This window comes from Megalops cyprinoides, chromosome 2 (genome assembly GCF_013368585.1).
Source record: "Megalops cyprinoides isolate fMegCyp1 chromosome 2, fMegCyp1.pri, whole genome shotgun sequence".
In the NCBI taxonomy this organism is placed as follows: Eukaryota; Metazoa; Chordata; class Actinopteri; order Elopiformes; family Megalopidae; genus Megalops; species Megalops cyprinoides.
The window spans coordinates 17129595-17201683 of record NC_050584.1 but is presented as its reverse complement, the minus strand read 5'-3'; the positions used below and the strand labels follow the sequence as shown (position 1 = coordinate 17201683).

The following is a 72089-nucleotide window of genomic DNA, read 5'->3' as shown; positions in this document are numbered from 1 at the left end:
CAAACAGCCATGGTGAAATGTGTTACTGCTACCTTTCGCACAACAACAGTGCATGTGGGTGAAGTTCTGGTCACATGGTAAGAATATAATCGATTAAGATTCTAGTCATATTGTGGGAATGCGTATGATTGATATTGTAGTCATATAGTATGAATGCGTATGATTGATATTGTAGTCACATGCTAAGAATGAATATGGTTGATATTCTAAACGGCACACTAAGAATGGATGCGATTGATATTGTAATCACATAGGAAGAATGTGTATGATTGATATTCCAGTCATTTCTTCCCGTGCTTGATCTTAGCCAGGGCTGTACACCTGCCTTGTAGTTTTGTCCCTGAGGTTATTTTCACATAGAATTGGGTCTCTGTCAACCTAATATCTGATTTCCTCCTTCTAGACAAAGACTGGCCGGAACAAGCTTGCAAATAATGATTGGTATGTGTTGATATCTTTGTAGACTTACCTCACTGCTGATGAGGTCTGAGAATTCTCTGGAGCTGCACATCATGTTTTTAAAAATTAGGATTCCTTGCCATATCATTAAAGAAGACCTATTTTTCGTAGTTTAAACAACAGCGCAAGGGATATTCTCATGGTTGGGACTTAAGGTAGGCGGGTGTACAAAATAAAGTGGCACTCTTTCGTTTGGATTGCAAAGGATTGTTATCAACATATGACCCCATTAAATCCTGATGCGAGAACCACAAATTATTTAGCCATGTAATGCATAGAAGAGGCAAAATTATAGTCTGAAAGTAGTTCCTCAGACCTTGCATATGCATTCAGTCATTCGTTAAAACTCAGCACGTTTGCAGATGTATTTAACCACTGCCTTGACCTTTAAGTGCTACTGGGGTCCAGCACTTTCAAATGCTGAGTGGAGAGAGAGAGAAAGAGGGAGAGGGAGAGAGAGAGAGAGAGAGAGAGAGAGAGAGCAATTCTTGGTTTTGTTGAAAAGCTTCTTTGTCCCTCATTTGTTCTGGCATTTGGCGTGGAGAGATTCTCCTGAGATATTTGCGACTGCCTTTGCTCAAACATCTATCTGAAAAGGGCTTTCGAGAACTGAGTCAAACACAATGTGAAAAAGGTGTTTTCTTTTTCTGCCCCCTGTCCACCATTCCTCCCATTCAGAGACGCTTAAGCTGTTGCCAGCAGTGACCCCGGCCAAAACGGGCCCGGAGTCATGTTTCTGTAAGCTACCCTGCTGCTAATACTTGTTAATGCCCACTTTTGGGTCAGCAGTGCAGTACTCTGCCTAAACACTGCCAAGTCCGTTATTTTGCTTTCCCAGTGATAAACAATGGCGTTCTCTTTGAGGGGGGTCCACCCTCCACCGCGTGTGTAATTACGCTCTGTAAAAATATAGCTGAGCTCCCTTTGAACAGAGAGGACGAGGGCTCATACATTTTAATATATTACACAACGTCAGGCAAGAGGAACCAAACACAAAGCGTGGGGGAAGCCATTTAGTCTGAAGAATCAACTCCAGAGATTACTGTGGAAGAGGAGGAACTGCTTCCCTGGACATTTGAATATGGAGCGATGGCGCTGTATCAAAATCCGTTTGGTTTTGAGGTTTCATAAGTCAACTTCCTCCTTTTACTGAGAGCTCCTTTGAATTGCACCTCCTGTGGAGACGGCATCGGGGGTTTCATCATTGCTCAGGAATTTTCGCCCATTTTTGCCATGGTTATTGTCTGTAATGTTTATGATGCAAGTTTGACTTTTATGTACAAATTCTCTATCTGTCTGTTCAATTGACTGTTGTTGACAAACTATTAGACTTATCCATGAAACATTAGTGTGGTTGACGTTGCAACAAGGACATTGATATTTAGAATTGGTACCATTTGTTCATGTTAACATATGTCATGTTAACATAAATGTGACTTCAACTACAAAAAGAAAAAGTCTGTTTAGTTTATTTATTGACTGAAGTATTTGTCCTGACTTCATTTGAACTGAAGAGGTGTTTTTTGTGAAGGACTGAAGTGAGTTTAAATGGTTGAAGGATAAGGCTTCCCTAGTGTCTCTGCCTTTCTGTCTGTTAAAAGCAGGTCAAAGGTCATTGGCACTTCCCACATTTGCGGTGGTGTGTGGTGTCAGGAAGGTCACTGAGTGGAAGAAAAACATAACTCTGTGTTGGATTTACATGTAGATACCCTGTCAGACCTAAACTGAAAATAATTGGAGTGCCATAGCACTAGGCACACAAACACTGGTTGCACTTGGTCCTCTATAATGGCCTCTACATTTTACAAAGCGCCTCACATTCTAACTCACATGCACGTTTCCCCTCATTGAAATGTAAGAAAATCTGTAAATTTGTCTAATTATAAAGTATATTGGCCTTGTCAGTAAAATGTAACGGGAGTCTGTTTCTTTTCAAGATTTCCATTCTTTTGACATGAGTTTGCGTAGATCACACAGTCCTTTGGACTCACAACGCCACTTCAGAATTGAAGAAAATGCTGCGTGTGTGTAGATGGACCACAATTAATTGGGAAAAAAGGCCTGGTAACCATGCTAATGCCACACAGCTGGTTCAATGGGTTGTCTGTGGTTAAGCGGTCGGTCATGATGGTTTTGAACTGAAGATCAAGTATATAGACGACCACAATGTGTCAGTGCTTTATTGTGATATTCTTTGCAGTTTCTCATATATTAATGTTGCCAAATAAATTTATTCAGTGGCAGGGGTATCATATGCCTGGGGGCCATCTTCTTCCAACAATAACAGACTCCCTACAAGGCCAGATTGTCTGTGTTGAAAAAGGAAAAGATAAAAATGTCTGATTTGATGTACAGATTGTGTTACTGATGATAGAAAGAAGAACAAGCATTCTGATTCATGTCTGGTCATGTCAGGATATCTTGGTCCTTTTTGGCCTGGAAGACCAGCTGGACCTGTTACCTACAGGGACTGCCATAGTGGGTGTTGCTTCTTTTTGGAGACAAGAGTTCAGAGGTATGGGTGGTCGCGGGTAAGTCTGGAGAAAGGCCGTTTCTTTTTTCTGTTGCCGTGTCATTCTTTCTAAAAGCAGTACCCAGAAAGTGCGCCATTGAAGCTTGATTATGCCAGCCTCTGCAAGGAATACCTAGTTAATGCAGTGCGCGGGATTCAGGGCCACTCAGCCGGAAAGGCTTTGCACCAGGCGTGTCCTGAGAGACCCACACAGCAGTGCGGATTACACGGACGCTTTGGAGAAAAAAAAAAAAACCCTGGCAAAACGTATCGCATTAGGGAACGATATACACAGCACAGACCTGCCAGTCCGACCTCCTTCCACCGCCTGTTGTAACAACGCGCAATCCCATTTATTCTAGCCTTTCTCGATGATTCAAGGTGCACTCGACACACTTGCTGATTCAAGAATAAAAGCAAGCGCAACTGAGATTTGGCCTCGTGCTGTGGCACTGAGAGAGGGAGAGTATGTCAAAAGTCCGCTTCCGTTTGCTCTCCGGCAAGTATATGCAGGGTCTGTCTGCCCTTTCTGAAAAAATAAACACATCACTTACAGTGTTTGTAAAACAAGACACTGAAAATATGATCAGCTTGGTCTCTGGGAGACTGAGACTGAATTAGGAACACAGCCCCATTTGCTGTTCTATGGTATAGTTGGCCTAGTCAGTATTCTGCTAGAGGTGTTGAGAAGATGGAGCCTCTGCAGTGAATCTTTCTTCAGTTGTCCTCATTTCATGTCTTGTAAATGTTTTGAATCTGCATTGGGATATTTCATTGGTTTGTATTGCCTTCAGTGAAATCTGCTACTAATCCAGCTGGTGAAAAATAAGTTGTAAAAAAGAATGGCAATAAAAAACAGTGACAAGAAGAAAAAATCTAGTAAAATGACTTCTGTTCTTTAAGTATGTGGGTTTTCAAAAGCCTCACAAATATCCTGCCGGAAACTATTCCATTGCAGTATAGCATACTTTATTTTGCAATGTTTGTGACTACAGTTGTAATGAAATCTTTATTGTCAAACCAGACCTTGGGAAACTCTTGCTAAAAGTGATTTCTGGAAAGAAGCCAATTTTAAGACAATTCAAGTAAAGAATACCAGAGACATATTAGTTTGATTGCTTCTCCCAAGTGTCCCCAGTGTAGAAATGTTGATGTATGTGTTGTGTTGAAGTATACATCAGACAGAAACCCTATCTTGTTCTGCTCTAATGCTAGTGTGATTGCTGTGTTACATTGAAGTATCAACCAGTCTTGGGTGAGGGGCTTGTCTGAACTGGGGAACTAGCTCCATGAATCATGAATCACCACCCTTTTATTTATTTATTTCACACAGTTACATGTTTCACCCCTTGTAATTGTAGATGCCAAGGATCCCTCTGCCATTTTCATCACCTTAAAATGTGGGATTAAAGCAGTTGTGACTCAGCTTTCATTGTACCAAGAATGAATGTGTGTGGCCGATCAGCGTGTTATACCTTGTGTTAGGGCTTTGGTCCCAGTAATACATCTGCAACATCAAGGACATTATTTAGCTTATTGTAGCATCCAGAACTGATAGATGACTGCATTTTAAAGAATTCACACAATCATTTTCAGAAAGATCAAATGCTTACAGTAGTAAGCCTGTATTGTCTGTTTTTGGAAATGCTTCTGTATGTATTAATTGATACGAAGGCAGTGAATACCCTAAGCATGCCTGCACATTACATCGGTAAGGGTTGGAAATATTATACTGTCAGTGTCGAGGGGTAAAATTATCTTGTCAGGTGCTGGAGAGGCAAAAATCAGCAATGATTATAACATAAACATGTGTTCCTGTATCCCTGTCACTACACACTGCATGACTGGGAGTTGGTTCATTTGAGCATTTGAGTTTTGGGAGTTCCTGTTGTTGAGTAATGCACTGAAACTTCATCATAAACTCAGGCAATAGCGTGTGTTTGGGCACACAAGATATACAACAGCAAGGTACATCGTAATTGAGTTTGTCTGTACTGTTCAACCACCCATTCTAACCAAAATGAAAGTTTAGACAAACTTGGCATGTTTTTATGTTTAAAACTAATTTCTTTCATGCGATATGTATTTTTGTGTGTAAAAGTTATTCAGTTAATCGAAAGTGAATGTTTTGGTCTGGTTTAATATAAGCTTTGAAACTGTGGCTCACTTCTGCCTGTTTAAAATGCTAAGAATGTGCCCTGCTGTCAGTGATTTATTAAAATATGATAATGGAAATGGGCGTATATGTGAAACGCATCAGAAGCTTATGGGTAGTGTGCTTCCTGAGGACTAGTTCCTTTATGAAAGTATTCATTCAATATGTCACGGATGTGGATGGGATAGCAGAGCCATCTGTTCCAGCATGGTAACAGGAAATTAAGTACAAGAAAATATTGTGTGCTTTATTTTAGGATATGAAAGGCCCCCAAAAAACTCACTGGATTATATTATTCCTGTTTAAACTATGATCCTGGTTACATAAGGCAGGAGAGCTCCATAAATGGTTAAGAGTCTGGGCCAGGCTTTCAGCCTGTAATTACCTGACCTCGTCTCATTGTCCTGGGGCTGTCCCACGTTGGGAGGGGGAAGAGGGGGCAGGAGAAACGAGGGATATAAAGTGGACGATCAATACTGGGAGTGTCCCGCTGCCAGTGGGTAGTGAGAGCGTGCCCGTGCTCCTCTTCAGTGGTACGGCATGCGCTGCAGAGCCTTATCAGATGGAGTTTCAGTCAATTGAGGGCAGTCAATGGGCACATCTACGCGGCTAACAGTGGGGCTTTTCACTGCCTTTCGGCCTCGCTGGAGCTCTGGGGAATTAGACAAGGGCTCCTGGGAACAAAGGCTTTACTCTTTACCAGGTGCTGAACTGATAAGAAAATGCTTTTATTTTCCTATTGGAAACAGACAGAGCTCAAAATCTGGCCCTCCCCTCTAAACTATATAATTGCCATTAAAGTGCATTTTCAGAGGATGATGGCATCCCCCCCCCATGCTTCGTGCAGCTACCTTTTCATGATTGGCTATCTCAAGAAATGAGATAAGGAGGTAACTGGGTGGATAGTCGGAATTCCTCTGTTTGTTATTCCTTTCCGCTGTAGCCTTTATGAATGCAGAGCCCACTGAGTAAAGGGATTTCTGTCGTTTCTGTGCAAACGGGCAGATTACATCTTTAACCCTCTGTGCCATCCTCTAGACAGACGCTAGTCTCAAAGCTGTTCTCCGGCAGCACTCCTGCCCAGGCACCATGTCCCGACTTGCTGGATGCTAATCTCTGCCCAGCATCGGTGATGAGTTATCACCTGGAACGAAAGTATTTCAGGAGACTGATAAATGTTATGGTGGATGCGCGATGGGACAGGGCCGGTGTGGGGAGGGAGGAAGTGAAAACAGATTATCTGTCTGTCATTTTGATTAAAAAAAAAAAAAAGACCGGGATCAAGATGTCTTTTAAACCGGGGCTGTAAAACAACAGTCCTCTATTCCCCCTGTTCCTGTGCCCCTCCCTCCGAATTCTGCCACAATTCCAGCGCGGGGAGATTGATTCGCTGGCAGTGTAGGATTGCCGACATGATCTAGTGTGCAAGCAGTCAGCGCTCTCCCTTTCAGTCTCATCCCAGGAACAATGACTGCTAATTATCTGACTTAAAAAGGAGCAAAGCTTAGCTGCAGAGTGTAACTCAGTGACGAGGTAAAACAGAGGGAGGAGAGGGATGGCCACCTCACTTCATGCATATGCAAGCACATTCTGAGACAGAAGGTTGGCTGTGTGTCAGGGGAGCACTACAAAAGATTGGTGCTTGACAAGGGAGAGAGTTTCCAGCCAGCCAGGATAGTTACAAAGTGGAGCGAAGGGGCCCAGCCATGTTTGCTAAGATCTGAAGCTTGTCTTTAAAGCCGTGTTTGCGTTTTATTCACTGCTGCAGCTGAAAGGTACACGCAGAGGTTTTTTTTTTTTCTCTTCCTCTTTTCCTTGCTCCCCTTTTCTTTTTCTGCGATTGCTAGCTTTTTTCCTGCCATTTGTTTAAAGAATGTGTGGCGGAGGAAATTATCTGCTTAATTGGATTATTAGTGGCTCTGTCAAGCTTGGCTCTCGCTAGAGTACAGAGGAGAGGTTGCCTCTGGGCGACACGCTTTGCCATTTCACAGTTTGGGTCATAGATTGTCATTGGATGCTTCATCTGTCTCTTGTAGCTGTGCAGTTGTGAAGGAAATTGCTTATTGTGCTGATTTCGAAGTGTAGTTTGTTTTTAAGCAGAGCATCATCTCAGTGTACTCACTGCAGTATCTTAAAATGGAAGTTGTTTTAAAGGCATCTAAATAAAATCCAAGGTTGTCATTGTACACAACATCAGATATTGTAATTGTGTGAACGGTAAAGACTGAATAGTATTGAATGAGTGAATGGTAAAGAACGGTAAAGATTAGGTGGAAAAAGTGACTCATTTTCTCTTCATTTCAACCTGTTTTTCAAATTAAAAATAAAAATTAAAAACCTGTTTTTCATGTGTTAATCTAGAAAATGGCTTTTTATATTTCACTATTTTATCATGTTCTATGCTATGAGCCCACTGGCTCCAGTTACAGTTATACATGGAGACTTACTCATTCTTACTCATACTCTCATTAAAGATGTCTCTTTTGTAAACCCTTTTGTAGTATTAATGTGTCATGGTGTTTGGTGAAGTGTGAACCAAGTTGTTTGGTCCTGAAAGGTAGAATTAATAAAGGAGTGTTGTATCAGGTGTGTGAGCTCTTGGTTGGCTTTAGGCCTGTAGCAACACAAGTGATGCTAACGCAGTCCGTTTCCTGAAAGAACAGAGGGTGCGCCTGTACAACCGTGTCATTTCAATGGGTGGGGCTCTGTGTTTTGCGAGCTGCCTGAGTTGAGGGAAGAGGTCCTGGTCAATGAAGCTCCCAGGTCCCCACACACTGGCCTCTTTATGGGTCTGGCAAGGAGATTATATCACTAACCATTTCATCTGTCATCACTGGTATTTCACCATTTAGTTTATGTGTGCATTGACATATGAGATGGCCTCTATGATGCTTTTCAATGTTGTAATTCCATGTATCATGTTGTATTCCTATTGAAATACACTTTGTCTTGAAGAAAAATGGTAAATTAGAGAGAACTGAGATTGACGTAGTTCCGGTTTTAAGCACAAAAATGCTTTTACAGCTGTAAGTAGGTAGGCCTTTGAAATATCTGTCATAACCATCATATGCAGAGCACTACTGGACCACATAGCTAAAAGTACAATCCTTCCCAACACAGAAATATTACTGGAATTTGCACCTGTTAAAAGCCCTACAGTGTGTGATCTGTCAGCTTCTTCAAAGATGTCCGCTGTACTCAGTATCAGAGCAATTTGCATTCCTTAATAAAATAGCTTTGAAGGAGCCAAAAGAGAGGTCCTCTAAATCTTTAGAAACAACATGGTTATAGGAAACGTGAGCACTTTGCGCAATAACAAACATTTTCCTTACCTTTAATCTCTTCATTACCATTTGATTTCTGACATAATAACAAACTAAGCTCTTTGTCAGAAAAGTTTATTGCTTTTATTTGATTGGGATTGGCGAGTAATTATTTTGAAATTTTTTAATACCGTTGAGTGTTGCCCAGGTTGCTATTGTATACAGAGCTGTTTAAACATCACAATACTCTAGAGTTACACTCCCAGAGTAAATTGATATAGCCCACTATATTGGGGACTAACCCAGTACACTGCCCACCTTTGTCTTTGCTAAGTTTCTGTTTTACCCCTGGGTAATAACTTTGTCCCTTCCCTTGTGCCACAGCACAAGTTTTCAGGGGGGATAAGGCAGAGGATATCTTGCTGTGTGTACTCCATTAGTTGAATGAAATCATATTGACACTGGATGTCATGTCATTTTGGCAGTTGGTCTTAAAGGCTGGGAGAGTTTCCTCAGAACTGACTTCTTAAATGGCTGCAGGTGGAGAAAGTCGCACCTTTAGGGAATGGAAAGGGGAGTCTAGACACGTTTAAACCTTACGTGGCACTCACTGCTGGATTAAATCTTTCCACTGTAGGGGTTTGGCAGCAGCAGTCAGTAACTTACTTCACTTTGGCCATGGTGTTCACAAATTTTTCATCTCGAGATAAATATAAAGGTTGGATAACGCTTCTCCCAATGCAAAGTTCCCCTGCAATAATTCATTTTTTCATGCAACTGTTTTGGATAGGTGTTTGATTTGGTCTGAAAGGCTGCTGAACAGAGTCCTAACCCAGCTGACAAGGAATTTCTGAGTGACAAAACAGAAATTGTGAAAGGCAGTTGTGTAGAGGGGAAACTGCTGTGTAACAGCAGAAGACGACGTGTTAAAGGCAGCGCTGACTACGGTGGAATTGAGTTCTTTTTTCCCCAGACACCGCAAAACGCGACACTTTTGCGAATTTGCTTTTTAGAGTAGAAGGAGTATTACTTTGAGGAAGACCTGAATCTGCTGGTTTGAACTAGAGCTGATTTTAATCTCTCTTGGCCATGCAGAGCCTTTAAGACAGAGTGGAGATATTTCTCTCCTCTCAGGTGCAGGTGACAGTGTAGCACTGTTCCAACGACACTGTTTACACACCCCTCTTGCAATGCCCAGTGTCATGTTTGACCGTAATAGTTCAACTGTTTCCACTCACTTTGCAATGTGCACACACTAAAATAATCGAAAGATTATATGTTGTGGTAAATCCAACATATCTCTGCGTTCCATTACATGCCTTATCATTTCATATGCAGAATGCCGCACTGATTGTAAAATCTAAACTTTGTATTTAAGGAGTATTTTAACACTGACCATCTTATGTCTGTTTGCTCAAGCTAAGAAAATATTTGACTGATGAGTGAGACTGGGAGGACTGAAGAGTCAAAGTTGGCATATTTGCTTGGTAGTAATTTGAGTTGACTTTGTAACTTGACCTGGGGTAACTTGAATGTTAACCCCGAGGGCGAAGGAAAGTGGTACCGGACATCAGAAAATGCATGCATTTGCTGCACTCAGTCCTTCTGCAGTCTTTTATCCAATAATGCATGTGCAAGTAAAAATCCTAAAGTGATTTTCTTTCTTTTTAGCACTGTGGTAGAGGTGTTTCATAGTTAAAGACATTTTCTATGATTTCAACAAAATATTGGCCACACAAACCTCATAAGATAATATATTCTCAGACGCCGTGTGCCACTACATAATTAAAATGTGTTTTTTTTTTATTTTCAATTTCAGTTTTTGCGGAAAATACATGTGCAAGGACATGGCCTTGTCCTACACAAAGGGGCCGCAACCTTGCCTTCAGAGGCCTTCAGAGGCAGGCGCTTAAAGGCGGCCATTCTCAGGACGGCAGCTGCTGCCTTTCAGCAGGCCTCTCGGTGGCTGGGGTGCAGACGCGGGCTATTGTGTCCCGGCCATAATGTCCTCTTTCAACTGCTCGCTTCATAAACCACCAGGTGTGACTGCACCCGAGAGGACCGGAGTGGGGTGGACGGCTCCCGCACCTATTTTCATACAAATGGCCTCTCACGCTCACCGGAGGGGCACCGTAATAAACGCTATAAATAACCTGGGTGATAAATCCAAACTGCTTGTGCAGTTGTTGTTTAGTGGTGTGCTGCATAGTAATTATTTCCTTTTGAGAAGCAGTGAAATCCAGAACCGGATTAAAGCATGCTGTTCCCTCTGTACAGGAACCAAAAAGCACCCAGTTAAAAGGCCACTGCCAGCACCGAGTTTCTAATCTCTAACTGTTAAGGAGCGGTTTTAATCTAATTAACCAGTGTGTGCATTATCCACGCACCCTCTGTCATAACTTTCCATGTTCCTTTGTATCTTCCTTTGTCTTGAACATCTTACACAGACCAGCATATCTCGCTGTGAAAAAGATACTGTCTGGTCTTAGAGGCATTTTGCTTTGTTGCTGTGTTTTGCTGTTACATGAGCCAGGCGATGGTTATCAGTTGTTGTGCGTCACCACTGTGTTCAGACAGCTGCATCTTAGACAGACATTTGTATAAACTTTTTTTTTTTCTCCCCCAAAATTTTAATCCAGCTAGCTGTATCCAGATTTTTCGTCATCTGTATATTATCTCTACCTTTCAATACCGCATTTACATTGAGCAGGCCGTGCACTTCCTGTCCTTATCGCTAAACCCCCCCCCCGGTGCAATTTAGGCCTCAGGGATTATCAAATGAACTACCTACCCCACACAAATCCTAATTCTCTCTCTCAACAGCCCAGCGGCGGCATGCTTTTAGGGATTATATTCAACCAGGCATTTGGGATGTTGTACTGGAGATAGGCCTCCTCGCGTACGGATTTTCCGTTCTCCCTCTTGTCCCTGCTTTTCACCTCTGCGACTGAGAGGATTAAAAGAAATTTCCGGACACGGAGCATTATTCCTGAAGGGTGAAGTACAAAGGCCTGCAGGGCCCGGAGAAGCCTCAGCTGTCGCCCAGGTCACAATGGTGCCTCTCTTTCAGCTTGTAGTAAGGCACTGTTTAAATGGCCACGGCGTGGAAATAAACACACATGCATACGCATAACTTGGCCTCAATCGACTGTTTTAGTAAAATGACTGCTATTTATAGATTTGTTCACTGTCTGTGTATCCTTGTCCACCTACCAGGAGGGCCGTTATGACATCCACCAGGTTATGGGTTGGTCTCTTACACCATATTTACACAGCAGTGAGAGTTCCTACAGAAATAACCACAAGGTCAGAGGTCTGACTCATTATAAAAAATTCTGTACCATCTATTCTCATTTAAACAGACAGAATTTTTATTTAATTTCATAAGATCACACAACAGACAGCCCAACCTGACCATTTCTGATTTTTACTTATATTCTTCATCCTCCTCTATACCTCAGTTTTCCTGATGCATTACATCATTAAAAATGCTCCAGTTCCCAGATTTATGCTTCTCACCATTAGGTTGCTCATTTATGGCCAGTAGTTATGTGAGTTCATTGTAGCCAATTGTAAGTTGTCTTCTACTCTTGGTAGGAATTAAGTGGCTGCCATCTTGGTTGTGCATGAAATAGTATTATTGAGTAATAATAATGATAATGTAGTAATGTGCCGTGTGTAGGCCATTAAAAGTAATTAACATAAAAAATGTAAAACGAATTTTTATCATTGTCTCATTTAATGACAATATCACCTTGTATGTAAACTGGTAGGTAGCAAGATTAAAAGGTAAGTAGCTAGCTGCATCCTGCCATCTCAGCGTTAAAAAAATTCACAAGCCAGCCAAGTAACTTTCAGCCAGTGGGCTTGGTAGCTCACTCGTTAGCTAGGTACCTTTCTAGCTAGCTACATCACTAGCTAGCTAGTTTATTTTATTTTTATTCAGATTGCTTGTTAGCTATCTTGCTAGCTAGCCAATACATGAGCCACAGGATATTAAATAACTAGCCACCATTATAGTATATTATTTCTCTTGCCAGTTGGTCTTGTTCTCTTTGATTGATACAGATTCATGCAAACATTTTTTGCAAACATTTAGGGGTTTCCCTGTCCGTTCAAGTACAAAGCCCCCAGACTTATGAAGACATGGATCTGGGTTCCACTGAGGAGTGAGAGAGGGAAAGGATTAATATTAAAATCAGCCACACCACCCACGGAGCTCCACGCCCTTGTCTCCTGGCCATATCAAAAGCACCGCGCGGTAGGGGTAGACGCAGACTCTGAAAGCGTTCCAAAATAAAATGCTTCCCCAGCTTTTGGATAGACTGGTATCAAGGCTGGGATTGGAAAAGGCCATTGTCTGGCCCTTCCTCCTCTGTCCGGGGGATTAAAGGGAGTTAAACTGCCATGGCTCTCCGGTGGCTCGAGGGAAATGTCCTTTGGGGAGGAGTGGGTGGGGTGACCAGGTGACCAGTGTTCCCTCAGCCTCAGGGCTGTGGCGGATCACAGTGAAAGGGACCAAACAAAAGGTAGAATAGACAGAAAAATACCTGCGGCATTTTACAGCCTTTAAGAGAAGCACGAGATAGATGACCAAGCTAAGACAGGCCACTGTCACTGTGGTAAAGGTTTAAAGCAATTACTGTATAAAAGCTAAAGCAAATGTTTCCAAATTTTCCTTTTGTAAAATTCATGATCACCCAGAGAATATTTGGTCATTTTGGAAAAGACTTTTTGAATTTTTCCCTGAAGACAAACGGCACCAAAAAAAAAAAAAAACTTCTTAACAAAAGCAACGTAGACGCAGCACTCCAATAAAACAGAGGGCAGTAAAGTAGTTTATCGCCCATTTGCAGTTGCAATATAATATAAGATGAGTATTGTCAAGGCTTTTTTCTCCACCACTCCCCACTTGTTTTTAAAAAATGTATGGCTTTGTCGTCCACAGCAGGTAATCATCCAGTATTAATATTTCTAATATGTGTGATTTTCAGTGGATGAACATATCCACCTAGAGATCTTTCCAGTTACTTGCATCATCCCTACATTTGAGACAAACACGGGTTAGGAAAGCGCAACCACTCAGTATCAGCTTTTTTGATAGATTTTTATTTGGGAGAGGAGGGGGTCACTCTAGACCCCCTCCCCCATGACAAGATGCCCCATATGATGGGGTGCACACATAGATAGAGAGAGAGAGAGAGAGATATAATGACCTGTGGGATTGCACTGTCTGAATATTGCCGTTTCCTCTGCTACATTACTTTTCTTTGGCTTGCGCGCATGCTGCGGTAGAATTGAAGGGCAGAGGTCACGCAGTCTGGTGCTATGCAAGATGGCAGGAAGGAAAGTTATTACAATAAGTGGGAAGTACGGGCCACCAGCTCTGAATACGTTAACGACATGCTAAATTGATAAGTATGTATGATTATGGACAAAGGCAGCTAGACAGACGGCGGAAGTGTTCCGTTTTTTTTCCCCCCAGTCTCAAGGTATGAGTCATCTTGGCTTTTAGTGCATTGGGCTTTCTCTCTCACTCTGATTTTAATTGAGGCTTTTGAAAAGAACCAGAGATTGTGGAAGGGAGGCTGGGCTGTATGAAGAACAGATCTAAACTTTGAACTTTTCCCTGTTGATGTCTCAAGTCTTTCTCTGTACATACAGTGTACAGTGCTATCTCACTAATATTATGCGGTATTGTACACATGTTCTTGGCATATACACCCTAAAATCTTTTTCAGGATGCCCTTCTTACTCCATTCTTACTGTTATTTTCCTTGGGAAATGCCACAAGTTTGCATTCAAGTGTAAAATGCCTATAATTGTGTTTAAAATGTTGGGACTGTGGTGCCAAATGGAACTATTTGCAGACTGAGGGTTTTGCTTTAATTTCAATGTTTGGGTGGATTCTAATTTACTAATTACTCTGTGCTGTGGTGTTGCATTCCTGAAAACCTCGGGTTCGACGCGTCCTCTCTGAGGACTCACTTCACTCAAAGCGCTGGCCCCCTTCACTTGGTTCGGGTGTCAACTGTTGCCTGAGGCTGCTCTCCATCTGCTGTTTGAACAGAATTAACATATCCTTATTCTTTATTCTTGGGCAGGGCTCCACTCGCTAATAATTTTTGCATGATGTCATGCCATGTCCGATGCTTACAGCCTTTTGCAAACAGAAAGTCTTTTTGAAGCAGCGCGAGTCAGGAGACGCGAATGTGCCAAAGCCTCTCAGCACACCTCTTTGGAATCCTCACCTTCCCGTAGGTGGGGAGTAGACCGCCGCCACCACTGCCGAGGGCTTCGGGCTGGCGGGTCACCTGACCGCTGAGGAATGCACTTCATCTGTGCTTCTGAACCAAAACAAGGGTATCTGCCCCAATCGACAACCGTCTCCACCGCACAACATCATTTCAGAGGTACTGCTGGGCTCTGTGTTTAGAACAATGCACCCTCAATGGCTTTTTATGAGGTTGCTCCTTATCGGGTTCTTGTCAAGAGCTAGATGCATGCCCGAGTTATTACAAATGACTAGACATTTGCTATTGACTTTGTTGTGATGTTGTAATGCGTTACATGCTAAGTGAACTGACATTTGATCTGATAATGACTGTAACACTATTAGCTGAGTTGTTATAACAATGTCAATAGTTTTCACAATATTCCCATAATCTGCACACTTGCAGAATGTAAAGGTTTAAAAATATGAACTCCAAAAAAGAAAAAAAAATTATGTCAGATTTGACTTTCTCTTCATCCCCTTGTGTTTAAAGTTTCTGTAACAGGTTATGTCAGTAGAAAGGTACCTGCTTCCATGGTACCCTGGCCTAATTGGCTCTGATGGCAATTCCATATGAAAGCGCAGATGACAGTTCCGATAAGCACGTAGATAGTGGAATAGTGGCAGATACAGTGGAGATATCTCCTGAACTCTGTTTCACACTCCACGGGCGTGGGGGCTGCCGAAACGAGCACAAAGTACAGAGGCCTCGTCAATAAGCCAATCGCGTATCGCTCATTGATCACTGCTGGCAGATGCTTTGCCTGCTTACTGTGGCGTGAACGGTTGTGGAGAACTGTTGTTGTTTGAAAAATCTGGATGTGTTTATCGACACGTTTATTCGTGAGAGTACTTGACAAATACGCGCTCGCAGCACTCCCGGCGGAGTGGAAACCTTGCAGTCTGTGCTCTACATGTGTGTCCCATTACGCTGTACGGGATTACTCATGAAATGAAACGGTAAAATGTTTTTTCAAGAAATAAAAATATTGCATTTACCAAAATTGGCAATTTACTTAACATTGAAGGTCAGAGTTTTCAGCCAAAAAGATCACTGCTTGTGATTTACACTCAGTAAAATATGCAGGTGTAAGTCATTGATCTAACATGATTTAACAGTTATAGAGCAAGTTACTCTTACACAAGTTTTTCATAGTGATTTTTAGAGAAGTGATAGAATCTGAATGAATGTGTCTCGTTGTTTTGGTCTGTATGATCATTTTGATGCATATACTAGTTTTAGATGCAGTTACTTAATTAGATTTGCATCTTCATGTAGCAACAGGTTGAAATTAGACAGGAACATTAATTCAGAGCAATTACACAAAAATTAGGTTTTCACCCAGATAGATGGATACATTACTGCCATTTAGCAGATGCTATTATCCAGAGCGACTTACATAGGTTACAATTTTTACATGCTGCCCATTTATACAGCCAGATATTTTACTGAAGCAATTCTCGGTTAAGTAATTTGCCCACTGTTGCCCAGCAGCAGTGTCCCACGCGGGAATCAAACCAGCAACCGTTCTGTTACAAGCCATGCTCTTTACCACTTATGTTACACTGCCAGTTAAGGTTAGATTCATTCAATCCTCTGACCCAACCTTTGTTAATATGTGTACAATTTTTGTAAAGAAGTGAAGAGGGCAAGGTTTTACAATAAAAACTGATGGAATTTATTAGTATTGTTAGTCCTGTTTCAGTCTTTTCTCCTCTGTCTCTCTCTCTCACATACGTATCTGGCGCTGGTAAGATCGGTTTAGCCTAAACTGGATAAACGTTTGCACTTGTGATGTGAGAATTAGAGGAGTGACATCGTGCTCCTAGGGGAGCTACCATAAATTCTTTGGACAAAGAAGCAAAATTGATGAGCTGTGGGGGGAAATTGTATCAAGATGTAACTGAGGAAACATTCCATGATTCCGACCACGCCAGATCGAACTGACTTCGGTTAAAACATCTGATGTAATTTGGAGTTTGTGTGGCGGAACCAAAACAAAAAATAGCTTTTGCTGCAAATCAGACCACATCAACTGTGATGTCCTATGGAGAGCAAAGGGTGGTTCAATGCCCCAACAGAGGGAATAAAATAGGATTCAAGTGACTATATTTTAAAATGCAAAAAGAAACTGCTGGCTTCAATTATTGTTCTTTCTCTGGAAATCATACTTATTATTTATTATTTTGGTGTGTGCTTTAAAACCAAGAGAATGCTGCTTGGAATTTGCTGTTCTTTTCTAATCATTCTGGATTTAGTCTAAACGCTCTCTGATTGGATGAAATTTGACCGCATCACAAATATCTCATCCAAAATTGCTCATTTTTGAACTGCCACTGGTGCTACAAGATTGTGGCCAATGAGTGTGCCACACAAGTCGGACAAAAGCCCATGGCTGGATTTGTCTGTGCTCTTGTTTAAGCATTAACATGGAAAGGAAAATTCACAGGGCATGAATTTCAATGGTGTAATCTTTTGATTTCAAGAAAGCATGCAGTTTGAATGATGTTTTTACGCAGCATAATTTAAATGTGAGATGTTGGACCATTGAAGATGCACGCTGCTACATGTACGTGCGGTCACAGCGAGCAGTGTGGCAACCTGGGCGGCACGGGCTGCTCTCTCCCCCCCATGTGCGCTGCGTGTTCAGCTGTCGGAGAGGGCGGGGGCATGACATGTGGGGGGGGGGGGGGGGGGGGGGGGGCTTCTCTGCCCCCACAGTGTCATGCAGTGTCACATACAGCACACGCACAGCGGCTCTGCTGTCGTGACCACCCCCAGCTCACCGGCTCTGTCAGCTGCGCCTGCCTGGCATGAACTTGAAAAGTCGCCGTCCCGACCCCCAGGGGCGTGGGTCCTGGGAAATGGCACCAGCGCCTGGAGAGGATAAATATAGATGTAGCTGTCTATGGAGATACCACTGTTTGTTTCATTTAGCGCCCCAGCTAACAGGATGCATCCCTGTCCTGAGCTCCAGAGATGAGCTGCCTCGTGCTCTGCTGCCTATCTTTCACACATCATACTCTGACACCAATAGCATTTTGATTACCTTTGAGACTATACCACTGTATGAATTACCAGTCATAGCTTGCTATATCAGTGTTTACAATTCTCGTCTATTGCTCCTGTAGCAGGAGGAGGGAAGTAATGGTTTGGGTATTTTGATAGTTAAGTGAACCCCCCCCCACCTCTTGAACAGTTGAACACACAGACACATACACACACATGCATAGACACACACACACAGTGCTGGCTGCACCTGCAGGATCCATTGGGTTAGTGAGTGAAAAGGCCTTTCCGCGGAGCAACAGGGGCTTCCTTCTAAGAAAGGGTATGAGGTGAACAGGTGAAGTTCTCTGCTCTCCATTTAGTTCCCCACAGCGGGGACAGCTGGACAGCCTGGTGTGTGTGACATTAGGTTGAGTTCATGTATAGCTCAAGTATTTTTACTCTACCGGATTGAATGAGAAAAAAATCATATGTCGCTACTGTGAAGAAACTGTTATGTTTCTGGTTGTATACTGAAATCTATTCTGTGTAGGTGGCTGTGATGTTTGTGCTTTTAAAAAGTTTTTAGGCTCTGATTCTACACATGGATAAATTATTGCATATTAAACCATCTCAGCTGTAGGGCATAAGAGCCTCCACTTTTAAATCAATGAAGTTTGTATAAAAGTATTTTTTTCAGAACCAATTTTGTATGAATTAGGAATTAAATTAGCATTTTTACTTTTTTAGTAAATGGAAAAAATATAGTGTGAAACCAACAGTATGAAACTATTTAATTTAAAAAAAATGCCTTTACCTGCAAGATTTTTAAGCTTTCAATGTATAAATGTATTGCTAGATGCAGTAAATGTGAAGCTGGTGTGCTCGTAGCAGGCGTCTTAATCCACTAAAGAGCAGGAAGCATTGTTAACCCTTGGCCTGGCTGAAAGGTCTTTAGAATTCTCGGCCATGGGAGAGGGGTTGGGGGGTTGGGAGGTGGGGGCCGGAGGTATGGGTGGATGTCTGACGAGGAGGGGGTGGGGTACATCTTTGTGAATCCAGTCAATTTAATTTGAGTTCTGTGTCCCCTGTAACCCTGTCCTTTTGCCCTTTTTTACACATCAACCTTGGAATAGGTTCACGTACCGTCAAAGAAAGCAGGCTTGTTTTACAGTTTCATATATCTTTAATAAGAGCAGGTTTGTTTTATTTAGTCGAATGTCCTTGGAGACTGAACAACAATGAAAATAATGCAGAGGGCTAATGAGAATTTGGAAGCATCTATTTTCAGTTGGTGGCTTTAAGTCGAATGCTCTTGTTGGAAAGCTGATCCCATCGACAAATTGACGGGAAAACTGTGACGAATGTGGTATTTTGGAGGTTTTGATGTGTGTGTGTTCTTTCTTTTAAGATATTTCAAAACTAAAGACTGTGTTTGATTATTTGGGGGAATTGGGGGGGGGGGGAAGCTAAAGTAATCTGTGTATGGGTTTGAACCTCCACCACTTCTTCTTTATTGTATAAGGTCTGGTAGGCCTGTGATAGTAAGCCAGGTCTCGTCTCTGTTGAAGTTTTATTTGTTGTTAAGGCGCATTTTGCCATCTGGTGGCTCAAATCAGAGTTCCTGATTTGACCCAGTTTCATCAATGAGAAAGTTAAGGTAAGCGGGAGACATGAAACGCAGCGATTGATCTATAAATTCAAATAAACTGCTTGCTTTGCAGGGTGTCGCGTTTCCTGTGAAGGCGTCTCCCACTGATGAAAGCACACTCTGTTTGTTTGTTTGGACTGAGCACATTCAGATGATTTGGCTTTGCGAGTGCGTGGGCGTGGCCTGCGTGTCCCGGGCGAAACAGATACTGAATACTCAGGTGTGAAATGTGGTAAGGGAATGCAAATAGGGCCCTTAGCTGTCTTTGTTTTCATTTCCACGCTGCTGATTAACTAACTGTGGTCTTGTTAGCTATCGCAGGTTGTTTGGAATGTGTATTAAGCCAAGGCTTGGCTTTGAAGCTCGATTGCCAGTCACCACTGCGTTTGAAAGTTGTTGAATTTCAATTCTCCAGGCAGTCAATGCAAACGCAGAAACGGTTAAAGACAGTGAGTAGTTTATGTGTTCTTTATTGTCATTTGGTAAGTGTATTGTAAGTGTCAGAAGTTGTGACTCACATGATCAATGAGTAATTTTCTATTAGAATGAAGTAAAGATAAAAAGGGACACGAGGTGTGGGTAACACGTAAACGATCCTCTTGGTGAAACCATTCCAGAGATTTCAAGCATTTTTTGAGAAATTTGGCACTGTTGAAGTCCGAACACACAAATGTAATGTCACACAAGTTCACGTCATGTGTATTTATGCTCACAAATGCTGCTAGTTAGATGTCCCTGCGGTCCCTCGCTCCAATTCATTGCCCCGTAGCCCAAACCAGTTTTTCCCTGCCGTCTTCCCCCTTTTTTAACTTAAGGCGATGGATTTGGAAGGGAGGAATGCCGCAGAGGGAGTGAGGAGATTTATCACAGGGAGGTGTGGGCTGTGTAGCTGGTGCTGACCCAGCTGCAGATGTGACAGTTTAGTGCAAACGGCAGCCCGCTGTAGAGCCAGCGCTTTGTTTTAGGAGATTCATTCAAATGGCTCTGCCACATACTTTGCTGAATTGTTACTCTTTCAGCAGTGCGAGAGGTGGGGATTGGGCAGCCCCCCCCCCCTCCCCGGCTCCCAGCACAAGGCATAAGGGGAAACACGAGGCTACCCTTCGGCTTGTGTGCTTCTCTCAGCGTGCGTCCTCGGGTGCTTTTGGGATCTTAGGGTGTTGTGAGGAGTAACATAGCTGGTCAGCAGGCATAATCCACTCCCTCTCCACTCTCCCCCGGCACCTCCTCCCTTTCTTCTTTTTTTTAGGAATTATTTCTCTCTCTCTCTCTCTCCCTCCCTTTTCCCCTCACTCCCTCCCTCCTCTCTCTGTCTCTCTCCCTCCCTCCCCGTATCTCTCCCCTCTCTTCCTCTCTCTCTCTCTCTCTCTTTCTCTGAATCTCAGGTTACCGTGCCCGGAGTTTTCAAACGTCTGCTAGTGTTTCCCTGTGTCCTTGTCCCTGCCTCCTGCCTCTGAAGAGCCACCCAGCAGTCTCTGTGATTGGATTGGGTAGTTAGTCTTGACACACCACTGTGCTGAGTGCTTGAGGACGTGTTTCAACAGATGGTTGGGGTTAGTGTGTGTCATCACATTGGAGAAAGGATTAGAGAAGGAAGGTTGTCTTCCAGGAGCTGTGTGGTCCTCAAGAACCAACCTTTATGAGAGGAAGAAGTGAGGAAACAAGGAGGAATCCTTTTCTTCTACCAGAGGAGTTCTCTCCCTGATTTCAGGTAGTGTAAAACTTTTTTTTCCTTTCCCAGTTTCTCAGTTTGTTTTTTTTTCCCCAAACCTTTGAGCAGTAGCATTGCATGCATCCACATTCAAAAGTTATCATGAAAAGCTGATTATTTAACTTAGTGGAGATAAATGCCTCAGTTCACACTGTTGTAAAACCAGTGCTCAGCAACCACTGGGACAGCTTTGTTGAAGATACAGGATTCCTGCGCAATACAGACCTGATGCCACTTCCACAAACACAAACTCATTTGTGTAGCTTCATAACGTTGCTCTCCTGAGTGACTGGATTTATTTTGGTTTTTAAATTCTTGGGACTTTGGGGATTAGAGTGTGCACATTCCACACATATGGTGCTCTCTTCCACACATGCAACTACTTGTTAAAATTTTTTTGTAATTTGTAGGAAAAATCAAACCAAACTAGTCCGGATTGCAGAAAACACCAACTGTGTCTAAACACAAGTGGATGAAAGATTGTTTTATGTCGTCAGAAGTGACTGTTTCAATGTTTGTAGAATAATTATGTCTTACATGTTTTTTTTTTCAATGTACTCTAAATATTTGCCATGTGTCTGTAGTAAGAAATTACCAACAGTGCTGGTGTTTAATGCAATCAGCACTCTCTCTTATTAGTAATTTGTAGCACAGGATAATAACATGTATGCTGGTTGGCAGCAAAATGTATGGAATTCAGTGAAGCATTTTGGTCATGTAAATGCATCAATCTTTTCTATTTCTAAGTTACCACTCTTGGCTTAATGTGTCTCCATACTAAATAAATGTGCTGTTGAAGAACATCTTCCGGATAAACTGTCAAAGCTGCAATGTACCCTTGGGGAAGTCAGAATTTATGTCTCAGTTCAACTATTTAACTCCACTGAAGTGAGCAGTGAGACTTGCCAATGGAGTGGGAATATGATGTATATTATTTATACACCTCTCAAAGCAATGTATACTCTGTGAGGTGTTTGCAAAGTAGATTGTACAGCTGTAGGGGTAAAGTAAATAAGATTGTGCCAAGGAAAAAAAAGGAGTTCTGTAAAGCCAGAATCGTGCAAACTGTGTTGAAATCTATTAACCTGCTTCGTCTGTCTATGCTGTGTTAATGTAACACAGCTCCAAAAGTATGTGGGGGGAATAACATATCCAAATACCCATTGTGCATAGGGATATATGATGTGTTTTAGATTTATTGGGGAAGAGAAAGGACAATGTGATTTGTAATCTCGGTGAAAGACCATGATATAGTTAATACTTTAACAGTACTGTAACAGATTTTTGGTGGAGGATAATCACTTACAAACTCGTGTCCTGAGGAAAGTGCTTGTTTTAGTTTTAGTTCATTGTTCATTGTGAAATCCAGCTTCATCAGCAGTTGGGAACTTATCTTGGGCTACCAGTGTATTCTCATGGTTGGGAAGGTGCCTTAGGTCTATCATTGATAGCAGTCACTTCTGATTAACAGTCACAGGGTTTTCTCGTTGCACATGTGCTACATCTGTGATACAAGCATGAAACTGATTATATATCACAGCTCCCTAACGTTTTATTTTAAAACTGATGTTTGATGTATACCTACGCAGTCTTGACCGTTTGACATCTAGCAGCATCAGACTGCAGCATGCATCAGCGCGGCTTTCGTCCAGCAGAGTTTTCCTCTCTGTATTTATAGGGAACACATGTGGTGGCGAACTGTTGGCATCTGAAGCGCACAGCTCTGTGAGCTCTGATGTCCCAAATGCTCATTTCTGCAAGCTTCTTGAGTTTCCCATTCATGTGAGACCACTCTCAAATTTTGTAACTTATAGAAGTTTTTCAGTTTGTTTTGTTTTAGATGCCCTTGGTTTCACATTGCAAGGAAATCATTTTTTGCCGACTTTCCTCAGTAGCTTAAAATGATTTGGACTAGCTTATGCGCAGGGTCCCTTCCATGCCCAGTTACTGAACCGGTACCTCGGCAAGAGCACCGTTCATGACCTACTTTTTTCTAAATGGCAAGCTTATGCCAAGGTGCCGCTTCCAGCCAGAAGTTGGCTGCAGTTTGGAATTGGTTGCACCAGGCACTGTTAGCGCGAAATGTGAAAGAAGGGCTTCGGATTTTCGCTCGCGTTCCCACACCGTGCGCAATCCTGCACAGAGTGCATCGAGGGCAAGTCCTGCAGCGGTCGCCAGGCGCATTCGCGGGAACGGGACCTTACACCCGTTTTGCATCGCTGTATGTAAACAATAGCAGCAGCTGCTACAAATAAGTTGAAATTCCAGGCAGGCCCTGCCAAAGCAAATATTATTCCAGTAGCTGTTTTGTCATCATTAGATTTTTTAACTTGAGACTAGCTGCGCTGCAAGAGTGCGAGCCAGCGCTGGAACTTGTAATAATAAAGAGGAAGTATTATTCATGCAGAAGGAACACAGCGCAGACCGGGGAGCCGGTGCGGAGATCCAGCCGCTGAGAACGGCAGCGCGTTTGCATCGCTAACCCTCTGGGAGAGCGCGCGGGGTTTTAGCTGTTAATACATGCATTAGACGGGTCTGAAGTGCAAGTCTGAGTTCACCTCGAACCTGTCTCCGGTTTGCGCGTCCTCACAAATACATTCATGTGCATGTGTGTGTTTGCTGTTGCCGCCTAAGCAGCATTTGTGTTCACAATGGATCTGTCTCCGGTTGCATGTCCTCAAGAATACATTTACGAGTGTGTGTGTGTGTGTGTGTGTGTGTGTGTGTGTGTGTGTGTGTGTGTGTGTGTTTGTGAGTGTGTTAAACTGTCAAGAGCATGGAACAAGGATGAATTAATAACCTGCATGCACATGAATACGCATGCTGTGAGTGTTTTCTGTTTGCTGGCAAACATTGTCCACATGGAAGTTTTAGAACGTGTGTTCTGCCCTTGCCATTTGCATTCATTTATGAACTTAAATGAAAAACAGGTTTCTTGCTACGGGGATTGGGAAGCAGTGTTTAACCGTATTCCTGGAGCTTTTCACTGAGAAAGGTTGGAGGTAACCATTCACGGATGTTTATAGAAACCCCCCCCCCCCCCCCCCCCCAATGCTTTCAGCCCGGCACAGTGTTACTGCCTCTGCAGTGTCAGACAAATCAGTTTCTTAAGTGTCAGGCGTTTGGCAGTGAATTGGGCAAAACATTGACGTGCATTGTTTGAAAGGCCAGGAGGGTTTATTGATTTCCCTCAGATTTGTTTTGGTAACCTACCAGCCTAGTTTGTATCACTCCCACACAGAGGTGCCACTGATGGTTTCTCTGTCCCGCATGGTGGCTGCTCTTATCTCTCTCCCCTTTGTGTAAGTTTAAGAATGATTCGTCTGTAGACGGTGCTCACATTGCTATGAATCTTCATCTTTGTAACAGTGTCCCTCTAAAGACCCAGTACCCAGGCTTTTGAAGTGCTGGAGAGAGTCACGTTTACAAGGGAATTCAGTGAAAGGCACTTTGTTTGACAGTGTGATAAATAGACATCCCAGAAATGTGATTTCATGTATATGTAATTAAAAAGGATCAGTGAAAGATCAGATGTTTTTAGTATTGTTGGTTCTAACGTTGCATTATAAAGCAGGTATAATGTGCAACAGAAATTGTGGGGGGGATTTGAGGGCGTGTTTTTTTGGGGGGTTGGAGGGATTCTTTTGCTGTAATACCTACACAGTTACTGCAGAAGGGGGTATTCACCCATTACCTTTTTATTATTTTTTTTGTTTTAATTTCTCAAGGTCACAATAGCACCCCCCAGTGTTTGTCCAGTCACACACCAGTGCATCTGAGGTCATCACCGACAAACATTAGATCAAGTCCTTGTGTGAAATTGCTGTTCAATCCTGTCAGCTGCTACTAAATTGGTTCTTCGTGAGAATGCGTGCAGCAAGCTCAGAAGTATCACACTTCATCATGGGTGAACATATAAACCTCAGTCATGCAGATCATTGCAAGGCTTGTACCCGCTTGAAACGCAACTCAAAATTTGCAGCTCCAGTTTTTCCCGTGCAAACCATCTCGTGTCATCAACCTTTTCATTCATAACGCAGCGGCCAGTGAAAAGAGGAATGGCACCTAATTATCTTTTTGGTACTTCTGGCTATCGAAACTTTTTTTTTTTTGAGTTGGGGGAACATCTGTCATGAGCTTTGCAGAGAGCCAAGAAGAGCCCTGAAGCAGAAGGGCATCTGTGGCTCCTCCCACTGTGACACACTGCAGTGGGCGGTGTCTGCGGGCAGAAGGAGCGAAGAGCGGGGTGAGCTGGGGAGAGGGGAGGCAGGTCTCCGGGCGGAGGCCGCCTTGTTGTGGTCGCTGAATGGGGGTCAGAGGGCTGCCTACCGTCATGCCGTGTCCTGTCCCCCCGTCCCCCCACCCCCCCTGCTCCCCCCTCAGAGCCTCACTGTCCCTGCCTTGTCAACTCTCTTGTGCAATAATCCGCTCCCCGGGGAGAAGCAATCTGTTTTAGATGTGAAAGAGAAAGGCCCGCCTGTATCACGTACAATTAAACTCCCGTCAGAATGCATCTGAGGCAGATTTGGTTTAAAGCGCAGAGCCGCTGGGGGGCCAGCCCTTTCATCCGCCGCCCCCCTATATAATGGAGATAATGGAGAAGCATCTCGAGGAACCGGCACGCACTCAGGTCACCCGGCGGCTTGCTTAATAAAAAGCAGCATGCGTCGGTTTCGGCAGCTCTCCTCTTTTTTACCCCAGGCCGCAGGAAAACGCAGCGAGCAGCTGACAGTGGTGTTTGGCCCGTGGGCGGGTGACCGAGTGTGGCCTCCGCTCTCTCTCTGTGTCTCTCTCCTCATAGGCTTTGTCTGCCATAGAGATTCACAGTCCCACTGCTGACCTCCGCTGCGGTTTACACTTTGGCCCAATGTGAAAACTTGCCTAGCAATTATGTGTTTTTTATTGTTGTTTTTTTTGTCAAGAGTGGAGATTCAGATCCCAGGAGAAATGCCCTTTCCAAATTCAGTGATTTGTTGCCTTTTACTGACGGACCCCTGACCATTATAAAAAAACATAAATCACGCAGACGGTCATGTGGTTCCATCACTTGTCACGGGCTGAATCTGAAGAATGAGTGCCATCTAGATTCATGGAGGGGTCTTTAAAGCATTTCATCAATGGCTTCGGCAGTGGATTTATGAATGGGTCATTTGTGAGTCGTGAACTGAACTGTGTTGGGTGAAAACAACAGCTAGCTCTCTGCTCTCTGTAGCTGTACACTTTCAGGTCATTGTTCTGCCCTGAGTCCTATGGAATCGTCTGATTCGATTTCAGTTGTGTGGGCAGATCAAGTGGAATAAAAGCCTAGGGTGGAGATTTGTTTCACTTCATATCTGTATGATGAGACTGATTTTGTCTTTGGGGCAGAAAGAGATGAATTATCGTCCATGTTTGTGCATGCATTGGGAATGTGTTTGCTGTGTGAGCACTGGGAATGTTGCACATTCTCCACTTAAAAAGACATATTTCTCGCAAGGAGGCGTAACCTTTAAATACAGTTCATTTAAGGAGGTGGTGAAACACAGTCACCATTAAAAGGTAGACTTAATTGAATTACAAATGACGTGATCCCACACCTCTGAAAGCCACACAGGTGCTGCCGGAGGCGGTGTGTGTGCGAGTGAGGTCGTCTCTGAATACAAATGACAGGTTTTGTTGTGATGCCGACGGAGACTGGAGCGGCACATACCAACTGGCAACACATTTTACGAGCGGTATCGTGTGTTAAACATCTTAGTAATGGAAAAGCTTGTTTATGACAGGCAGGGTCACCGATGGCTTTTTTTACGCTATCTGTGTGTGTGTCTACAGTTTCCCAGGAATATGTCTGCACACGTTTCGCATTCTGTGAGGGTATTGTTTCAGACCGTGCCAGAAATACCCTTGCAAACTGTCAGTGACAGAGCCATTAACTACTCAGCTCCTGTCTGGAATTTGGTTCCAAAATGTTTTGGGGGGGGACACATGATTTTGAAATGTGTACCTTCGCAGTCCCCATGGGATGTCTAAACATTACCCTCTGTCTATATACTCATGAGCTGTGAGCATAATTACCAGACTTGTGTTAATTAGGTAGGAGAAAACAGTTCAGGGGCCAATGTTGTTTCAGTACATAAATACTTGAATGTTACCTGCAATCAGGCTCTCTCTCTTTACCCCTTTAATTAACGTTAGTTTGAAACTATGCCTTTAAATAAGTAGGTTCTTCATTTCACTAAAACTTTTAAATGTTGTCAATTTGACTAATTTTAGCTCACGATTTTTGCCGCCAGCATTAGCGTTTCTGACGTGCCAAGAGAAAGGAATAAATACTGGCTTCATAATCCATGTGGTAAATTACGACCTTGAAGATCCCGTGTAGGCATGGTTTTAAATGATTGATTCTTGATTAAGAAAAAAACTGCAGAGAGATTGGGTTTCATTTTCCATCCAGCGACTTAATTTGTTATGTCTGTGTGAAAATGGCTTTGTGCTCTGGAAGTGCAGCAGAGAGAACCCGACAAGGGCGAAATAAAAAGCCTCAATCCCACTTCTGTCTGTCAGCCCAGATGTTCCAGCACCAGCTGTGGTTTTGTTCTACAGTAAATCCAGCTGTTATTTACATTTCAGGTCAGGGCTCAATCCAGTTAGGCCCTGTCCATTACTGAGGCGAGAGAGCAGCTGGCTGCAGAGGGGGCAGCTGAAGAGTGCTGTTTTTACTGTCTATATAAGGCCTGTCAACTTTGACTCTGTCAGCTCTGTCAGCTCTGCATCGGTCCCATTTTAGATTGTATGCATTGGTGCATGGTAATACCTTTATGTGTATGCTGTTAATTGATGTAATCACCAGACTTCAGCTCTTAATTGAATTGAACTGCTGAAGTGAAAGCAAGTGAGGTGCCCCAAACTGTTGGACGTTATTTGAATTGTGTCTGGCTTGGTCTTGCAAAGATTAGGTGGAAAAAAAATGTAAAAAAAAAAAAAAAAAAACACAATTTGGTGCAGTGTTACACTTTTTCAAGTAATCATTAGCTTAGTGCTTCCAAATTCGGGGACTGACACGCTTACGGACATTAATGTGGCACTGGGCTGAACACGTTGTCACATTCTTTTAGTTTTCTAATTGGGTTACTTTAGGACTAATTCGGTGTAGCCACTGTGCATTACATTCAACTGTGCGCACTTACAAATTGCTGTCGTGTCAAAACCTGTCCTCCCCTCCGAGCAAATCTAGTGGACAAGCGGCCCTCCGAGAGCAGGCATTAATCATTTCTGAATCCACATGGGTCATTAAATCTTTAAACTGTTTCAGCAGACCCTTCTCGCTTGCCTGTGTCAGCGAGCGGCCCGGGTTCAAAGAGGGGAAAAGCCCTCGTGTTCCTGTTGCAGGCACGGCTCTGACTCACCGTCGGTTCCACCTAAGCCCAGCAACATGTCTTTTCTCTTAAAGAAAGCTGATGTACATAAAAAAGGGATTTATGTCTTAAGACTCGCCTCTGTCTCGCACTTCTCAGCCCGCTGCCGAAAGAGAATGTGGAGATTACCGAGGGGGGCTAAAACGCAGAGCGTTAACAGAAACGCTCTTGGCTCCTGACTCTCTTCAATGTGGGACTGGGCTGCTGATTTCATGGAAAAGAGGGCAATTTTATTTATTCTGAACAATTACCTCAGTGGAAACTCATTGAAGCTATTTGAATATTTTCTCCTTTTTGTGTGGCGCTGTTGTAATGTATCATTGGAAATATTTCACTCGTGGTAGAATGAAGACAAAAAACACGCATGCATACTCTCCCTTGGAAATGTGACTGTTGGAGTTTGGATGTTGAACAAAGAGAATCACGGGAAAGATGTGATCAGAACTGTTTTATTGGACAATATAAGAGGGTGCTGAAAGTGGTGTGTGGTAGTCTGCCATTCTTTTCCAAATATTCACTTGTTGTTTATTTTGTTTTGTTTTGAAATATTTCAACAGGATGAACCTCTTGAGACAGAACATCTCATTTACCAGAGAGTGGTGTGAGATTCAGAAATAAAAACAGCAACACACAGTGATTGTGGTAATACATTACAACACTGTTGACAGAGACACATTCAAACTCGCTCAATAAAATTGCAATAAAATGGGATTTGTGTCATTTACAACTTTAGTATGTCAATGCAGGAACATTTGTTCACCAGAAATGTCACAAGTTTGTTTATAAAAGTTAGTTAAATTTGAAATGGATTTCAGATGACCAGATTCTGATTTTCAGGAATCTTGAAACTTTATTCTTCTCGGGATTTAGGGGAAGTCCTAACATTTTCAGCCATCCCGTGTGAGTATGTACAATCGTACCTAATTAACAAGTGGATGCCTTTGTAAAGTTAAGCCAGTGAAAATTTTGTTGATTTTAAAAGTTCAGCCAATCTCCATATATGCCACAATGTGGGATTCAGGACTGGCAACCAAGAACAAATCTGGGAATCCATCTGATGCAAGAACTTCCTTGCCTGTACATGGTTTCTGTGATATCCTACAGAAACAGGACTGGGGGTTATTTTTTGAACAAAAGGATTCCAAGTCGGACTCATTGATTTATGTTGCAATTTTAGTAGGTAGTCCAAGCTCTACCTTGGCATCAGACAGAGCAACATTTAGTCATTATCAGGGTTGGGAGGGTTACTTTTAATATGTATTCCACTACAGATTACAGAATACTTGCCCTAAAATGTAATTTGTAACGTATTCTGTTAGATTGCTCAAAGTAAGTAATGTAATCTAAATACTTTGGATTACTTTCTGAACACTGTGCTTTTAATTTTTAAAAGTATGTAAGTAAAGGTGTGAATGTGGCATATACTGGTTGGGTAATTCTCACGAACTATGTCCAAGTGATGTCAAAATCTAAATAGCTAAACTTGAGTGATTTTTTTACTGCAATACATAAAATAGTCTATATTTTTTTTAATTATGATAACATTTCACATGGAAAAAAAAAAAACATTTAAAGCATTTTACAAAAGTTTTATAAGGACGTGCACCAGTATAATTCATCCGACGGTTCTGAACGGTTATTTTTAGAATGTTCGCTTAACACTGTCGTGGCTAACATTTTGGCACCCCCATGTTAAGTCTATGGGCATTTCAGAATTGTAAATGGTAATTCAAAAACTGTACATTACATGAAAACATGAGTTAGAAAAGGCACAAGCCACCCTAAATAAATTATGAGTGAGAAAGGAGTAGCTTAACAGTTTAATGTATAATATGCGTAGTGTAAAATTTTTTGGAGTAATCGCAGTTTTGAACGTGTGAAATTTCACTTGTTTTGTCACTGTATCTACTCGTTAGCTAGCTAGCTTTAATACTATACCTACGAGCTTACTAGCCTAGCCAGCTGAATAGCTAATCCAGTGCACCCATACTATGTAAGATAGCTAGCTAGCGATCAATATTAGCTTAAATAATGAAAAAGAGATGCTTCTTCAGGTTAGAGGTCGACTCTTTTGAAACGGATAGCAGTTTCTTTGTTGGCAAACACAGCTTGCATTGTACAGTTATGTTGCCACCTTTGCCAAATTTGAAAGTAAAATGGTCGCGGTATTTCCATGACATAAAGGCGTTGCGCTGGTTGTTTTCTGTCTCACGCTCCAGTCTGTCTTGTGAGTCAGGCGGGCTGCGCGCTTTTTTCTTCTTTTTTTATTCCCGTGAGGGGCATATGGGAGATGCATCCCAGAGTTGCCTATCAATGGATTTAAATGGTAACTGTAACGGAATACAGTTACTCATATTTTGTATTTTAAATACCTAACGCCGTTAGATGTATTTCGTTACTCCCCAACCCTGGTCATTATACATTTAGCGTAAATAAGGCGCATAGATGACACATTTATTACAGTAATAAGGAAACAGTTGTTGGTGCTGTAATTAATTTTTCAAGATTTTCTTTTCCATAGACCCATAAATATTTTACTATTGCCGGTCCGCGGTCCTTTGTCATGTGTTGTGTTGATCAAAGGCCAGATATTTGAAAAGGCGTTCTGCCGTTGCATTCCTCTCACCCTCTCCCTTCTTTCTGATCTGTTTTTGTGCTTCCCTCATTAACCATGTGCCTATAAATAAGCCGCCTTCCAGAAATCCTTTAAAACTCCAGATACAGGAAGACTTCCCAGCTGACCCAGACCACGAGGTGCGGTTACTGCCTCTGTGGTGGTGGAATTGATCTTGGGAAAGGGGCAGGTAACCCGAGGGAACAACTGATAGCTTCAGTTGTGCCATATTTCATTGTATGACACTGATTAGAACTAATGGCCGAGAGAGTAAAGCTGTCCCTCTGTATTGTCACTGTGGTGATGCACTACACCGGGTGAAAGTGTAAGGAGAGTCGGGTGACAGCCAAGCATTAAAGTCTAACATTGTTACACCGCTGTAGGGCTCTTGTGGTTTTGGGCTTATGAGAAGCATCTCCTCTCTCCAAGGCCAAGGAGGAGAGAGAGGATTTATGAAAAGGCCTTGCGCTCTATGCGAAAATACTCCCCATGAATGGTGAGTGGAGGCATGGTGCTGGAGGTGGACTTGCAGATATATGACTTCCCGTGCTGTCCCACTGAAAGGGAACGGATCCCATCTCCTTCAAGCCCTGCACAATGCATGGCTGCTGTTTCTAATGCCGTAAAACTTCAGTCAAAACCTCACCGTCACTGCTTAAGTTGAACTTCAAAAGGTAGCTCTTGTAAGCTGCTCCTGTGATATGTGTAAGTGAATTCAGAGGAGGTTCTTCCAAATCATACTATCCAGAGCTTTTCTTGTATTTGACTCGCAAGAAAATGAATGTATTGACTACCCAGCGTATCAAAGTGTTTATTGGCGTGGGTTCCAGCCCGGTTTTAACACACAAGCGTCGCTCGGTGGTTTATTGGCCTGATTGTGCTATGCGGGCTCTCTGCAGACGCGCCGCGGAGTGCCGGGTGTTCTGGCCTTTTAAAACCGGGCACCACCTGCGACTCCTCTGCTTACTGCAGCTGGCACAGCGGGTCTGTCTGAGACCGAGGCCTCTAGGAGGGCCCCCGCTCCTCTGATTCACTCTCTGACCTTTACCCCTGTACAGCCTGCACTCTTTCTCTCTCTCTCTTTCTCCTCCTCTCTTTCTCTCTCTCCCTCTCCCTTCATCTCTGTGGCTCTGCTACTGTGCACACCCCTAGCGGGGTGACCTCACCCGCTTGCACCCGACGGAGGATCCCGTTCCGCCACGGCCTCCCCTCGTATGTTTTAATCATTTCCCTCTTAGCCTTCTCAAAAAATCTCCCCAGCTTTCCCATCGGACCACCTGGTGGCACCGAGAATCCAACTTTGAAGTCTCCGGAGCAGGATTAATTTAATTATATATTTTACATGCATTTATAATTAATGACCGCGTTCTGGCAGGTTAGGAGACTACAAAGGGGTCCCTTTCCATTTTCCAGGCTTTGGGATTAATTCGATGGAGGTTCAGATTGTTAGCACAAAGCCATTGCCATTCTTCTTAAATTACAGCATGGATGTATTAAAATAGTTTGCTGTAATCAAACGCTTGCCTCCCCCCGTCATCACCCCCCAGTTTCAGCATTTAAATACTTACAGCTTTGCAAAAAGGAAAAGACAAAGGTCTGCTTTTTCTGCAGCGGTTCTTTAGTTTTGAAATATGGTTATTGTCCTTTGGAGTGGCTGCCATCTTCCTAGGTGTTCTTGAACATGAATATCCTATTTCCTTAAATGAGCCGAGTAAAACCGAGATCCAAGCGCAGCTATTGAGTTATGTGTTATACTGCAGAAGGTTTCCTGAAGTAGTGAGTATGTTTAGATCATGGTGATTGTGATGTACACACATTTTCACTGTCATTTTTATCATTTTATCATTGTAATGTTGTCAAGTACTCCATCACTGTAAGTTGCTGAAATAGAGCAGATGGTAAGATTGCCCCATTTGACCTTTCTAGACCTTTATTATGACACCAAACCGGTTCATTTTAGCAGTAAGTCGAAACTTTATGAGAATGAATTTTAGTTCTGTATTAAACAGTGGCAGTGACAGTGGCAGAGGTGACATTTATCCTGTCTGTGATCCCATGTTCTGGTTTCTTTTCGTAGTCAGGAGTCAGACCCTCCTTATGCCACTTTAAGAAAGTTATCCTCTATTTTGAGCTCATTTGAAGGTTTCCTCAGCTGTTGCAGATGGAGCTTGTGGAGGCAAGCAGATGGACTTGTGGAGAAAGTTCTGCTGTTTAAATGTCACAAGTCAGCTCTCCAGTGCCACACAAGCAAGCCAAAAAGCAGAGATAAAACTGTTAAATGTTTTATGCTGTGTGTATTTTCCTCATATGTTTGCTCTGTTTGCTTCTTGAACCTTCACAGTTTTTATCTTCCATATATGGTCACGGAATCTAAAAAAACTGACGTCACACACTACCAGTTAATTAAACCGGACCAAAAAAAGAAGATGGGAATGATGGCAAATGGTGGTTATTTCTTGGTAGCTGGTGATGAAAGCCTGCAGAATGCCATTATTTTCACCAATATCTTTACTTTTATGTTAAAAAAAAAAACCTTAATGGAGGTCTTTGGTTTCAAGATCAAAGCAGGCACACTCACAAGCACAAAAGTTAACATACGTCCATTAACATTTCAGCGATATAAAGGCCCTGGTAGGAATAATAAGGACTATCTCAGTTGTTGACTTTATGACATGGCATGTGGGATGTGTCTGGTTATCATAACCTCCGATCTGTGTTACTCAATGAGAACAGGGAAATCTGTGATTTCCAATGAAAAGATACATTTGGCTGAGGAGCCAACTGGAATTATTTCCACAGAGATTAAGTTAAATAGCCTGGAGGAGTGACAACACAGTGAAACCACTTCAGTGAGGAACATTTTTTTCCCTTCACCACGTAATCAGCGCTCTGCCCTGTATCTGGTGGAATAACAGGAAAACCACGGCACTGTGAGAGATAAGATGCGAGCGGGATCGGTGGTCGCGCTATTTGTTTATCGTGTTCGGTGATATAAATTCAGATCAACACCGGCACAACGGCCATGGAATTAAATCAAATATGCCTCTGGTAGCTTTGTTTATTTTCAGTTTAAAAGTCGGCTGTGAAGAAAACGAAGGCTGAATTCAGGGTAGTCCAACTTTGCCGCTGAGTTAGTCCGTGTATGTGCGCTTGTGTGTGTACGAATGTGTGTGTGTGAGAGAGTGCATTGGGTGTGTCTTGCATGTGTTTGCATGTGTGTGCGCGTGTATGTGCAAACCTTTATTTTGTCATTACTTCATACTGCTGTTCACATATTGTATGTATCTGTGTTGAGGCTGAATCACTCAGCATGTTAATAAAGTTGTGAGTTTGGTATGGGAGAGCTGGGGACAGACAGAACTCACTGCCCCTGACACCCACCCCCCCAGCAGCGCTCATTATGGGAATGTGGAGTGGACGACTCTTGGCATATGGAGTTGGCCGCGGCGGGGTTTCACACAGTCATTCCTCAGCACGCTGTAGGCTGTGAAAGCCGTCTGAGACGAGTCCAAAGCTTCTTTGGCTCCACACGCCACCGGCACACCAGCATTCACTTTGCAGAGTGCTTTATATGTTGTGTTGTTCAGAGCTGCAGTTGGCAGAATTGGTTCTCTGAAATAAACCAATATCCTCTGATCCCACCTCTCACTATTTTTACTATGAATATTGGTCTCTTTCCTCTTTTTAGTTCCCTGTACTCCTAAAAAAATCCTTGTATTTTTTTCACAAGCCTTCCCAGTTTTTACTGTAAAGACCAAATACCCTCTTTTTAAAGGCCCTGCAGCTGCATGCTGTATTAGAGAAAGCTATGCAATGTTATATATGGCACTCAGAATTCTAACTATGCCATAAGGCTTTAATAACCCTCCTGTTCATTGTGCTCCTATGACTTGGCCAGCATGGAAATGAAATCAGCAGAGAGAGAAGGGATTTAGGCTGCTTTGAAATGGCCATTGTCTCTGCTGACCGGCCCTTTGTGAATGGCCGATTTACTTTTGGGCCGTGTCATCTGGTTTAATTATACCAGTCTCCTTTTGTATGACAAGTGCCCCTCTTGTGCGGTAAAATAGGATCTCGAGACAAACGGCATTGGATGGCCTGAGGGTTAATAATGAATTTTGGTGGTTTGCTCAAAAGGGAAATTTGAATTGTGCGGCATTCCTTCGTTAGCTCCTATTTCACATCCATGCCATTGTTCACACATTTTTCTGGCGACAGTTCCCTATTGTCATTGTGGTTCATGGCAACGTGTGAACATTGGGCCTGAGAAATGTAACAGCTCATGCACCCTCTGAAATGACATTTGCAGTGGTTTTCATTGGTATGTCATGAAGGCATTGCTGACCAAATGGAGAGGGAACATGATGCAGGCCGAACATACTGCGGTGCATTGTGGGAAGAAATGACACTTACAACAGCAAGGCATTCCTCCCCTCCCCCCCTCCCCCAGTTACTTCCCTGCCTTCTGAGACCGTCCCCCATCACCTGTCTTGTATCCCCCTCCATGAGACAGCGTGAGATCGGGTGGGGTCACACCCTCAGGGCCAAGTGGCTGCATAGCACGTCCCCGGTTCAGAGAGTGCATTCAGAGTACATGACTCGAGGCTTGTACCACAAGCAGTGGCAGGTGTCTGTAGGAGCACAACTTGCAGAGGTGGGTTGCCGTGTTACAGAGTCATATGCAGCAGTACTGTAGCGCTGAGGTGACACAGCTGAAAGCTCCGTTGTGAGATTTAGGACTGCCTTTGTCTGGATGGATGGCATTTTTGTACAGTTTGAGGGGGAAAAATGATAATCATCATGAAAGTAAATCTTAGGAACTCTTTGACCCGCTGTAAAGGTCCCCTTGTCCTGAGCTCCATTAATCTGAAAATTGCACATTTTGGCTTCTGTGTATTTAACCAAGGTCTCCATAATGGCCTTTTGTTTTCCTCCTTTGAACCTCCAGGACCTTTCTTCTCATTCCGTTCTCAATGCAATTTCTCCTGTTTATCCGCAGGACTATAATTAATACACTGAAGGCTACTTTACGGGGCTGTTCGCTCCACTCCCTGGATTGCTATGAGGATCAAGAAACAGTGAAGTTTGTAGTGTTCTGCATGGTACAGTAGAAGGGTTTCACATATTCCTTTACAAATATATGTATGTCCGTCATGTGTTGTTACCTTCTTAATAATATAATATTATTAAGGAATACAGTAACTATGGTCATTCTGCTAATTAGAAGTCAACGTAGTCAAGAACTGGGCCGCAATATCGGAGACCATTGAATCAGTATCAGTATGTGATATAATTAATTACCAGTAATTGTGTGCAGTGTAAGCAGCTGTGATTCTCCAACATGAGCTAGCCATTTCCGTATAAGGGACGCCATCTGGCCTGCAATGTTTTTCAGCCAATCAAAACTGCAAGTTCAAGTTAGTAATTATGTATCTGTGGCTCTTGTTTCTGTCATGGCAGTGGCCCCTGTTGTGGCACACCACACAGTGCTGTTAGCACCTTCCTCAGGAAGTGTCCAAAATATATGCTTTTAGGGACATTTTCGTTGCTATTTTTGGAGTTTTGGAGGAAGCAGCAAGGCAGCTGTTAACATCTGAGTGCTTAAGCTTTATTGGATACATGGCTGTTTATTTAGACCAACAAACTGATTTGTTGTCTGGTTTGTACATAATGTAGTTTAAGTGTATCTTCCCTGAAATTTCTCTTCCCTGTGTTTATGATGGAATAGCTAAAACATTGCAGTAAAACAGACGTGAGTCTCACGGGAGCGCTCCAGCAGTCCAAAAGTGTGCTGTGTGGCCCGTGAGTTGGAGGTCTTCTGTTTACCACCCTGTTTGCCTCCATCCTTCAGAACCCCACGGCCCATAGAATTCCTGACTGTCATATTCATTACAGGCTTTGGAGTGGGTCTCTCATTTATGGCTGATAGCCTGGGGCTGAGGCAAAGCTCCAGCTACTCTTAAGAGTCTGATCTGTTGGAAATATTCTTTCTTTCCATTTGTTTGTTTGGGGGGAGGAAGATATTGTTGGCTCCTCTTGCAGCAGCCATGCATTTGTAGAGGAGAAATTCACTTCAGGTGTCCGTCCAGCCTGATGTGTTTGCTCAAGCCTCCCTAGGCGGATTTTTTTTTGTCGTGTAACGGAACGATGCAATTACGCTGCATGGCCGTGTGCTATGAAAACATGACATTCTTTTCTCAAACAAAGCATTGCACTTCGCCTGTGTGGTAGCACTCTTTTCCTATTGGCTGTGAAAACTACTGTACACAAGGACAACTGGCCTTTAAAGGTTGTATCAGGGCTTGGAATCTTGTCATGTTGAATGGAGAAGTCCTGCATGAGGCAGTGTCATTCTTCAGTTTTACATTCTTTTTTTAGTCTGAATTGTTTTGTTTTCAGTGAGGATGGAAAAGTTAAATTGTGTTAAGTTAAAAAAAATGAGACAGACAGCATTTCTGGTAAATTCTATTAAAAAATGAATGGAAGAAAGGGTGGGGGAGTTGTGTTCTTTAAAGACGTTGACACGATAGCCTTCATAGTATTATTTAGGTTGAGCCAAAGGTCATAATAATTGTATTGTATTGGTGCCTGCTTTTCTTTGTTTTAGTTGCTCGTGAACCACTTCAGAGAATGTGGCTTTTCAGTTCAGGCTAACAGTATTAGAACTCTATGACTTCTTGAAAGAGATGGGGTAAAAATTTAATAAAAAAAAACAGTAGATCAGACAATAACACATTGTATTTCCATCTTAATTCCAGTCTTCAAAAAGTCACATGGAAGGATCGTTGCCAGGAGTTGTTAAGGCTCTGAAATGAACGCACCGCCAGTACACTAACATCAGAAAGACTCTTTTTTGTGGCTTGTTCTCCTAGCCTGTAATGTGAGGTCTTGTAGTTGCAGTAGCAGTTTGGAGCGAGTGTGTGTTCTTTAAGAGGCGCTGGCTGTCCGTGGCCGGCTGCATCTGGGGGTGTGAGCTGGGGCGAGGGTAGGGGTTTGTTCAAACAGCGCCAGTGTTTGTACTGCGCTGTCGGGATGACTGCACCGGCTGGCCAGGACCCCGCCTGTCCAAAGCATTCCCCGTCCAAAAAAGCACTCAAACCTCCATCTGAGAACCCACTTATCATCAGCACCATCTCGTCAGGGAGTGAGAGAGGGGGGGCTGGGGAAATGTTGAGCAAAAGACATAGAATTTTCCGGTTTTTGACAGCAGCGGAGTTTGCCCTTATAACTACTGTCATGATACCTTGATCAAAAAATCCTAATTATTTGTTTATGTTTCAAATCTTTGCAAGTTCAAGCTCATAGTTTCATTTAGTGCAAGAAATGCATCAGTTTAAGGCATCTGCAGTAAATAAGCAGGTCTTTTGTGTTTTTTTTTTTCTTTCCATTTCACCACTCATGCTCAGTTAGTGGTTATTGTGTCTGTGGTCACTCGTCTAAGAAGGATGCCAGTCTTAGTTGAATCTCGGGACCCCAGCTGTGATACGCATGGCCTGCCAATCTGCTCAGCTCTGACGAGCTGCCCTGCGGACCTGGGCATGTCAGTGTAGGGTCTGTGCTGAGAGATGGCTCTTTCAGTCTTCCCCTGTCCTGCCGTCGGTGGGGTTTTAAGCCGTCATTAACCTTTTGGTAGTGGTGGGCCGTGTGTGCGTGGCTGGGAGGGCCATGCTCGCCCGAGTGTAGCGTAGCGGGAGAGGAGCCCAGCGGAGAGGGGCGAGACCCAGGTGCGACGGGCCCGCAGCTCGGATGGAGCTCGTTAAATGACAACAGAAACGGACACAACGCTGTTCTCAGTGCAGCTCTCCCGTGAAGGCTTCTGGCTGCGCCAATGACAGAGAGGGTAGTCTTGGAGACAGTGTTTCTCATCAGGCTGTCAGCTGTTCATGTGTGCGTTTATTGCAAATGATACAGCGGATTCTTTTTTTTTTTTTTAATGGATGGATCTTTTCACTTTCGTGAGGTAGGGATTTAAACTGCACCCCTCACAGGTGGCTCAGATGAAAGGGCGAATTGGTGATTGGCGAGCGCAGCGCGGGGTTAATGTAGCGGAACCCCCCCCTCACCCCCCCCTTGCTAGTTCCATACATCCCGCCGTGCTTCCACCAGGGGTCATGAGCCGAGTGACAGGCTGACAGCCGGCTGTGATTGGCCAAGGGCAGAGCTCAGCTAAGAAGGGGACGGGGGGGTTGGGGGGAGCTTGAACTGCTCTCCTCACAGAGAGGGTTTTCAGCAAACGTACGGAGGACAGTCAGGCTGGGGCATGCTCTGACAGGAAGTGAGTGCACTGGACTGAGACCTGTGTGGCATTTAAAATGCCTTAGTGAACAGACAGGAGAGAGGGAGCCAGACCCAGGGCAGTGGAGTTAAGCTCTGGGGTAAGAATGACACTGGTAAGTTCCTGTTAAGGTGAGATGTCACAGCAGTTTGCATTAAAATGCGTTTTCTTTAACATTTTCATTTTCTTCATTTATTTCATTTTTCTTTTCATTGTATATTTTCTGATTACATTTCTGTATATTTCCTGAATTCAAGTATATTTTCTGATTCATGCAACTATCTTTATGTGCATTTCACATTTCATTTGTACATATGTATTATCTGCAAAAAGTATTAAGGTTTGTTTGTTAGAAGACATAAAGTGATGGCTGTACGTCTGGATCATCTGGTATGATTTCACTGAGTGAGAACAGGTTTAAATAGATTGTTTGCAAAGGTTTGGTCTTCTGGTTCCTCTGAAGAGGGCTATATTTAGGGATGACATTCAACTTCCTTTAAACAACAGATGCAGATGATGTCAAGGGTGAGTGTGTGGTGAAAAACCTTTCAACAGGAACCTGGAATTGTCGTTTATTTCAATTCACTCAGAACAAGAGCCCTGGGTCCACTTGGCTCTTCTCTGGTTTTTGTCATTTTTCACCTCATGTCCTTGAGAGGACCATTTGTTTCTGCAGTGTTCTTTCTAAGAAGTCTCTCTGTCACACACACACACAGACGCACACACTCACACACACACACACACACACACACACACACACACACACACACACAAAAGCAATAGTTTCTCTCACACACACAGACATGCCCCCTATCCCCCCAATTCACACACACACACATACACACACACACACACACAAAAGCAATACAGTTTCTCTCACACACACAGGCATGCCCCCTATCCCCCCAATTCACACACACACACACACACACACTCACACACACACGCACAGATTTTCAAATGTCTGCAATCCTGTCTCATGCTCTGTTTTTTCGTGTTCTTTTTTTTTGTTCCAACAGGCCTGTGAGTGAAAGCTCCGGTTCCTTGCGTGATCCTCCAGGTCCCCCCCCCTCCCGTCCCGTCTCATCCACGATGAAGCTGGTCCCCCTGGCCTGGTTTGCGGTTCTGACTCTGGTGCTGGCGGAGCCGCTGGGCTGCATGGGGTTCACCACAAGGGGGCAGAGTCTGAGGGGCCGCGTCCAGAGGGACAGGAGGAACATCCGTCCCAACATTATCCTCATCATGACGGACGACCAAGACGTGGAGCTAGGTGAGGGGACACACTCTTTCTGCCCTCTGACCCTCTCTCTCTCTTTGGCCTTTACCTTAGGGGGGACACTGAAGAATGTGTTGCCTGGTTTCCAGGCTATCACAAAGCTAGACGTTTGACAGGAATGTGCTGCGTTCAGAGGAGTAAGTCAGTGTAGGAGGGAGACACATCCTTAGTTTTAATACAGAGTGATGTTCATCCTTTTTAATCTGCTGAATTCCCTCCTCATCTCTTTATTGCCATTCGTTAAGCCGTGACCAACAGATAGTAGGTTAGTGCTGTTTGTGTATATCAGTGCATTCATCTAAGCTGCCTGAAGGCCGCTGTTTCTTCTGTGTCCCCGTTGACCCCCTCTGGCTGCTGTTTCCCTCCTGGGTTCATCACAGCGGGGCTCTGGCATGCTGTGCTGTGAAAAGTATGAGGAAAGCGCGTTGGGGGACACCACCGCCGTCACAAAAAGAAATTCCTCCCTTTGAACGCACAGTCGGTGACCCTCTGACACCCTCTGTCGCATTCAAGGCTCGCCAGCGATTTGCATCTCGATCCTCTTGAACCAGGGAACTGCGTCCCTCAAATATCTGGCAAGCTCGGGGCTTTAGTTACCCGACCGCAAGCTAGCTGCGGAGCATTGTCAGAGAGCACACTTGGTCTTTTTTTCCGCAGCTGTGGCATGTCGACATCACACTCATATGCATCATATTCAGTAATCGCTGCTATTAAAATGATGTGCGGTTTGAGATGATTAATTGCCGAGTCTCGAATGGCACGCAGAAGAAATCCCGGTCCCGACGACGATACGCGCACATGTTGTTCTGCCGCGGGCTGATTTTTTTCGTGCCACGTTACAAGGTTAAAAGGCCACAGTCAGAAAAAAAGGAGTGCCTGAATTGGATTAATTAGGGTAAATAAGGGCTCGGCAGATAGAGTGTGAATAGCCCTGTGCGATCAGGCTCTGGAGAAAGTACATCCCCGATGAAAGATTTGCAGTGATCATTAAAGTGCTTTTGGTGATTGAGAAAACAAGGCCCCCTTCCATGTCTGATGGCAAGGTTTCATTGTTAGGTGCCTAGGGGGGGCACAGTTAATGTATACAGATTTGATTAAGCATGGCACTTTCTTTTATCTTGTGGTGAATTACTGCTTTTCACCAAAGTCTCCAGATTTACCCAACAAGAGCAAACTGTACGTGTCTGTGGCTTTGATCACTTGAAATCTAAAACATACACAGCAGGATTATAAATATGATTTATTCCCATGCTCCAGAAACAGAATCGTCAATGGAAAACACTCACCCTTAACGTAAGTTTGCAGACAACAAGTTAAACACTATCCTTGCACAAGGCGGCTTTGTTTATTTACAGTGGAATTTATGGATCATGGGGATTACCGCATGGAATCTTAGGGAATGAATGAAAAAGCTAACATCAATCAAACGACAGAGTGTTGAAGAATGCTCAAATCCTGTTTAAGGGCGAATGCCAAGGAGCCCCTCCCTCCCGCGCTCGGCCGGAGCCACACGGTACCATCAAGGAAAATATCAAAAGCTGTCAGGACATTCTTCTCCAGAGTGGTTGCGCCTATTATTTATTGATGTTCATAGAGATAGGGCTCCATTCTCACGACTCACGAACACGGCTGATACTCCTGAGCATTCGTCACAGCCTTAAGGCCAGTATCGGGTGCCCACACAGAGACGGCACCCATAAAATACCAAGAGATTTTGGCAAGGTTAGCGACAATGTTGCGTGGCTGTGTGTGAAAAGGACGAGTCTGTAGGGTGGATTTTCAAACCTGTGCCAGGAGAGCTGAAGTTGCTCAAGGGCCCTGTGAAAGTACCGCAGTTTCACTTGTCGTTCCTCTGTTCCTCAGGCTCATTGCAGGTGATGAACAAGACCCGCAAGATAATGGAGGACGGGGGCACCACCTTCACCAATGCCTTCGTGACCACGCCCATGTGCTGCCCGTCACGGTCCTCCATGCTGACGGGGAAATACGTGCACAACCACAATACGTACACCAACAACGAGAACTGCTCCTCCCCGTCCTGGCAGGCCCAGCACGAGCCCCGATCCTTTGCCGTCTACCTCAACAACACTGGCTACCGGACCGGTAAGGCCCACGCGCCTCTGAGGACATGTCAACATTCAGATGACCTCTGAAAAACTCGTGTGAATTTCTGTTTTCATAACAAGAACCAACCGGTTTTGAAATGTACAGTAGTCATGAGGACTTGGGGGGACTGACTATTTGTTGTACACACTGATCATGATTACATGGTGTTTGTTCTACTCTGCTAAAGGTTTCCATATCAAATCTAAGATTTGTGGCCAAAGTGTCCCCAGAAATCAGTCAAAGGAGACAAGCCACAATGTCACAATGCAAAAAAACCCCAAATCTTCTATATTGCAGTAAAACCTATTTTTCATTTTAGGATTTAATAGAAATTATAACCTTCAGTATTCTTTATTTAAAAAGTTAATTACATCTGTAGATTTTTTCAAAAATACTAAATTAAAGGGGGCTTCTTTGTAACCAACAAGTCACTGAACAAAGGCCAAGTGCTAAAATGTAATAATATTTAACTAAATGCAAATTTAGGAAAGCTCCATTCAGCCTGACCGAAGAAGCCAAATATGGCAGGGCTCCCTCATGTTTCGGCCGGCTGATCAGCAATATCTGTGTGAGTGACGTGCGGGTTTTCTCTTCACTAGTGGCTTGTGGGCTCCAGGGCTGCTTGTGGTTTCTAGCTGATATGTTAGTCTACAATTAGCTCTCTGGGGTAGACTGGCAGTTTGCCCGGATCTGGGGAGATGTTTAGCGTGGTTTAGAGAAAAGAAACACACGCGAATGTAAACATACATTTACAGGTACTTTCAAAGGAGGCCACATCCAGAGGATCGTCTGTTAAGAGAAAAGAGGAGAAGTCTGCTGTTATTGATCAAAGAAACCCAGGGACCCTTTAGCAATCTGATCTCTGTGTGTCTTCAAAAATAACCAGAATTACAAGAATGGCTCAGCCTTGTTTTTTTTGTAACGATCCCAGAGTTTGGGGATACTGCGGATGAGGAACGGTTACTTTGGTCTGTCTCTGTGTCTTACGCCTTTTTGTTTTTGTGTGTGTGTTTGTTTTGCAGCTTTCTTTGGGAAGTACCTTAACGAGTACAACGGCAGCTACATACCGCCTGGGTGGCGAGAGTGGGTGGGGCTGATCAAAAATTCCCGCTTCTATAATTACACCGTCTGCAGGAACGGCTACAAGGAGAAGCACGGTGCAGAGTATGCCAAGGTATGTGCCCACTGGTTGGTCCTTAGAGTTCTGCGTGGGGCATAGGAGTTTTGTCACCTCTTCGATTTTAGTTTATGCACAGATATGACATCTCTCCCAAACTAACTCTCGCACGGTCCCATTGTGGAATGAAAGGAATGGCACTCCTTCAGTGTCTCCTCTCTGACCATGTTTTACTGTGTCACTCCCTAAAGGAAGGCAAAAGGAACTAACATGCAAACTTTCCATTGGAAATGGTTGCTTGCGTTCTTTTTTGAGACCGTGGAACTGATCCACATTACAAATAGTTGGCAAAGCAAACATTTTGCCATCCCTGTGTCAGACTCAGGATATGAGCAAGGTGATAAATGCGCGGTAAAGAAATATTGGTTTGCAAGCTCCTGTACCAACATTGTTTTGGAAGGGCCATCAAGCCAAAGCTGTTTTCCCAGAACCGTTCGACGCCAGTGTCTTGTTTGGCAGCCCAGGCCTCCGAGCCCATGCTGTTTAAGCAAAGGTGTATCGATGTGGACATATGTCCACTTTTTTAATCTAGGGCAGTGTGATGGTGTGATGGATGGGTAAATAAATATTTGGAATGGTGTTCATACGTGAAATGACTTGCTTGTTGAATGAGACGAAGGTGCAAAGTTACCCGCAAATTGAAAAGTAGCTGAGTTTGGCTGTTTATTTGCAGGGAGGTAAGGGGTATTTTTCAAATCTGAGATACAAATGTCAGCGATACAACCACAGAAGCTCCTTTTGTAGTCAGTGCAGGTTGATGACACAGGTATGAGTCGTCTTCACGTAGTCACAGTTCTGTAATTCTTGAGCACTGGGCATTAGACAATTAGATGTAATGTTTAAATTATAGTGCTGTCCCCTTGTCTGAGGCTCTTTTCTCCCTCCTGGGCAGTAGGTTTTAAAGTGGAGCAGTAGGTATTTCAGTGGAAGAAGAGTTTCTCAGCTGTCTGGGATGGCTGCTGATGACTCATCATTTCTCTGTTATTTGTTTTATTACTGGTTTTATTAGACATACGCACGAACAGACTCACACGCCCCCACTTCTTCCAAACAAGCACATCCCTTATTTATGACTCAGTCACTCCCATGAATGATTCAGATCAGATAGAGGTGAGGCTTTGATTCCATCCTTTTTCACAGCACTGTACTGACCATGACAAATTCAGGCCAGCTCACTTCTGAATGGTTTTAAGGAGCTGGACGGCCAGAAAGAAGTAGATGTAGATTCACAAGATTTATATATTTTTTTTCCAAACCAAATATTGTTTTTACTTTATCTTCTCAATTGCTAATTTACCATTGATGTCAGTAGTCCTTTACATATAAGCCACACTGACCCATATAAATGTAAGCCTCAAGTTCCCATGTACAAGCTCCCAGTCTGGTATCCGGAACGGAGCTGAAATCACCACTTGGGCAGCGAGACGTTTAAAGAGCAATGTAGTGCCGGAGGGCTCGGTCCGCTGCCAAACCCTGGAACAATAGCCCTAAATCAACCCAACCAGCACCTCATGGCCATGTTAATGTGCTGGAGCAGCTGGGGAAGGGAGGGTTGGGGTTGGTGGGTGAGCAGGGCCCCAGCTGGGTGTCCCTACACCTCGGACCACGCCGGGCCGGGCCCTCGCAGCTGCGATTGGCCTCGTCTGTTGCAACCCGACAGCCTGCACTCCCCCTCCCTCTGCCGGGGGGGGACACCTCTGCTGTTGCCATAACACTGTGCCAGCGGGAAAGCCGTGACCTTCCCCTCGCCTCACCATCGAATTCTGGCTCTAACCTCATAATCCCTTTTCTATTGAACACGTCAGACTCACAAAAATCGCATGCCACACAGGAAATGGCACTTCACACGCACACACGTGCTCTTTCCATGTTTGGTAAACCTTTGTCGCCCAGAATGCTAGGTTGTGGTTGGAGGAGGGTCCCTGATGGGTTAGCCCAGGGCACTTCAGGAAGCACCGTGTAGTTTTCTGCTTGTATTAAGGGGGTCGCTTTATTCTCATTTTTCAATCTAGGATTATTTCACAGATTTGATCACCAACGACAGCATCAGCTTCTTCCGGATGTCCAAGCGGTTGTACCCGCACCGGCCGGTGATGATGGTGATCAGCCACGCCGCGCCCCATGGGCCCGAGGACTCCGCCCCGCAGTACTCCGAGCTCTTCCCCAATGCCTCCCAGCACATGTGAGTATCTGCCTTCGCTCCAGGTCCAATCTTGACCGCCAGTAAGAGGGGAGAGCATTCTCTCCCTCTCCGCTGTGTCCTAAGCTCCACACTGTACCTCCCAGCTTGTGTTTGTACACTCCTTCTCTCTCAGTTTATTCTATACCTACCAGCTCATGTTACACTACATTACATTGTTGTCATTTAGCAGCTGTTATCCACAGCAGCTTGCGTAGTTTACATCTTTACATGTTGCTCATCTGTACAGCTGGATATAGGCTATTTTGGGTTAAGTATCTTGCCCAAGGGTACAGCAGCAGTGCCCGAGCAGGGAATCGAACCTTTGGTTGCAAGCCCTGACCCTTACCACTACCCCACACTTCTGCCCCTTAGGTGTAGGTACACCTTTTTTTCTCCCAGTTCATGTTAGTACACTCTTTCTCTCCCATTTCATTCTTTAGCTCCCAGGTCATGTTAGTACAGCCCCTCTCTCTCAGTCTCTCAGTTCTCACTGTACCTTTGTGAGGAGCAGAGAGGAAAATGTGTGCTGCAGGGAGATTGACTGTGAGAATGCAGTCTTGACCATGTGAGTGAATAGTACAATGTGAATCACGGACTCAGTCAAGTGAAAAAAGTGACAGTTGGGTAACTGATACTGTACAGTGACATTGGCTTGATTGACAGCTCTTTGCTGTGCTGCCAAGTGTTGTTTATGTGTGCAATTTAAGCTTCTGTGCAGTTTTTCTTTTGGGGGCATTTTGCATGCTGTGCAAGACAAAGTCAGTCTTTTAAAGGAGGTTTTAATGGTTGTTTTTTCCGAAGTATTTCTATATATTCATTTAGCATTAGCAGTATTACTATTTACTTTTTATACATGAATGTAGATTTATAGAGATAGGACTCTTGTGAGCTGAAACAACTAATCTTAGCCCATGAGTTTTGGTTAAGGGCTTTATGTGAAATATCTGGACACATGCTACGGAATATAGTGTTTGTCTGTTAAAAATTGCTGGAGTCACATATTTCTGCACATAGAGTAAACAGCGATCCCCCAAAGTGGCTTTCTCAGAGTTGTTAAGCATGTGTTATCGAACGTGGCGTTTGTGGACAGGGAGACAACAGCGCGCTGAAGCGTCACCCTGGCTGATCCCTTTACCACCGTGAATCTGAAACGATTTTACGCCCCGGGAATAGCCTGGGAACATACGATTGGGACGGTCGGGCTGGAGGGTTCATGGAGCTGCGTGGCGATGCCAAGCCCGTGGTGGCTTCATAGCGCTGTCATCACGGGACGCTGCCAGGAGCCCGAACCCCCCTCGGCCTAGACTGTAACATGCCTGCGTGGTGGCCCTGTGGTGGAGTTTTGCTAGCATGCTCCTTTTCTTCTGGCTTATTATGGCTGACATCTTGCAACTGATGACTAAAACCTGTAAGATAATGGAAGACAGAGGCGCCATCCTCATCCAGCCATATTGGGCGTGCAACCCCAAGGCTCTAAGTTCAATCCCTGGGTGGGGCACTGCTGCTGTACCTTTGAGCAGGGAGCTTAACCTGAATGACATCACTACATATCCAGCTCTATAAATGAATAATGTGAGCAATGTAAGTTGCCCTTGGTGAGGGCGTCGCTTACACAAATAAAAATAAGATGGGATGATTGATGCCTGATAGAGCTTGCACGCCCCATTGTCCACCAGCTCTCTGTCGTCCCAAACAGGGGAGGGGGTGCGTCGCTGAGAAGGCCTGGGGCGTGCACCCTTCCTCTCAGTCCGCTCCCTCTCTTCTCAGGAGGGCTTCCATGACCTCCTCCATGTCAATCGGAGCTCTCGCTCCGCAGACGCGGCGCTACACGGAATGCATTGTTTGCTTTAGAGGATGCCTTTGTGGCATTATTAGTTTATTTTTAGCAGCGAGCCCGCGGGCTCTGAATGGCGCTCGCCATGCGAGGCCCCCGCGGCGGAGCCTGACTGGCATGTTGTTTCGGTGTGTGAAATGTTGCTTGGTGAGTCGGGTCAGGAGGCAGCCAGTGCTGGGACAGGCACTGTGCTGCTGGTGGGGGGGGGGGGGGGGGGGGGGGCGCTGGATCGTCGTGCACGGCTGGCACTCCCTCTTCCCAAACATACAGCTTTGACTCCCCCATCCCCCTTTTCAGACAAGCAGGCGCTGTGCCACGCAACCATTACCACCCAGCCATCCATGCTCTGCTTGTCAGGGGTTCAGCTGGGGCCAGGTACCAAGGCAACCTTACAGATGCCCGTCGGCCAAAATTAAGGGAAGTGGTGCTCTGTGCAAGGCCCCCAAAAGCAGGCGGTGGGGGACCGTGCGTGCGGGCCACCGTCCCGCTGGCTGGCCGGCCGACGCAGTTAATCTGAAACGCATACACAGAGGGGGCTGCTGCTGCTGCCGCAGTAAAACGGGCCCGTAAATCAAAACGAGCGTCTGCGCTTTGAAAGGCGAGAGCAGGAGGGCTTGATGTTAATGCTATTAACATTCCACACCCAAGGTGTTTCCCACAGACACGCTCTGTCTGAGAATGCGTAAGAAGGCCTCCGACGGGAGGCGGCGCGGCGAACCCGGGCGAAACGGCAGAAAAAGGTTGCATTTATTAAAGTGTCGGGCTCGCTGCCATCCCCATCGTGGCGGTAAATGTCAGGCGCATCGGCTACGCCCCCCCCCCTCATTGTTCGGCAGCGCGAGGGACAGGCGGACGGGGTTTGGGAGGGAATCTCGGGGCCCGAGGCGCTGGCCTCGACCCGTGTGTGACGGTGTCAGGTGCAGCCCCTCCCTAATATTGATTGATTTATTTGTCTGACCTCGCATTCCTGGCAGCTTTGTGCCCTGGCCCATACCTCAGTGCCACGGAGCAGAGAGACAGGTTCCATTGTGGGGCGTATTAGACTGCCTGACTGGCTGGGTGAAAAGTTCAGCCAGCAGACAAAAGGAGCAGGAGGAGGAGAGGGCAGAAGCCACCCGCTTGATCAGAATAGATGGCCTCTGTGCTCGAAATTCATTAATGGCCTGGCTGGATAAGCTGCCAGAGGCAGCTCTGGTGGGGAAACAGAGAGGAGGCCTAAAGCTCGCCGAAGGCCTCGGCCGACAGGAGACAGGTGAATTGCCCGTAGTCCTCGTTCCAGAAAAACAAGATCAATCCATTTAATGTACCCGAGCCTTAATTTCCCCACTCCAAATGCACTGCACGTATTACACTTGCGTCCAGGAGTAGTGTTTATTTTGGGGTGGCTGGTCAGGGAGCTATTATTTTCTTAACCATGTGCCAACCCTCAAATGGTTTCTCCTCGCCAAGTGCCCAAGAACCTCAGCTTCTTGTGAAGAGAGGTGGACAGAGAGCTCTGGGTAAACACCTACCGGGGAGAATTAATGCATTTCCCTGTACAAACAAAGGTCGCCTGGCCTCCTCGGGATGCTTGTCAAACCCGTCAGGAGAGCAGATAAATGCACAGCAGCCCTTGGGTGTGAAATGTGTAAAACTGGGGCTGCCAAAATCCTCACAGTCCTCACACTGTTTTTCGCTGGCTGTCGCAGCCCGGTCAGAACAGAAGCATTGTGTTGTCTGCCGCCCGAGACGGCCGGTAACGGAAAGAGCGCTGTGCTTTCTGTTCCCCAGAACACCCAGCTACAACTACGCGCCCAACATGGACAAGCACTGGATCATGCAGTACACGGGCCCGATGAAGCCCATACACATGGAGTTCACCAACTTCCTGCACCGCAAGAGGCTGCAGACCCTCATGTCCGTGGACGACTCTGTGCAGAGGGTAAGTGGCTCTCGCAAGAGATGGCCTCCACCACCCTGGGTTCCCTGTCCGCTTTTTCATGTGCAAGCGGCATGGTCTGCGGCGCACCTGTGTGCCACCCACACTGGTATCGCTGTCGGCGTCCTCATGCGGACGTGTGTTGCTTCCTGTGCGCGCAGATATACGAGACCCTGCTGGAGACCGGGGAGCTGGACAACACCTACATCATTTACACGGCGGACCACGGCTACCACATTGGCCAGTTTGGCCTGGTGAAGGGGAAGTCCATGCCGTACGACTTTGACATCAGGGTGCCCTTCTTCGTCCGGGGACCCAACGTGGAACCAGGAACAGTGTAAGACCCCCTCCGCCGTTTGATCTCCTCAACTTGTTGCTTGTAGATCTACATGGGAAAGAAGGCCATCCTATGTGGAAGAAAGTGTTATTTAAAATTATTAAATGCATAATGCCACAGCAGGTTTTGGTGATATGTCTGAAGGGTCAAATTGATTTGAAATGATCAAATCCCTCATTTTGGAGTAGGCTTTGGATCTGTGTCTAAAGGCACAGTGTAGAGACAGATTGATTTCAGACGACTAAATGATGCCAGAGTAGGTTTTCATGGTACATCAGAGGGGACATCCATTGATGTTGATTTTTTGGGCATGTGCAGAAATACTCATCTGGTGCTGAATATCGACCTGGCCCCCACCATCCTGGACATCGCAGGACTTGACACACCCCCCGACATGGACGGCAAGTCCATCCTGAAGCTGCTGGAGCAGGAAAGGACGGGGAACAGGTCAGTGACCATATCAGGACTTACTTTTGTCCCACTTTATTTGGCCAACAAGTAGTTAACAATAGTTGGATTGATTGGAGTGTCTTGTATACATTTATTTGTGTATTTGTATGATGGTGGCAAAGTTCCTTATCAGAGTGCACAAAACCATTGGGCACCTCAGGTGGGTTGCATAATGCAGGCTAGATGTTAAACCAACAAGCTCATTGCGATTCTGTGACGTAAGTATTCCATAATGGTTGCATTTCATTGCGTTTCAGGTTCAAACCGAACCGGAAAGCCAGAGTCTGGAGAGACACATTCCTGGTGGAAAGAGGGTAAGAGCGATGTTTTCACTCCTGTTTTTTATCATAGAGTCACAGCAGCGCTGAGGAAATGTATGACACGAATTTTACATTTCGCTGGGATCTAGGTATCTGAGGCATTGCATGGCCTCCCCGTCATTTGGGACGCTTTTTTTCTGCTTATATTGCAAGAGGAGAGACTGTTCCAAACCAGATTGGTATGGAGAGCAGGACAGAATGGTTTGGAGTATTTTTATGCGAATGCGTTTGGTCAGCGTGTAAAGCTATCTAAAGTTTACAGCATGCTGTGACATTTCATTTGATGGATTGGGGGGGGCAGTCGACTCCCCGACCTGGCGTTCCAGGGCATCCATTTCCCTTTGTCAGCTGAAAAGCATACCTCTGTCTGAAGCGTGACATTCGCTGCCAACACGCCTCCCAACACCCCAGCCCTAAACTTAACTTGGCCCACTGTCCTCGGTCCCCGGGACGGCCGGATACATTACACTACCGCTCCGGAGCTAGACGCGCGCAAGATAAACAAGGTCTCCCAGCGTCGGGGTATGATGTTACCTGAGGAATGACAGGAAGTCTCACTCGATACACACACAGGAGGTCTCACGGGGTGTCAGAGCAGGAATGCGGCCCGAGATATGAGGTGTACCTGCATATTTCTCAGGAATATTAGCCCTTCACGTACGCACTCAAACTCAAGCAGCTCCGGGGCTGCCGCTAAAAAGGGAGTCGCAGCGGAAAGTGTATCGGAGAGCGCGATACGGGTTTTTTTTCTTCCCTTTTTTTCACAGCCCTTTTTGTATCGCTTAACACGCTAAGCTTTCTTAATGCCGCAGGCGCTTTGCTGGAAACGCGCCGCTCCGGGCAGCGTAATCCCATCAATCTCTCTGCGTGGCAGCCGGGGCCTGGGATCGCCGCCCGTCCCCAGGAGCGAAACATTCTCCCTGTCACCGGGGCCGACGGTGTGTGAAATCACGGATCGTGTAACGGGGGGGGAGAGGGGGGGTGGGTTTGGGGGGGTGGCTCACCCTCGCCTGCTCCCACGCCAGCCTCGTCCTGTCATTAGGTTCTCCGGGGAGACGTCCCGATACGTTTCCGCCAGCGTTTCACACAGGGCCCTTTCCGTGAGAGAATGGAGGCTGAGGCGGCCCTGCCAGAGATCGGCTCCCCCGCCAGAGATCGGCTCCCCCTAGTGGTCCTCTGAAGGAAAGGTGTGGCTCTGCAAAATAAAAAAAACGAAGCCGCGTGACCCGGGGCTTTTGGCGTTTAATCCAAAGCTTCATTAATCCGACATGTTTATGAACGTGATTCCCGTCACAATGATTCCATTTTATGGGTGGTGAGATTAGTATTCCTCGCCAGTTTGTTTCTTAGTAAAGTAGCAATGGCGGCGGGGCAGCTGGTGTGTGGTCAGACTCCTGTTCGGGAATGTATCAAACACAACACATTTAGTGCGGTAAAAAGAAAAATACAGTTAGAAATAATCACATTACCTGTTATTTTCTCTAAGAGTCCTCACAACTTAAAAGAAATTGACCTGGTCTGGATCGTCACAGCCAAAGAAAGCTCATGACATTGTCGCTGCTGCTTTAAAAAAGGAGGAAAAAAAATTGAATCCTAGCCCCAGAGGGGACAGTTTTTTTTTTTGTCGCCGTAGCTGTTATTTTTTTGTCTCCTGAGAACGCAGTAAGCATTGGCGGGCCGGCGAGGAGCTGTGGCTGAGTACCGTGCCAGGAGGAGGTCAAATGACTTGGCCCGCGCGGCACAGTGAGTGCGAGCGAGGCTGACCTGGGCCCGCTGCCCGGGCTTTCCTGGCACCCAAAGCTGCAGCGTAACCGCCGGCCCCCTCCCCGCTGCGCCTCTCCTCTCCCTTCCGCGCTGCACGCTGGTCCCCCCTCCGGTCCGGCACGCCTCACCGGGCCCTTCTTGTGTTGCAGCAAAATCCTGCGTAAGAAGGAGGACACTGGGGGCAGCCTCAGCACCCAGCACACCAACAGCCTGCCCAAGTACAAGAAGGTGAAGGAGGTGTGCCAGCAGGCTGAGTTCCAGACCCCCTGCCAGCAGCCAGGACAGGTAAACATCCCGGAGACTGTGTTATTATGGACCCATTACCCCCTCCGCAGGGGCCGGGAGTCGGTCCTGGACCGCTTTCAACCCCAAGCCTGATAGCGAAAGCTTAGGCCTTGGCCACAGAGGTGCCGCCGGGCCGTTTCTCTGCAAAAGGGAGCCTGCTGTAATGGAGATTGAATAGTGAATGGCAGCACGTCTGGACGGTTATAAAGGAGCCATTTCCTTGGAGTTCGCTTTTATCGGGCGCCCGTTAGGAGAGCCTGGTGATCCTGCCGCAGTAAAACTAAAGTGGTATGGCAGCGAATCAGACGGGGCTAAAAAAAAATTACAAATTGTCACAATTTCAGGTAGCATTAAAATGCAGACAGGATTTCTGAGGCAATTCTAATATAAAACAGACCCCCTTTTTATGACCAAGTAAGTGTTTGCATGTAAAGCTTAATATGGCCATTAATTAAAGACAGCCAAAGAACCTGTTAGGCCTGTGTGTGTGTGTGTGTGTGTGTGTGTGTGTGTGAGTGAGAGAGAGAGAGAGAGAGAGAGAGAGAGAGAGAGAGAGAGAGAGAGAGAGAGAGAGAGAGAGAGAGAGAGAGAGAGAGAGAGAAACTGTGTGTGGGGAAGAGCTTGTGCTTGCTTATGTGTGTGTGTGTGTATGTGTGTGTATTGGGGGGATGGGGGGCATGATTTTGTGTGTGTGTGTGTGCGTGCGTGTGCGTGTGCGTGTGTGTGTGTGTGTGTGTGTGTGTGAGAGAGACAGAGAAGCTGTGTGTTGGGAAGAGCTTGTGCTTGCTTGTGTGCGTGTGTGTGTCTGTGAGTGTATGTGTGTGTGAGAGAGAGAGAGGGAGAGAGAGGTAAAAAGAGAGACTGTAAGTGTGTGGGGGAGAGCTTGCTTTTCTGCATGTGTGACAGCGTGTGCCTGCCTGCAGTACATTATAGTTCTGGGATGCCACAGGCCCTTGCCCATTGTTTCTAATAAATCTGACTTGACTTAATAGTGCCTCCCAGAGACTGGCCATGACACGCTGCCTTGAGAGAGAAAAATGGCTGGAAATACTGCTAAGCGGTTAGCAGCTGGGGGCCACAGCACGACAACACACAAATCCTGCAAGTATCATTCCAGATAGGACTGTGACACTGAAGGTCTGCTCCTGACAATGGTCACAATTCAGAGAAGCTGCTTAGTCTAACACAAAAGACATAAAAACATCAACTTTTTATATTTATAGCCAGGATAATCTCAAGGCTTTTCCCCGTAATGTCCGATATGGCATCTTCAAATTTTAGCCCAGTTCTGTGTAGCCCTGTATTCCCTACTAATATACACCACGTGTAATGTGCAGTTAAGAGGTTCTTGGCTCTTCCCCTCAATAATGAAAACCACAACGGATAAAGATATGTGTTCTTAATATGCTCTTGTTTTCATGTTACGATCTGTTTCGGAGGATGAGGCAGCTTTATTTACATTTATTCATTTGGCAGACGCTTTTGTCCAAAGCGACTTACATAGGTTACAGTTCTTTACCATGTTATCCATTTATACAGCTGGATATTTACTGAGGCAATTGTGGGTTAAGTACCTTGCCCAAAGGTACAGCAGCAGTGTCCCAGCGGGGATCGAACCGGCAACCTTTCGGCTACGAGTCCTGCTCCTTAACCACTATGCTACACTGCCACCCTTTATGCGAGGGCAATCTCAACCTCGGGTCTGACTGCAGTGTTTCATTGCTCACTAATATTTGGTATCATTGGCATAAAGTGAATGGAAGCTGTGTGTGGGTCAAGCTGGCAGAGAGCAGCGGCTGTTCCCGCCTGCGATTCCCAGAGCGAGTCCCGGCGCGTGCCGGCTCGCTCTCCCCTGTCCGCACGTCCCGCAGCCTCCCGGGGCCGACCTCGCCAGCCGGTGGGAACATGGTGGAAACGCCCGCTAAGGGCCAAGCAAAGGGAGGAGCGTCGGGCAGCTTTGCTCGGGTGGGCCGGCCACGCTGACTTGCTCGTCCGTGGCTGAGCAAACGGAGGCCACCGAAAGCCACGCTTTCCACGTCACCGGGCGCCCGCGGGACGGTGGGCGGCTCCGTGCCGTGCGAACAGGCTCCCCCCGCTGCCGGTCGCTGTCTGCGTCTGTCTCCCGGCCCGTGCGCAGATATAACATTACAGTCAGACACATAAGCTGCCTGTCAGCATGGGAGCGCTTCACAGGAAATTCGATCAGCGCGCCGTGGCCATTGTTTGGATACGGTTTCCCACAGTTGTGAGCAAACGTCTGAAATGCGGTCGGCGAAAGCCACCCTCTGTCTTCCAAACGACTCTCCAAATGAGGGGATTGATGCAGCATCGATTTTTGTTTGCCTTTTGTAGCGGCTTTAGCGTTTTGACGGGTTTTCTTTTATGTTTTTGGTAGACAGGAGCTGGTTGCTATTTACATCAAGTAGGTTATTTTCTCAGCCCTGGAAGCAACAGGTCCTCTCAGCTCTCTTGATGTGCCTGCAGCTGTCTGTGACAAAAGACCGCAAGACGTCTCAAACAATATCCTGGGGGATAGTTCGGGGAAATGCCAGTGACTCTCACGCTAACTTGATTGGCAAGAGTGGCACTTTGTGTGGGCCGCTAAGTGCTGTAACTGTGATGTCAGCGTTGCTCATCTGAGCGTTTTAACCCTGGCAGAAATGGCACTGCGTGGAGGAGATCACCGGCAAGTGGCGCATCCAGAAGTGCAAGGGGGGCGTGAAGGAGGGCACGAGGAAGAAGACGAGAAGCCTGCGCTCCCGGAGCTACGACAGCCGGGAGAAGGGCTGTGACTGCGGGGACAGCCAGCACAGGGCCAGCAGAGGGGACCGGCGAGGCCACAGACACCTCCCCCAGTCACCCACCCAGCGTGAGTGGCCTCAGGCCCGGGGGCCGCGGGTTCGAGCCTCGGGGCGTGGGTAGAGAGCTTGTTATTTGGAGGCATTGAGCGCGCCTTGTTAAAGCGGCTTGTCCCTGGCTTCTGGGACGGCGGCTGTTTTTCCTCTCTTTCCAGAAACATGCTGTGGATTTTCCGCCACGTAAAACAACATTAGTCACTGTTTTTGCGAAAGTGTGACCCGTGATTTATAAAGTGGTCAGGAGTGAGCTTTTCAGAGAGAATGATGCATTGCGCATCCGGATAGAAACAGAAGGGTCTGGGAATGGTTTACGCAGAGTAGGCTCTGGCACATATAATTTACTTTGGCTAGTGACGGTAAACTCTGGTTCTCCTAATACAAGTATACACCTCGCATGGACACAGTCAAACACATGTTGACTTGTTCTAAAGTCAGACTTTAATTTGGTAGAATTCAGTGTTCACCCTGTTCTAGTAATGTATGCTTGGTACCCAATAAAATGTCTTTAAATTCATTTTTAATGGAATTAAAAAGTCCTCAGTTAGGAGGAAAGATGAATTACTACACTGAAGAATATCTATGAATGTAAAGATCAAACTTAACAAGTGACACCTATGTTGTTCACAACCTCATTGACTTAAATGACTAAAATGTTGAATTAATAACTGTAAGGTTGACTCAAATGATCTGAAAACAAGGTGAATTTATTTCTGGTATGTAGTCCATATGGTGCAGCAATAGTACTGCAGTATGGAATGTGAGAGCGACATCTTGTGGCGTAAATATAAATTACATCTTCGTGTCATGACTTACAATCTGATAATTTTTCAAATTTTATGTAACTTCTATTTCCAGAGAGCATGAGATTGTTAGTAACATCCTCTCCTGTGTCTTAGGTTACAGGCCCCGGTTTGTGCACACCCGGGCGTCCCGGTCGTTGTCGGTGGAGTTCGAGGGGCAGATCTATGACATCGACCTGCAGGAAGGGGAGGACTCTGCGCTCCGCCCACGGAACATCAGCAAGCGGCACTACGAGCAGGAGGAGGAGGATGGCGAGGAGACGGACTTCCTCCTGGAGTCAGACGACGCCTCCGAGGAGATGCTGGCTGACGACACCAACGCAGTGGGCTACCCCAACTCGGTCAAAGTCACGCACAAGTAAGCGCCGCCCACTGTGTCCACCACCGATGAACACGCCGGTCTGCATCTGACATGCTTTGGTCCAGGGGCCCATATTCTAAAGAATAGTGTCCCTTAGTTTTGTGTTTTGTGTGAGCACCGTTAGTCTCACCCAGTCCACACCTCTGCTTTGCCAGGTGCTACATCCTGATGAACGACACCGTACACTGCGAGAGGGAGATCTATCAGTCCTCCCGGGCCTGGAAGGACCACAAGAGCTACGTGGACCAGGAGGTGAGCGCGCGCCCCGTCACTCACATCATGCCCGTCACGCCTGTCACTCATGTCACGCCCGTCAGCCGCACAGTGTCACAGCAACCCCTGACCTGTCCTGTGTACGCGCCCGCAGATCGAAGCGCTTCAGGACAAAATCAAGAACCTGAGGGAGGTACGGGGACACCTGAAGCGGAGGAGGCCCGACGAGTGCGACTGCGGAAAGAGGAGGTACGTTCCTCAGAGAGAGCCCTTCCTGTCCGCAGTTCTCCCCAGCTGCTCCCTGCTACAGCACCTATCCTCTGAATGACCTGCTGAAACGCTGCTCCTGTGCCATAGGTCTCACCAGACACTCCACCAGTCGCTTCACCATCAAACAACATACATCCCTCACTCTAAAACATGGTGCCACACAAAGTTAAAAAGTAATGCATATAAAGTGAAATGGTAGTATGTATTAGCTTTATTAGTATTTATCTTAGCTGCTCATTTTTGAAGTAGGTATAAATATGATTAACAGTAGTTGTGAAATAAAATGCTAAAAGTACACCATTGTTAACTGCGAAGGACCAGGTTTGCCGCCTGGGTTTTCTTGCTTCGGCTTTGCTCTTTAAGTTGACCTGGTGCTCTCTGGCTTCCAGCATGTCCGAAGCTGATCGATGTGCCGCCGGTAGAGACTGTTCCTCTTTCTCTGGCTCTGAGCAGAGGTCCTCCGTGGCCAATCCGATCGCGTCAGAACGCTTTAGAGAGTGGCCACGTCAAAGCGGCCTGATGTATAGCCAGCGCCGTGGCTCTGCCCTCAAGGACAGCTTTTCTCTGAAAGGACTCCGCTAGAGTGGGGGGCTTCTGGGAAGGCTGCCAGTGTGTTCTGCCCACAGTTACTGACAGTGGCTCGCAGCCCCGGGACTTTGGTTTATCAGAGTCAGACACTGCATCAGTTCTCAGCCTCAGTCTGCGCTCACACTGCCGCCTCAGAGCCTCACCAGGGAGGTCACTTCGCTACCAGAGCTTACTTTCTTTTCAGACCTTTGATCTTGTTGAGTCAGCGTACGCTCTGGTTAAACAACACCCACCAGCTGTACAGTCACAATTAGGGCATTTTATCTGATCTCGCCTGTGAGATAATGACCCTTTGCAGGAGGCAGGGCATTCGGAGGGAGCGGCAGGTGTGGTGGCAGTGCTGAGCAGGAGGAATTTCTCTTGGTTCCGAATGATTGGGCATGCTGGGAGCTTCGCTGCGATTGTGCTGGAGAAACAGATTTGTTCGTTGTTTGAAAAGTTGAACATGAAATGTGTTCTTGCTTTTCTTTGTCCAGTTGCTATCTTTATGCAGAGAATTACTGTTGCATCAAGGCCTGGTTACTATTTACTTGGAGAACATCTAAGAAGTCATTGATTTAGTTTGTGGCCATTTTGGTCTAGCTCTCTTTTAAGTAGTAGTTCTGTAGTTAGTTGGGGTATGATCTATGGCCATATCTGCTGATGTCTTACCCAGAATTCAAATGTTACCATCATATGTGATGTATCGCCGGTGTGTTGCAGTGATCTGCTTGCATTATTTCTCTCTGAAGATGGATCTTTTAGACGCAGGTGTGATACTGCGATCTCTGAGAAAGGAGGCATGAATTTGCTATTGTTTTTCTCTTTATTAAAAACCAGCTACTTTAGCAAAATGAAAGGGCAGAGAAACAAAGCTGAGAGGTTGAAGAACAAGAATGACCATCTGCACCCCTTTAAGTGAGTAGGAGCATTATCTGTGTGCACCGCCTTGTCTGTGTCTGTAGTGAGTCCACTAACACAGTGTGTTAACAGCGTAACCTTAGATAGCTGTGTGCCCTAATGTAGCTCTAATCAAATACCCCGAAGGACTGAGCCTTTTTCATTAATACTGAGTCTGCATTAAGTGAAGATTTACAAATTATTGTTGGGTATATTTGCCTATGCAGCATATGTGCAAGTTGAACATTGGGGTAACTGATTGTGCTGGAAGTGGCGGTTCTGCGTGTCGGAGTGTGCGTGACTCGGGACAGACAGACGGCCAGGACGGCTCGTGTGAGAAATCCCCCGGTGGTTCCGTGACTTTGCGGCGCCAGCTGGGATTCCGAAAGAGATTTTCTCCAGAAGCTGTCAGTGTGCGGCCGAGTGGCACCACGCCTGGAGGTGCCAAACAAGCGATTGGGGGGAGCAGGGGTGTCGAAGCCAGGCGCGCTCGGACGAGGAGCGATCTGGAAGTCATCTTCGGCGTTAGCATGGGAACCATCTGATGATGCAAAATGGAGACGAACAGTGGAAACCCCAATCCTTTAACACAGGGTGTGATGAGTGGACTCACATTGGGACTTTATAAAGCAAAAGATAGACCAGATGGACACATCAGGGGCTGATTAGGACTCAAATCGGACACAGCCTTAGGCTCCTTGTTGGTGCTGCAGAAGATGGGGACTGTGAAAGTTAAGGAATGGATAGAGCGGATGAATGTCTTGCGCTCTCTGATGCAAATTAAATTAACACTTCATTTTCACAAAAAATGTTTATGATAGTGTTTTCTCATTGTTTACTGACATAATAACCCAAACTGGTTCTGACTGTGATATTACATCAGAGACTCTTAACACTCATTACTAACGGACGCGGGCGGGCTTTAATGAGCTTCGCGAGCCTGTTTTTTGATTGGTCCTTTCCCTCTGTCCATCAGGGAGGCGGTGCAGGAAGTGGACGGGAAGGCGCAGCTCTTCAACGAGATCCGCAGGAAGAAGAAGGAGAGGAAGCTGAAGAAGAGGCAGAAGAAGGGGGACGATTGCAGCCTGCCCGGTCTGACCTGCTTCACGCACAACAATGACCACTGGCAGACTGCCCCCTTCTGGAACCGTATGTAGCATACTGCTCACATATGCACATTTTATAACACTGCTATTAACACACAGCAATTACTGCTCAGAGACTGCCCCCTACTGGAAGTGCGTACAATTGCACTCACACAATTATTAGGTAATACATAATTACTGCTGACAGGTTGCCCCCTACCTGACATGCCCATTATATAACATTGCTCAAACTCATACCTGTCAATACTGCACCCCTACTGGACCTGTGTGTAACAGTACTTCACACATGCACATTTTATAACTCTGCTCAAATTCACACCTGTTAATGCAATTACTGCTGACTGCACCCTACCAGGAACATACATAACACTGTTCAGTTGCACGCTTTCTGTCACACCTCACACTCACAGTCATTTGTGTTAACACGTCGCGTACATTCATGCTTGGTAGCACCCTGATCACACTCACGTACATGTTCTGCGGACTGATTTTCCCCCAATTAACACAAATGTAACAGAAGTAGAAGTAAAGAGTGTGTGCCACTACTGAAATACATGGCGGGAGAAGATGTGAAAGAACCTTGAGCCCTAAATGACTGTGTCAGTTACGTGCACTAACGCTCTCCCTCCCCTTTCAGTTGGAGGATTCTGTGCCTGCACCAGCTCCAACAACAACACGTACTGGTGTTTACGAACAATCAACGAGACCCACAATACCCTATTCTGTGAGTTCGCCACCGGCTTCCTGGAGTACTTCGACCTGAACAGCGACCCTTATCAGGTGAGAAGCCTTTTTCCCAGGCGGCCCCAGGTCGTCTCCGTTAACCTGAACTGAGATCAGTCAGCTGAGCCAGCAACGCACTCTGACTAACCCGGCTGTGGTTTGAACTGTTTTGCCCAGCTGACGAATGCAGTCTACTCAGTGGAGAGGGAGGTCCTGAATCAGCTGCATGCGCAGCTAATGGAGATGCGCAGCTGCCAGGGACACAGGCAGTGTAACCCCCGACCAAAGGGCCTGGACACAGGTAACATGCCCGAATACCCACGCCTCTCTCTCCGTCCTCCTCCTTCTCCTCCTCCTCCTCCTCAGCCGGGGCAGAAATGAACTGCAAGCCCCGGTAATCCTCCACTAATCCAGCCTTCATGTTCACGTGGGAAATGGATTTTCCTTCATATCCCTTTTTTCCTCCTTCTGGGAATGATTACTGAAAAGGGGTAGCACTTTACTCTGCAGCTCTGATACCACTTAATTTTTTGTGTAATTGTTACTTTGCTCTGTTTGTGTATGACCGTACACAATGTCTGGGGGAAGCTGAGGTAATTGGAGCTGACCACAGCACCACATTTCTATCAAGCTATTAACCCTTTATGCTGAGCTGTAAAGTAAACCGCAACCAAAAACAGAAAGGACCATCATGTACCAGCAGGGGAGGGCAGACGTGCCTGCGCTAGTCTCATTGACAGTCACGAAGCATGGTTGTTTCTGAAAGAGCTTTTTTTTCAAGGGCAGCTTCCAAAAAGTCTCATCTGGTGCAGCATGCTGCATGAGTTCAGCTTTTCATGAGTCAAGGGTAATTGTCGGGTCCCCTGTAACCTGGGTCACTGTTACCTGTACGGACCTGTTGCTTTCAGTTTTTGCACTAGGCCACTGTCTCCTGTTAACACCACACAGGTCCTCTCACATCCCCACAAGCCATTAATAGAAGTCATGTCTCTTGTATATTACACCAGCACTGTACTAATGCACCATATGTTGTGTGCTGTAAGGCATTACATTCTGTTAACTATTGCTGTCAAATAGCCTTATATGTAGTTTTAGCCTTTGATTGACTATTCGGCGTAAATAGAGATTGGTTAACAAAGGCAGCACTTTGTTCTGCGGAGGGCTCTCACTATATGAAATTATTCAAACATTGTGTTCTCTTGTACTCCATTCTGCTGTTGCTTTTCAATTGCAGCCATTTTCTACATGTGCTAATCCCCCTGTGTATGTTGGCAGGAAAAGCATAAATGAGTCATGTACAGTGCCGTTTTTTTAATGTTGGGTAAGCTGTCAAGAAAACAATTGTTCCTGTCACTTTCAAATGCCTGTATTGCATTGCACTGTAGGCCAATAGTTCTGCACAGAAATGACATCATCCGATCCACGGTCGTTAATATGAATGCCATGACGACATCAGCACTGTGGGAAAGTGGCACAGTCCTGTGTGAAGGGATCCATTTGCATTGTTTATATGCTGTGTTTAACATGCCAGGGCTCTGTATCCAACAGAAACATCTCACGAAATAGCAAAGCTGGGTTTGGCTCATGTTTCAGTCTGAAAAGCTGTCTGGGAGTGGTGTGAATTTGAACCAAGCCTCTACCAACACAACTGGTCGACTCTCTGCTCAAAGCTTTATCCGCAACAATACTGGGACAGTATTTGGAGATATTTACTTGATGATTTCGCTTTTTTCTAAATCATAGGACTGGGACCTACTATGGGCTTGAATGAAATGGGAAAACATGTAGAAAAGGGTTTGCCATATGAAGTCAGTAGATGACATAGGCTGCTTTCACATATGCCTCTCTGGAGCATTACAAAACTCTACAGTTTTGTGGGTGAGCACAGTCTGCGCTGTCCCACAGGTGGCGCTAGGGAGCCCTCCAAAGTAAACTGAAATTATAACAGGAAGTCAAGAAATTGGAATTCTGAGCAAGGGTTTAGCCTGACAGGCTAATGTTTGCTAGCAGACTGACACCCTGGCTAGCTAGATGCAGCAAAAAAGGGACTGTTTCCGTTAACCTAAAAGAAAATTTGTGTCAGCACTCTTGCGATGCACACAAACTAGAGTGCTCTCAAGAGCAGCCGTTATGAGCACACACTCCCATTTTTTGGGAGAGCAAGAGGTGGCACTATAGCATATGTGAAAGCACCTATCGACTTGGTGTGGGGGAAAAAAAGAGAATTAACATCCACTCTTTACGTCAGATCTTTAAAATTTTACTCACTTCACACGGAAATCATGTAGGCATACCGGTAATCCTTGTTGATTCTGCTTCAAAGGGGAAGTCAAGATGGAACTCACATCAACTGTACTGTACCACCCAGCCCAGTTCAACCCAACCCTCCTCTCTGTACTCCTCCCTCTCCCTCTCCATCCCTCTCTCTGTATGGAATTTAACTCAAGTGCATTTCTCTTTAGGAAAGAGCAGCTGTGCATGAGGAACTACAATGTGAATGTTTTATTCTTCATTTTTTTTAATTAATTATTTTTTCCCCACTGATTTAAGCATTAACATAAAATTGCTCTTATTTTCCTAATCAGGAAATAAAGATGGAGGAAGCTATGATCCACACAGGTATCCATACTTTTTTTGTGTCCTTCAGTGGCTTTTGAAATAACTGCATGAGCCAGCTCATTTCCACTAATATTTCACCACGCATCGAGCTAAATGTTTGGTTGCATGCTGGTTTGCTCTAACAATGATTTAACCTTCTGGTCCAGGCCTGGCCTGAATGTAAAAAGCAGCCGTTGCTGGCGTAGGAAAAAAACGTTTCTATCTGTCATCAGGAAGGCTGCCGGCATAAGGACACGGCTGGCTCCTGGGCTCAGTGCTCACATAGGACAAACGCAGTCGTTTATCTCCCCAGAGACACCTCGTTTGTTTCACGCACCATTTTGTTTTCCATGATTTCTTTTTTCCTTTTGGGAGTAAAAGCTGTAAAGATGCGGTGCATTTTCAGTTGGTTCCAGGGAAAATTTAACAGGCGTATTTTTGGGTCGCATTTGGAAGACACTTTATACCACACTTCATTTTCCTCAAAGGCTTGAGTGTTGTAATAGTCAGCCAATCAACAAGTGTAGAAGTGTAACGAGGCAGGCAACTCAGAATAATACCAGCCTGAGGTAAACTTACAGATGAACATAAAGATAAATTACATATATCAAAGTCATAGAAAAACATCAACAGAAAATATGAGAGGTTTCAACTGACTTTGATTGAACAGTATATTGTGATTTTGCCACTGCTGCAGGCTGCAGTGTAGCACTGAAATTTGAGTCAAATTTTACATTTTCTATAAAAAGGTGAAATGCCATGTATCAAAAGGGAAGGTGGAGTCCTCCCTTCATTCAGTCACATGCATGAAATGCACATTTCATTCCAGAGTCATTCAGTCATGTGATCATTGTGCTGATAAGGGACAGGAGCATGTTAACATTCCATGGCACCTCATTTTCCACACTGACCATTGTAAAGGCATCAACAAAATGACACGTCACTGGACCATGTTCAATAAATAATCATATCATTTTTCATATATCATATATAATATAATGTATTTTTCACACCAGCTGTGGTATTTCAGTAGCATGTTGTAACTGGTGTGAAAAGTACCAGGTATGTTACCCAGTAGTGCTGTAGTCATTACATGTTCATTCTGTTCATTAGTCTGATAGCAAAATTTGGCAAATAATATGGTTTAATCATGGACAGAGTGAAATAATCATGGAACCTCAGAACCTGTCTGCAATTTCTGGGCAGAGTACATCGAGAATATCATCTTACCCGTTTATTTGGTCATATCATTACAGATGGTGATGATGAGTTCAAAAAGGCACAGCGACAGGTTGTGTTGCAATGACTCACTCTTGGTTTCTGTCTCTGGCACCTGCTTACCAGGCAACAGCAGCATCGAATGTGGTCAAAGTTGAGGAGGCCCAGCCTTTCGTCCTTGTGAGTCTCTTGGCCAGTGGGAATCATCCTCTCGCTCTCTGTCCATGCAGTAATTCACTCTCATTTGTGTGTCTGGACACAGTGGTTCTGCATGATTGCCCACAGATTACCACTGTGGTAAATAATTGGGGCTCCATTCATTTCATTAGTTTCTCTAGCGCTACTTCATGATCTCTTTTGACATCATCAAAGCTAAATTGGTGAAGTCTTCCTTTGGAACACAGAATCCGAGAATTTTTTTAAGTAATGTAATGAGTTGGATTTCTGTGGTGCCTTCCGTCTTGTTCAAAGCATCCTAAATTGCATAGAATCAAAGTTTGGTAAGATTTCCCAGACAAGCATTTAATTGAATATCTTTCTTTCTTTTCACATCTTGTTTGTACCTATGTTCCTATTGTGGTGCTATATGAACCTTGAGCTTTTGTTGAGCTCTGCTTCACTGGAATTAGGTAACACAGAATAATGATGTGGGGATGCCACAGCGATACTCATTGGCTGAAAATGGTAGAGTGAGTGTGACATGGGGGCCATATTTTTCTTAGGCCGATGCCCTTTTGCAACTACTTCGTTAAATTCTGGCTTCTAGGCAGCTGCATTATTCTGTGTTTCCTCTGGAGTAGAAGCACACACATTGCCCACTGTAAATGGTAACCATCACATACACATTTCTGCTTCATGAAGACATTAGTACTATGTACTGTCTCTATCCCTCAGATACCACTAACATACACAGTCTTTGTGCTGTTATATTCGAGACAGCTCAGGACATTCTGCTTAAGATTTCAAGGTGGTGTTGTGCTGAGCAGATCGCTTCGGTGTGGTTGAGGGGCCCCTAAGGGAAGAGTGCGAGCGGCTTAATTCTATCACTCTGTGAAATAGCGAAGTGGGTGGTGCATGCAGTATTTAAAGGTCAATCGCTTTCCAATTTGTAAACATCAGACGGAGGGAAAGCTGGTTAGTTCATTTCCCAGTCCCGGAGAAGCAAAGTTCACTCCCGTGGCTCAGAATAAGCCCTGAGGTAATCTGCCTCCATGCCACTAGTGGCACTTACTTAAATGAACCTAAGTGAAATGTCTCAGGACTGTCTTCATTTGTGCTTCTGCAGCCATGCTTTCATGGCGTTAAATAAAAGCGATTGAATGTATCATGTTTAACACTTTCACTTTGGTGAGAACCGGTTGCCTTGATGTTCTTAATGGTAATATGCATTTAGTATGAGAAATGGCCGCCCATGGCCGAACATTTAAAACGGAAATGCAGTCTGGAATGGATAGCATGGATATAACTTTACTCCTCTGTGGACATCAGGACCATTCTAGAATCGTACAGCAGCACCTCATCGTGAACAGGAAATGCAGGGGAGCAGCAGTATGTTACAAGTGTCAGAATGTGGTTGCGTTGTTGAGCACTCTCCAGAGAACGTTTACAAGCTCTATGTTCTTTTATGTGTCCTGGCCTACTGTGGATTACATTCCTCTACTCTCTGTGAAGACTCCCTCATTCACAGCTGTCAGCCAGTGTACATGCACACAGATCCATTATGTGCACTTCTTTTAGGAGACCCCCTCCTATTCTGTCACCATCTTTCCTAAATGTTTCCCTTTTTTTGCAGATTTGCATCAAGTTTGCCTTTCACTTCATATCCATCTCCTCTCTCTTTCTTTTCTTTGGCACCATTTGATTCCAGTATTATCCCTGGACATTCAGTCAGATTCAAACCACTCTGAAAAACGTTGTGCTGATGTTATTGATTGGTTATCAGGACCTTGATGAAATGGCATACAGCATATAACACATAGAACAGCAGTCTTTGAAAATGTGCGTGCTAAATGTCTACAGCCATAGTGGTTATGTTGTGACCTCATATTTTTATTCCACGTTGGGTTTTTGGGGTGTGTGTACAGGAAATCTTTGTGTTTGCTCTGCTCATCGCCACAGAACAGACAGTAGAAGCTTGTGGGTTTGATACCTAACAAAGGGATGTGATGCAATGGTGTGTGGGACACTAATCAGGTCTTGATCCCACAATAGGGGTGGTGAGGGGTGGGGGTGTATGTGTGTATGTGTTTGGAAGGGAGCATGATTGCATGTTCTTTGATCCACTGCAGAAAATGCTGTGTTGTGTGTCCTCATGTCCCAGTCAGACCATGTAGTGATGTTCGTCCATTGCTCTCTCTCCCCAGCTCACAGCCAGTATGGGACGGAAGGAAGGGTTAAGCTGCCCAACTTCACAGAGGATGTCAACTGGCAAGGACTGGAGGACCTATACAGTGTGAACGAGAGCTTGTACGACAGCAGGCCCAACTACAGTCTCAGCCTGGACGACTGGACTAACTTTCAGAAGGATGTAGATAGTATGTTTGCACTGCTGAGCAATTTAAAAGAACTAAACCAAACAGACAAGCTTGATCCCTTGGCAGAGCTGGGCTCGGGAGCCGTGGGCCAGGAGGAGTCCAGCGGAGCAGGGCCCCCCGTCCAGGAGGCGTGGCCAGAGGCTACCCCGCCCCGCCCAGCCTCTGCAACTCCCAGCAGCCCCACCCCCACCCCTGACCCCACCCCCTCACCAGCTGAGAAAAAGCTTGAATCCCAAAATGACATCCCTGAGAGGCCCCCGGGTGCGGCTGGCCAGCAGAGGGGTCCCCCGCGGGACACGTGGGCCCGGCAGCTGGAGGAGGGGCTGGACGGGGACGGGCTCGCCTTCAGCGGGAACGGCTTCACCGAGCTGGAGACCCGCCATGACTTCCTGCTGCGCTCCTCCTCCTCCGGCCTGCAGGGCGACCTGCCTCCGCCTCGGGCGCGGGGCGAGGAAGAGGAGGAGGACATATTCCAGGCCCAGGGGTACCTCCCCCTCTCCTCGCAGACTGTGAGACCCACGACCCGGGCCGGGGAGGGCGGCCCAATTCAAACTGACGCCCCCCGGAGCGGGACCAGGGTACCGCCGGGGCCTCAGAGCCTCGACCCCTTGGACTCTGAGGGCAGTGGTTCGGCCCCTCCCACCTCCACCACAAACTGAGACATGCCTGCTGACCTGTGCTGTGGGGCCAAAGACATGCTGCAGCACATAGCGGGCCCTGCTGTCTTGGAACATGATTTAGAATTGTATTATGAATCATAATTTTATGTTTATTTTTTTACAGGTGCTTCTGGTAATTAGAAATCAGTGTTATGTTTATATATTATATATAAATATAAACAAATGCAGCTGCGATTAAATATTGGATTTAAATTTTTAAAGTGGATAACACCAGTAAAGTGTGTTTTTTAATATATATTTTTTATGAAATACAGGTTAAATAAATGGTGAAACCATTGCAGTGCACTCCATCATCCAAATAACCACTGACAAATTAGATCCCAGCAGTTTCACTCACTTAAATGCACTTTTATCATTTGCCTTTTTCAACTGACAGACTGCTGTCTACCTTAATAACCGTAAATCACTGTCACTATATTTGCCAAATTTTGTAGCCATAACAGAATGAAAAAATGACTTGGTATTCACTGCATTCAATAAAAGTTTATATGTAAAAAAAAGTGTATTTATGGTTAATGGACACCTGTCTAAATGGTAGTATTACGACAAGCTGAAAAAATACTTATTAGTATTTATTAGGTGCTATGATAATCAGGGGTATGGTGTGCATTACTTGCAAATAGCTTCTTCTCAAGCTAACAGTGACATAATCGTGGGTTCATAACACAGCTGGAAAGCTGAAACAAAACATTTTGCATATTTATCTCACAATATGCTTATGGGGGCTGTACCTTCTGTTGTTATATGCATCGCTGTTCTGTAGCTCCTTCCCAGTGAATGTAATGTACGTCATTCCAATAAGACTCTGTCAGTGGTCGATAATCACCCAGCTGTCTTCCTTGCCTTCTGATTGCATTTTTTCTTTCTTTTCAAAATGCAGTTTTGTTTGTTTGTTTGTTTGTGTGAGTTTGTTTTTAACATCAGATCGGACTTGGGTTGGGTAAAGAACTGTTACCCCACAACTGCTGTAATGATGTTCAGACAATTTGTTAGTGTGCAACAGCTTTGGCTTCAGGAAAGCCAAGAAGCAGTTTAGAAATAAATATTTTTCAAAGCCTTTAGTGAAATTTGAGGGAACATCTAAAGTGAGCTTTATTGAAATGAAGTATGAAACTGCAGTTTTAATTTTAGGATTAATATTTGTGTGACAGACACAAACAAAATCCTTACTACTAGATCTACAACACACACACACACACACACACACACAAGCCTCTCATTTAAAGGATTCAAGACTGATTTAGAAATGAGTGTGTGAAACAGTCTCTGAGCAGTTTAACTACTGTCAAAGGAACACCATCACTCTGTGCCTGTACATTTTACCATTTTTATTGACAAATATCAAGTATTCAAGGTATTTGTAAACAAATTGTTCACAAATGTATTGACTTCTGTTCCTGATGAACACAAAGCAATTCTGAAGTACGACTTCTTGAAATAAATACAATAGTGATAAAAATGAAGAGGAAAAAGAAAAAAACCTAGTCGACCTGAAATAACCCATATGAGAAGAGCCGGGGCCTCGCCGTCCTCCGCTCTGTGCTGACACTTTCCACGTTGACAGTGCTGTAGAGGGGATAGGGCCGCTGCCACCTCAGCCACAATGAGGTATGTGGTTCACAAATGCCCAGGGGTACTCATGTCACTATCAGCATCGCCAGGAGTTAGTGCAAGCACGCCGACCTAAACGCACAAAAACCATCTCCCCAACCTGTCGAACCATCAGAAAACAACCTCATCACGATTCCTGTACATTTCCGCCAATGCTTCCAGTGATTTAATAGGGTACAGTAAGGGCATTTTGGTAACACTAAAAAAAAGGAGAATTAAGCCAACAAAATCCATGTACAGTAGGTGCTAGAACCATGGCTATGACCAGCCTCCTCCAGTTGTATCAACACCATATTTGTATATAATACTGTGGGTAAAGCAGGCACTGAGAAAGTAAAGATACTGGCTTCTGTTAGTTTTTAGTAGTCTAAAATGTAATGTTAATTCATAAATGGGCTAACTAGGTGTGAGTTGTACATTGTGTTTTTCAACAATGTTCAATTTCACTTTAAAAATATTTACATTATTACTACTCAGATACATGGACTATCGTAACAGTTCCGTTCATAAAGTCCTTTTTACCAAAATACCTTTTCCTTAATGAGGTATTCACAAATTTATGTAATACTGTTTTCACAATTTTGTCATTTAAAATGCAATTCAGACTCAACCATGATCTCTAATGTAAATATCAACTGAAAAATAAATAATGCAATGATCCCATGACTACTCAAGTAAACATGTATTTATAATGATGACATGTACCGATAGTGTGTGTGTGTGTATGTGTGTGTCACTATTGGTAGCTAACATTCAATTGGTTTTATGTTTAAATGTACTCATATGTACATTGTACATTTCATGGGTTCAAAATGATAAAACTACACTCCAAACAATCAGAGATAGTGATGAAGTTGGGCACCTTCACAACAACCCTTAAACACAGGTTTGTGCATAGTTTGGAAAATTCACAGGCTAGAACAGGAGACTTGCCTAACCCGTATTTAAACCAGAGGGCAACAGCTCTGTAATAATTTAGCGGTTTTCCCTGAAGCCAAACGTGGTCAAGCCTTGGTGAAGTTCAGACTCACCACAGGCAAATGAAGGTAGACATGGGCTGTGACATTTGGATTTCATTCAAATATCTGCTGATTGACGCCACTTTTTTTCTGTAATTAAGTCCAAACTTTGAGTCACATGTTCACCATAAATTCTCAACCTGGTACAAACACTTTTTTTTTATTTTCAAACCACTGTATTTACTAATATTTCACCCAGCATTATTCATACACATGGTTTAATATTTTCAGGCGACAAGAAAAAAAAAAACTAAAAAAAAGAACAACTGGCTCTCCATTTAGCCTGTGTGTTTCCATAGTGATGCTTTTGCATATTTATGGAGCAAACTCTGCTTCCTGTCACAGAATAATGTGGTTCAATCACACCGCCGGATTTGTTCCTTGATATCTACGCGTCATGGCCTTTCTGACCAGCAGGGGTCCTCAGTTACCCTCAAATGCTGCAAAATACGCTCAATTCCTACAGTATTATTTTTTTGATGTTCTGTGATGTCATTATAATATGCATGCTTACTGCACTATTGATTAAATGCCAAAATGACTAAGATTTAAATTCTACTTACATCTGATGACCAACCTAGTGGTAGCAGTACCAGTGTTAACACAGCAAATGCTGGAATGACATGATATTGAATGAACGGACTGGTGCCGAGTTAAGAACAAAGCCTGTTTCATGGTTTTAACACTCTTTCTGATGATTCTGTGGATATTGGCTCATAGAAAATTACTTGCATCCATATATGTCAAAGAAAGGCCAATAATTTATCCAAAAAAGGAAATGGACTAAAGCATGAAATTAAAACACAAACTGAATTGAGTTTGGAGTACAATGCATGTACATTTCCAATGGCAAAGAGAAATATCTCAGGTCACCTTGCTCTGAAAGGACAGGTGACTCATTTATTACCGCACATGCTAAGTGGGCTCAGCTGATGTTTTCTTTTGATTTCCTAAATACTTAAAATTCTCATAAAGTGATATTTGCCGCTACTTAGTAAATGCTATAAGACCCAGCTAAATCTATGACCGCAAAATACACATGCTCAGTGTCTTGTATGCAGACTAGGCGGCGGCAGACATTATAACATTACCTGCAGTTTGGGCTGTGTGCACAGCTATGCTTTACTTCAAGCTCCGCAGTGCTAGCACCGGGCTGAGTTTCACACCGCCAACACTATATGGCCTACTCAATTCAGTTCAGACGTACCTCAGAGGCTGCAGTGTGACCTCCAGACCACAAGGTGGAGTGCGCAGCGGAAGGCGGAGCTCTGAAACATGCAACCACAGCCAGTGTGCGTGTACGCTGCATCACACCTCCCCCCTAAGCTCAGCATATCCACAGTATTGTACAGCACATTAACATGGGCCTCACTGAGTTCCCTCAGGACTCTCCCTGTTTGAAATAACACTGATTCCATGGATGACTGTGGCAAAGATAGCAGAACAGGTTGGGACAGGGTGACTTTGTCTCCGGACCGATATGCATGATATGCCTGTCCGCAGTAAACTAAGTGGTGACTGAATGTGGGAATGAAATGTGTACCTCCTTTGTACAGTACTTTGTACAGTACAGCAGTGAGGGGCCGCGGGAGAATAAAGCTTGCATAGTACAGGTTTTCATTTGTGCTTGCGAAGCAGCTTTGTTCAGTCATCATATCCTGTGATGTATGACTGAGTATTTCAGA

The 72089-nt window shown here is 45.0% G+C and overlaps 1 protein-coding gene across 2 annotated transcripts; it reads left to right on the top strand.

Moving 5' to 3' along the window:
* Positions 1-20870: 20870 nt before the first annotated feature.
* On the top strand, positions 20871-67034 carry sulf1 (sulfatase 1). Of its 2 annotated transcripts, XM_036521071.1 has the most exons (20): positions 20871-21014; positions 40317-40567; positions 42437-42676; positions 43702-43853; positions 45869-46038; positions 49643-49793; positions 49952-50127; positions 50446-50574; positions 50835-50891; positions 52811-52946; positions 55605-55815; positions 56701-56962; positions 57121-57217; positions 57333-57427; positions 58856-58933; positions 59892-60064; positions 60659-60801; positions 60922-61045; positions 63330-63363; positions 66924-67034. In XM_036521071.1, the coding sequence occupies exons 2-20, from the start codon at positions 40390-40392 to the stop codon at positions 66955-66957; spliced, it is 2640 nt and encodes an 879-aa protein (XP_036376964.1). In that variant the 5' UTR covers positions 20871-21014; positions 40317-40389; the 3' UTR covers positions 66958-67034. The 2 variants fall into 2 exon arrangements, with proteins under 2 accessions (XP_036376964.1, XP_036376966.1); XM_036521073.1 differs by lacking the exon at positions 58856-58933.
* The last annotated feature ends 5055 nt before the right edge of the window (positions 67035-72089 follow it).

Bases quoted from the DNA above. Each gene is read 5' to 3' on its own strand.
- sulf1 (XM_036521071.1), top strand. From the start codon at position 40,390: ATGAAGCTGGTCCCCCTGGCCTGGTTTGCGGTTCTGACTCTGGTGCTG. The intron at 42,677-43,701 runs GTAAGGCCCACG...TTTGTTTTGCAG, and splicing joins CAACACTGGCTACCGGACCG to CTTTCTTTGGGAAGTACCTT. The intron at 57,428-58,855 runs GTACGTTCCTCA...ATTAAAAACCAG, and splicing joins TGCGACTGCGGAAAGAGGAG to CTACTTTAGCAAAATGAAAG.